This window comes from Lactuca saligna, chromosome 4 (genome assembly GCF_052625555.1).
Source record: "Lactuca saligna cultivar CGN05327 chromosome 4, ASM5262555v1, whole genome shotgun sequence".
Lineage (NCBI taxonomy): Eukaryota > Viridiplantae > Streptophyta > Magnoliopsida > Asterales > Asteraceae > Lactuca > Lactuca saligna.
The window spans coordinates 250,292,044-250,364,132 of NC_136420.1; the positions used below are offsets into that span (position 1 = coordinate 250,292,044).

Below are 72,089 nucleotides of genomic sequence, written 5' to 3' on the forward strand. Positions count from 1 at the left end.
CCCAAAAAGAGATTGGTAGCGAAGCTCGACTCATCATAGAGCGAATCATGTCTAACAAGGTTTGATTACGCCTCTCAGCTACACGATTTAGTTGTGGTGTCCTGGGAGGAGTCAATTGTGAGACAATCCCACACTCCTTAAGATAGTCAAGGAACTCGGTACTAAGATACTCACCACCTCGATCGGATCAAAGCATCTTAATGTTCCTGCCCAATTGATTTTCTATTTCCTGTTTGAATTCCTTAAACCTTTCAAAGGTTTCTGACTTATGTTTGATTAAGTAGACATACCCATATCTACTAAAATCATCAATAAAAGTCACATAATACTGATTAGCATCCCTTGTGGTGGTTTTGAATGGTCCACATACATCAGTATGTATTAGGTCCAACAAACCCTCACCCCTTTCACAAGTTCCAGTGAAGGGTGATTTTGTCATCTGTCCAAGTAGACAAGATTCACAACTATCACCCAATTTAAGGTTGAATGACTCCAAGACTCCACTCTTTTGGAATTGGCCTATGCGTTTCTTGTTTACATGTCAAAGACGACAATGCCACAATGATGCTTTATCTAGGCTAGTAGAAGAATCAATATACAACACATTATTTCCTAAGTTGTCTACAATTGACATAGTTTCATACACACCATCACAAGGTAATGCTTTAAAATAAAACACATTATTAAAGAAAGCATTAATACCACCACATTCATTATCAAACGAAAAGGTAAAACCTTGTTTGTACAAAGCATGAAAGGAAATAATATTCCACGCCATTTCAGAAGAGTACACACATTTATTCAAATCTAATTTTAACCCATTATTCAGCAACAAATTATAAACTCCAATCTTGGAAACAGGTGAAGCCTTCATATTCCCCATGATCAAGTTTATCTTTCCGTGCTCCACATCCTCACTTTTTCTTAGGCCCTGAAAATCAGAACATATGTGAATACCACATCCTGTATCAAGCACCCAAGAGTTAGAATATGTTGAGTAATTAGACAATATAGTGTAAATACCTACATAGGTGGGTTTCACTTTCCCATCCTTTAGATCCTGCAAGTACTTAGGGCAGTTTCGCTTCCAGTGTGCCTTTTCATGGCAATAAAAGCATTCAGCATCCTTGGGAATGGCAGAAGGAGTGACAGAACCGCTCTTGGTCCTTGATGAGGAGCCTTCAAGGGACTTTTGCTTGGTACCTTTCGAAGGTTGCTTCCTCTTTTTCCCTTTGCCTTGCCCGATAGCCAAAACAGGGGTAGATGTTGGAGTAGGAGTAGTAGACGTAACAACCGACTTGCCCTTAAGACCGGTTTCAGCGGTCTTCAAGAGTCCTTGAAGCTTGCTAAGGGTAACTTCCTCCTTGTTCATATGATATGTCATACGAAAATGGTCATAACAAGAAGGTAAGGAGTGCAAAATGATGTCAATTGCCAACTTCTCAGGGAAGTTCACATTCAGCTTCAACAAACGGTCCACACACCTTTGCATCTTTTGCATGTGGGCCGTGACGGAGTCACCGTCCTTCATGCAGGTTGTTATTATGGAGGAGATTATTTCATACCGCTCCTGACAAGCACTCTGATGGTACCTTTCCATCAGGTCTTGGTGCATCTCAGAAGGGTAGAAGTCCTCATAGGACTTTTGGAGCTCGGCTGTCATCGTGGCCATCATGATGCATGCCACCTTAGTAGCATCTCTCTCATGTGTCCCGAATTCAGCGATCTCCTCAGGAGTAGTAGTAGACTCATCAAGCTCATTTAACTCCTTATCGAGGACATATTCCTTGTCCTCATAACGAGTTGCCATGCTGATGTTCCTAATCCAGTCCATGAAGTTGGAACCATCAAAGATGACTCTCCCACTAAGATTCATGAGAAAGAAAGAACCAGTTGGGTTAGATCCCGAAGCATTAGTGTTGGAAGACATCTGAAAGAAGAAAGCAAGTTTAGATTAGATATATAGAGTCCTTAATATCACAATATATTATACTTAGAAGAGGGATGTCGTAATCTAAGTAATAATATATTTGAAAGGTAGATGAATGACGATTCACCAATTTCTACCACGAAAACGAAATGATTTATTTGGTTTTAACTGGATCTGAAATTCCTAGATTCTTTTGAGATTAATTAAACTTTTCAATGGCATGTTTCAATCTCGATTGTGCCCTTCAAGTTTTATGACTGGGATTTCAAGGATCACAAAACAAGGTGTGAATAACCATGCTAATTCACTTGGTACCCTTAATATTATCACCTAACCAATGTGCCGGTTAACCACACACGCTCCATTGATCTATGACAAACATTAAGTCACCCTTCGTGATCCTTACTAGTCCAAGTTAGTGTGCCAGTTAACCACACACGCTCCACCAACGACTTGGTAAGGTACAAAGTGTGAATTCCATGGACTAGCACCATGTTCACATTTTTCCTAAAGTAACTAAGATTCAGAATTAAATAAAAGATTTAGTTACTTTATAATATTCATCATACTTAATGAGAATTTATAAGTCCTTGTCTTACCCGTTCGGCTAACGACCCTCCACCAGTCAAGCAAGCGGTAGGTGATAGTATACACCCATTAAGTCGCCATTTTATAGCCAACAACCTTATACCCACCTTATAGATCGGCTTCGTGAATGAGGCCTACTAACAGTAAAACGACTTGTTCTTATACATACATACATATATATATATATATATATATATATATATATATATATATATATATATATATATATATATATATATATATATATATATATATATATAATTAACCATTAATGTTATAAATAGTATAAGTGTTGAATTTTAACTTTTAAAACTCTAGGTGTTGGAATTAAAGTTTATTAAAGTGTGTGAAACTTTTCAAAATTCCAAAACATGAGGGCAAGTTTTGTAACTCTTCAAAACATTTCATTTCATAACTTATGAATTAAAGGTTCATAAAATGAAGACTCTTCATTTTATGTAACTTATGTGTTTTTAATGTGTGTTAAAGAAAAGTGACCTTTGGATATCCATAACTTAAGGACAAATTCAACAAATAATTCCTATCATCTCTAAATTCATAAGAACATGAACATGATTATCAAAGTTTCAAGAATTATATGAACACATACAAAGCATGAAATTTTGATATATGCTATTGTAAATGGATTAGAACAACCATTACACCAACTAAAATAAGTTTTAAAACATCAAAACAGTTTAGGGTAAAGTTTCTAGTCTATTTCCAGCAGCAAAAGTCAAAAATCTGCATTCTGAACCTTCTACTCGCCGAGTCCACGAACCTACTCGGTGAGTAGGATGAATTTTTCCTTGGACTTGGTGAGTCCCCCCATGGACTCAGCGAGTCCATCATGCAGACAGCAAAAATTTCGACTTTTTTCACTATTTTGCATCAAGTATCAAACAAGCAAGCCTAGGCTCTGATACCACTGTTGAGTTTTGAACAATCTAACACTTCCTAAGTGTGCATGCAATCCTAATAAACCGTGGATCTATGTTTGTATAAATACATGCAAAATAATAATTTTCCAAGGTTCATAACCTATCTAACATGGCATGGGGTACTTTTAAACATAAAAGAATTAGATGAGATTACATACCTTTATGATGAGTTTGATTCTTAAGGAGTTTGAGGGCCAAGCACCAATAGTGTGAATGCCTCAAATGGAATCACAAATCACCACAAACTCTTGGAAAACTTTGAGTGAGTGTATACACACTTATAAAATCGGAGCACACAAACACACACACACACTAGTGGCTATTTCATGCAACAAAAGCATGCTTATATGGTGTACATGATTAGGGTGAAACCATAATAACCCATGACCTTTCCTTTTCCAAGGATCCATGGGTTAAAAACTCCATGGACTTCCATACAAGCCTAGCCCATTAACAAATGAGTGTTAGCCCACACCATATAAAACCAATAGCCCACAATCTAATTAGTGTTCCTTTTAATCTCTAAATTAATTCATAATTAATTTAAGACTAAGACTAATTAAATAACATGACATCATATTAATATATTATAACTTATAATATATTAATAATCATGTGTGTATAACTCTCATAAAATTATCCATAAATAGTTTGGATGAAATGCAACCCAAATGGACCATGCCGGGTCGAGTCAAGTATATACCAAATAAGTTATGGAATTAGACACCTTATCCAACAATAGTAGCCACGGGCTACCCCCATGGTCTTTACCTGGAATGCCATAGGGTCCCCCCATTGTTTGATATCCAAGTGCCATGGGCTCCCCCTATGATCTTTACATGGAATACCATGGGCTCCACCCCATGGTCTGATATCCAAGTGCCATGGACTACCCCCATGGTTTTTCATGCAAGAATCACAGAGACAACTAGCATTCCACATAAAAAATAATGGGATGCCATTAGTGCCTTCGATCCATGGACATAGTGAGAAGACTCACCTCGGACAACTGAAACCCACGTATACTCACTGACTGCAGATCCGCTATAAGCTCGCGCTATCAAACAAATAACACCTAATTAACAATTGGGTTCTAAACCTTAAAACCAATAATCCATATATAGGGTAAAAAGACCATTTTACCCCTCACCTATTTTGGTCCAAGACTAAGGCCCAAAACTCTCAATTAAAAGGCCCACCAACCAAATAATCACCCAAAGCCCACTTATGGCCCAATTTTCCAAATTGGGCCCACAAAACCCCTTTATGGGCCTAACATCAAAAAGAGCCTAAAAGATACCAACCAAAATCCTAAAACGATTCTAAAGGCCCAACAAGGCCCGAACTATGAAAACCCAACAGTAGCCCAAATATCAAAAGCCCAAAACACCCTTCTGGGGAAGACGCCCAGGGTAATAAAGACGTACGCCTTGCATAATCGACCACAAAGCACAACATACAACACCTGGATACATAATCTTTGCATTACATTATGCGTACTTCCTCGTTTGCCTAGTATACTAGTCAGGAGCCGAAAACCATTACTTTGCTTATAATGGGTTAAGTCAAGATGTCCTAGACCTAGATATGGTCCCTAACCAAGGTCTTAACCAGTAAAGTTTCCAACTTTACTCACAAGCACAACTTAATGGCACTCAACATCTAAAGAAGGGACTAAATAAGAGCTTAATACATGTATGGACCAAAACCATTCATAAAGTTTCCATTTTTATGAACAAGGGACCTTGGTGGAGCTTAGATATAACATCAACTACTTCTAGAGTAGATCAAAAGCTCACCTTTTCATCAAAGGAGTTAACAATGCCAAAGAACACCATGAAATAGATCCAAAAACAAAGACCATCAAGGTCAAATCTTTTTACCTTTTGATGCTTGCAAATGGAAAGATACTCCTTCATCTAAAAGCTCAAACCACAACTCCACATGATTCTCTTCTTGTTTTCCTTCTCAAGACACCCATCAAGCACATACCAAGCTCAATAATCACTCAAATGGGGCCTAGGGTCGAATTATAGGGTTTAGATGTAACGCCCCGGGTTTTCTCGGTACGTTTGGTTATTTTAATTTAATTATCCTTGTAACCTTGGGTTAATTTATTTAACCAATGCCTAATTTTTTATGTTATTGGACTCTTTTTATCATCTTGTAAACTCCTTTTATTGAAGTCCATGGACTATGGGCCTATTTGTAAAGTCCATCTAGTAAATAGTACTTAATGTGGAAATTGAATCATTTGGAACACACAAAAGGAAAACACTCTAAACCCTACCTCTCTCTCAAAAATCGTCCCTCTCTCTCTCTCTCTCTTTGGGATCATGAGCAGCCAAGGGGATGTTTGGAGCTTAATTCTTGTTCATTTCCAGCCTTGATTCGTATTGATATGAACCTCCTTATCCTTTCTTACAACTTGATTCATAACCTTGTTCTAGTTTTATGATTTCATCTTCACTTCTTCTCCTTCTTATTTGATTTGTAATTGTGTGTTATACATCATCTCAATATCCTATCTTCACCCCATATATGGTGGATGATGGATCTAGGGGATTACATGTGGCAAAAGATCATGGAAACCCTAAAAGGGAGAATGATGATTTTATGTTCTTATGTTTATTTTCATGTTGATTATTATTACATCCTTGTGGCTAAATGAAATCCTAATGATCCCTAACCCTTTTTAGTACCACCATTATCATGGGGACTGAATTGGGATGATGAACACATCTTAAAATGTGTTTTAAAAGGAGAAGGATGGATAAGCCAAAAAGGAATCACGGGTGGCTACGATTCTGTTTTCCATCAGATCTGTAGTCATTTTGTAAAAATCATATCTGGATATCTAGAACTCAAACAGACCCCAAACCAGTTCCAAACGTTCAAAAATTGAGTTGGATAACTTTCTTAAGCAGGCCAACCTCACTGATAAGGGCTTTATCTATGTGAAATAATGACATCTTTGCTGTTAGGTATGATCCGGGTCTGTTCTGATATGTCATTTTGTTTTCATCATTTCTAAGGCTTGGAAAAGGATCCAGAGTGATTCCAAGTTTCTATATGTTCCTTATATTATGAGTTTAATATCTGGATAACATGGGGTGTTATTTCGAATTATAAATTGGTTAGAATGGATCCACACTCCAGGTCAGTGGGCAGTCACCAGCTTTTGCTAGTGCTGTGATTATCCACAATGTGAATTTTATATCTGGAGTTTGAGAGATGCTTTTCATTAAATTCCAACTCTGAGACTTTCACGTGTATATCCTTTAATTCTTTTAATTTTATTTTGGACGAATTCTACTCACAAGTTGGGTAGAATTGGCCAACATCACTTGACTGTATTGTTGGAGACAGAAGTGATACACCATTTTGTAAAATTCATATTTAATTCATCTTTTGGAGTTAGAATGAGTTCTTTATATTTGTGGAATCCTAAGCAATCATAGTTTCCTATAAAAGTTAGTTAAATCTATGTTTCTGTTTTATATTTTGGAGTAAATCCGTTTTGAACAGCAGGTCTGTTTTAGAGACCTTGCTGTGATCACTCTTTTCTCAACTCATAGCTTCATTACTTCTCCCTTCTAACCTTTAGTCCTTCTTAGGTGAGGTTTTGAAGTTTGCTCAAGCTTGGTAGCATTATTTGATTCTTAGCCATCCTTAATACTCACTCAAGGTGAGTTCTCTCACACCGTTGTATTGATGATTGTGTTTGCTAGTTAGCTCGTGTGTGATTATTTGAATTTATTATAAAAGCATGCTATATAAGTATTGTTTTAATTCGTACATGTGCACTGTATGTAACTAATTATGGATATGGGGACACCACCAAAGGATATGGATTTACCAGTGCGGTGGGTAGGTAAGATCACCAACGTAATACTCTTCGTGAGGTGCAGTGATTAGGGCCAAATGATACGGGATCTTCCCGGTGCGGTTCAAACCTACAAGTCCTTCTCGTAATATAGACATTGATTCGTTCTTTGCCTGTATCATTATAATTGGAAAATGAATTAGGGCTAGTAAATATGAATGTTAGTACAATGTCTGTGTTTGAATTCACTAAGCTTCGTGCTTACGTTTTTCCCTTATAACTTTTCAGGTGTTAAGATTAAAGAGGCTAAGGCTTGACATGGAGCATCGGGACATCGCTATTAGTTATTTTGTTGGGACCTTATTATTATTATTACTTCCGCACTTATTTTATATGATTATTAAGTTGATGCATTATGTTATGACTATTTCAGTTGTTTTAATTTAATTTAAGATGCGTTTTAAAAGTTTAAAAAAATTTTTTAAAAAAAAATTTGGGTGTCACAAGTTGGTATCAGAGCCACAGTTTGAGGGAACTAGGCATTCTTGTGGATGTTCTAGACTCAAATTTGAAGCTCTATAATAGTTTATTCTCTTTTGAAAAGATTTTTCAAAGTTTCTGAAGACTAGTAGTGAAAGATGTCACGGTGTGCCAGTCGGCCAGCCAAGTAAGCCTTATTTCTTATGTTAAATATTTATGTTAAATTGTTGACTATGAATTGGATTCTACTAGTCTTAAAATGCTAGATTACACACTTATTTAATGTTAACATGTGAGAGAGATGTAAAATTAACGGCTAGAGCGAGCTGGAAATTTTGAAACTAGATGCGATTGCGAAATTGGAACTTGTGTGGAAGATAGTAGAAGGGCCCCTACTATTTGAAACATCGGTGCCGGTTTCGGGTCGGGGCAAGGTTGAGAAATTTTCGGCAAGCTGAGTGTTTCGTCTTCCTAGAAATATCTAGGCTGAATTATTTCTAAATATTTTCCTCCTTCTACGGATACAGATGGCTCCGCCTGCTCACCATAATCAGCTCCAAATGGAGCAAGTTAGGAATATTGTCGCTGAGGAATTCAATAACGCTTTCAATGAACTAATCCCGGGAGTGACCAATGACATAATCAACCAGGTCAAAGCTCTTCTGGATGAGCGCCTCACAGCTATTCCCGGGGGAGCGTTACCGGCTCCGCCCATTCGGGATTCGGCATACTACTTCGAGAAGTTCAGCAAGTGTAGCCCTCCTCTTTGGAATGGTGAATCGGACCCAGTTGCTGCTAAGCATTGGGTGTCAGATGTTGAGGGCGCCTTCATGACTGTTGGGTGTCCGGACCAGTACAAAGTTGTGATAGCCATGAATCAGCTGTGAAAAAGGGGAAAGACATGGTGGAACACCATCACCGCTCTATTAAACGAGGAAGAAGTGAGGGCCATGTCTTGGGCCCAATTTGTGGAGAGGTTCGAGGCACAATATGTGCCCAAGGTGGAGCAGCAGCGGATGCAGCAAGAGTTCATGGCCTTACAGCAAACTACCGAGTCTGTTAGCGACCTGAACGCCAAGTTCTTGGAGATGCTATCTTTTTGTCCCTCATTTGCTGGGAACGAGGCCTGGTTGGTCAGCCAATATTGTACGATTCTACATACCGAGATTCGGGAATTTGTTAGCATGCAGGAGTTCCCGACTTTATCCGCGATCATGGATGCAGCAAGGAGGAGGGAAATCGAGTTGCAGACCCAAACCAAGAGGAAGGCCAATGACACCTCTTCCAAGACATCCGGAGATGCCCAGAAAAAGCAAAAGCAGGGTGGTAAGTCAAGGTATGAGTACAGGCCGTCTTCAGGTCAGGGCGAGAAAAATCCGTTGATATGCTACAACTGTAAAAAGCCAACGCATCATTGGAAGAATTGTAGGGCTCCCCCTACGAGTGTAGTTCCTCAAATTACTTATGCTGCTCCCGTCTGCTATCACTGCAACGAGACGGGACACAAGAAGCCCGAATGCCCGAAGTTGAAGGCTGGTAAAGGAAGCGGCGGTACAAATCCTGCAATTGCATCGTCTTCTAAGGGACCCACTATGGTGACCCGAGGTCGTGCTCACCAGATGACTGCGGATGAGCCGGTGATTTCCGCGACAGTGGTAGGTAAATTTTTTTTTTCCTTTTCTCTCCTGCCATTATTTAATAAATGGTAGTTAGAATTGTTTACATGATCGTATGTGGTAAAACAGGAACTTATTTGCTAGATTCCAAGCCTGTTGTTGTTATGTTTGATAGCGGTGCTACCAATTCTTTTGTATCTCGCACGTTTATTAATCGTCTGGGGTGTAGTATCGTAAAATTGGCTCACCCAATGGTTGTCGAAGTTGCCGACAACCGCACTATTTATGTCACCGATGTCTATCGGGGTTGCACTCTCGAGTTTTCTGGAGTTGAATTCCCTATTGATCTTATCCCTATTGTGATGCGAGAGCTCTGCGTTACCATAGGCATGGATTGGCTTGATGTGTTTGATGCGGAAATCCACTGTCGTAAGAAGCAAGTTCGTGTTCGAAACCCTAGAGGTGGAGAACTTATTATTCAGGGGGACATTCCCCGCCTGGCTATGGCTTCTTGCTCTTCTGCTATAGCACTAGACGACGTTCCTATCGTTTCCGACTTCAGCGATGTCTTTTCGGAGGAACTCCCTGGCTTGCCACCTGTTCGGCAAGTGGAGTTTCGCATTGATTTGGTGCCAGGTGCGACTCCGGTAGCGAAATCTCCTTACCACTTGGCACCACCTGAAATGAAAGAGCTCCAAGATCAACTTCAAGAACTAAGTGATAAAGGGTTTATACGACCAAGTTGCTCGCCTTGGGGTGCTCCTATTCTCTTTGTGAAGAAGAAAGATGGATCCCAGCGAATGTGTATTGATTATAGGGAGCTAAACAAGCGCACGATAAGCAATAGGTACCCGTTGCCACGTATTGACGATCTTTTCGATCAGCTTCAGGGAGCGTCTTGGTTTTCCAAGATTGATTTATGTTCCGGTTACCAACAGATGCGTGTTCGTGAAGAAGACATTGAGAAAACAGCATTCAGTACTCGATATGGGCACTTTGAATTCGTGGTGATGCCTTTTGGGCTCACCAATGCACCCGCAGCATTCATGGATCTCATGAACCGGGTGTGTAGCCTGATGCTAGACCGTTCGGTCATAGTGTTCATAGATGATATCTTAGTCTATTCTAAGAGCAGAGAGGAGCATCAGCAACACCTTCGGGAGATTCTGGAAACTCTGGCAAGAGAAAGGCTTTATGCTAAATTCTCAAAATGTGAATTTTGGTTGGAAGAAGTTCAGTTCTTGGGGCATGTGGTAAACAAACACGGTATCAAGGTCGATCAAGCCAAGGTTGATGCGGTTAAACAATGGAAGATTCCGAAAACACCTTCTGAAATTTGCAGTTTCTTGGGTTTAGCTGGTTATTACCGGAGGTTCATTGAAAATTTCTCTAAAATCGCCTTACCACTCACCCGATTGACCAAGAAATCAATGAATTTCGTTTGGGACCCGGAGCAGCAGCTGGCGTTCGATGAGTTAAGGATGCGATTGTGTGATGCTCTGATTTTGGCCTTACTTGATGGGGTTGAGGATATGGTGGTTTACTGTGATGCATCGCTTCAGGGTCTTGGTGCCGTGTTAATGCAACGAGATAGGGTGATAGCCTATGCCTCCCGACAGCTGAAACCCCACGAACGAAACTACCCCACTCATGATTTGGAGCTTGGGGCTGTTGTTTTCGCTCTTAAGATTTGGAGACACTATCTCTATGGAGTGAAGTTTATTATACACACTGACCATAAGAGTCTGAAATATTTGTTCGAGCAGCGGGATTTGAACATGAGGCAGATCTGATGGTTGGATGTGGTAAAAGATTATGATTGTGAAATTCACTACCACCCCGGTAAAGCTAATGTGGTAGCTGATGCTCTCAGTCGTAAACAATCTGCCAAACCGATTCGAGCTAAGTGTCTTCGGATCACGATGGTGTCGTCTTTGTTAGATCTAATCTGGGATGCCCAAAAGACGGCAATACTGGAGGAAAACATCAGGCGTGAGAAGATTAGGAAAGAGTTGCCTAAGATGGAACGAGACAGGCGGGGTTTGATGACTCGCTACGATAGGGTTTGGGTTCCATATACCGGGGGAAATCGGAAAACCCTAGTGGATGAGTCTCATAAGTCAAAATTTTCTATCCATCCTGGTGCTACTAAAATGTATCAAGACCTCCATGAGGCTTACTGGTGGCATGGAATGAAGAATGATGTAGCTCGATTTGTGGAAGAATGTATGACCTGTCGGAAGGTCAAGGCGGAACACCAGAAACCACATGGGAACTTGCAACCATTGGAGATTCCTGAATGGAAATGGGAGCATCTAACCATGGACTTCATTACAAAACTTCCTAGAACTGCCCGAGGATCCGATACGATATGGGTGATTGGTGATCGTTTGACTAAGAGTGCTCACTTTCTGGCTATAAAGGAGAGCTCATCGGCGGAGAAATTAGCCGAGATCTTTTTTCGGGAGATTGTCTCATTACACGGGGTTCCCGTTTCTATCGTCTCCGATCGGGACACCCGATTCACTTCTCGGTTCTGGAGGAAGTTTCAAGAGGAGTTGGGCACACGATTACATTTTAGCACTGCCTTCCATCCGCAGACAGACGGGCAGAGTGAGCGGATAATTAAGACCTTGGAGGACATGCTTAGGGCATGTGCGATTGATTTTGGGGGTAGTTGGGATGACCATCTACATCTAGCTGAGTTTTCTTATAACAACAGCTATCACTCGAGCATTAAAATGCCTCCGTATGAAGCCTTGTACGGGAGGAAGTGCAGGACGCCTGTTTGTTGGGGCGAGGTTGGGCAGAGGGTACTTGGGAGTACCGATATCGTGCTACGGACTACAGAGAAAATCCAAGTGATTCGGGAACATTTGGTCACAGCAAGCAGTCGTCAGAAAAGTTATGCTGATAAAAGACGCTCCAATCTTGAGTTCCAGGTGGGAGATTATGTATTGCTTAAAGTCTCCCCCTGGAAAGGTGTGATTCGATTTCGGAAGCGGGGAAAGCTCGGACCCCGATTCGTTGGACCCTACAAGGTCATAGCCCGTGTGGGAAAGGTGGCTTACCGCTTGGAGTTGCCTGACGAGCTTAGTCTAATTCATAATACGTTCCACGTATCTCAGTTACGAAAATGTGTTGTTGATGAGACTGCTGTGATACCACTAGAGGACATACAGATTGACGAGCGTCTCAATTATGTTGAGAAACCAATCGCTATTCTAGAACGAAAGACGAAAGCTCTCCGCAACAAGACTATAAACCTGGTTAAGGTGCAGTGGCAACATTGGAAGGGTTCGAAATGGACTTGGGAACCGGAATGCGAGATGCGGGCTCATTATCCGGATCTGTTTCTAGGTGTTGACTTCGAGGACGAAGTCCGTTCTTAGTGGGGGAGAGTTGTAACGCCCCGGGTTTTCTCGGTACGTTTGGTTATTTTAATTTAATTATCCTTGCAACCTTGGGTTAATTTATTTAACCAATGCCTAATTTTTTATGTTATTGGACTCTTTTTATCATCTTGTAAACTCCTTTTATTGAAGTCCATGGACTATGGGCCTATTTGTAAAGTCCATCTAGTAAATAGTACTTAATGTGTAAATTGAATCATTTGGAACACACAAAAGGAAAACACTCTAAACCCTACCTCTCTCTCAAAAATCGTCCCTCTCTCTCTCTTTGGGATCAAGAGCAGCCAAGGGGCTGTTTGGAGCTTAATTCTTGTTCATTTCCAGCCTTGATTCGTATTGGTATGAACCTCCTTATCCTTTCTTACAACTTGATTCATAACCTTGTTCTAGTTTTATGATTTCATCTTCACTTCTTCTCCTTGTTATTTGATTTGTAATTGTGTGTTATACATCATCTCAATATCCTATCTTCACCCCATATATGGTGGATGACGGATCTAGGGGATTACATGTGGCAAAAGATCATGGAAACCCTAAAAGGGAGAATGATGATTTTATGTTCTTATGTTTATTTTCATGTTGATTATTATTACATCCTTGTGGCTAAATGAAATCCTAATGATCCCTAACCATTTTTAGTACCACCATTATCATGGGGACTGAATTGGGATGATGAACACATCTTAAAATGTGTTTCAAAAGGAGAAGGATGGATAAGCCAAAAAGGAATCACGGGTGGCTACGATTCTGTTTTCCATCAGATCTGTAGTCATTTTGTAAAAATCATATCTGGATATCTAGAACTCAAACGGACCCCAAACCAGTTCCAAACGTTCACAAATTGAGTTGGCTAACTTTCTTAAGCAGGCCAACCTCACTGATAAGGGCTTTATCTATGTGAAATAATGGCATCTTTGCTGTTAGGTCTGATTCGGGTCTGTTCTGATATGTCATTTTGTTTTCATCATTTCTAAGGCTTGGAAAAGGATCCAGAGTGATTCCAAGTTTCTATATGTTCCTTATATTATGAGTTTAATATCTGGATTGCTTGGGGTGTTATTTCAGTTATAAATTGGTTAGAATGGATCCACACTCCAGGTCAGTGGGCAGTCACCAGCTTTTGCTAGTGCTGTGATTATCCACAATGTGAATTTTATATCTGGAGTTTGAGAGATGCTTTTCATTAAATTCCAACTCTGAGACTTTCACGTGTATGTCCTTTAATTCTCTTAATTTTATTTTGGACGAATTCTACTCACAAGTTGGGTAGAATTGGCCAACATCACTTGACTGTATTGTTGGAGACAGAAGTGATACACCATTTTGTAAAATTCATATTTAATTCATCTTTTGGAGTTAGAATGAGTTCTTTATATTTTTGGAATCCTAAGCAATCATAGTTTGCTATAAAAGTTAGTTAAAGCTATGTTTCTGTTTTATATTTTGGAGTAAATCCGTTTTGAACAGCAGGTCTGTTTTAGAGACCTTGCTGTGATCACTCTTTTCTCAACTCATAGCTTCATTACTTCTCCCTTCTAACCTTTAGTCCTTCTTAGGTGAGGTTTTGAAGTTTGCTCAAGCTTGGTAGCATTATTTGATTGTTAGCTGTCACACCCCGCTAAAGCGGAAACGCAAGGTATGACAGCGATAACGGTTTCAATGCAAAAGATAAAGATACATCACCATAGCAGTATTTAAAAGTTTACAACCCAAAGCTTCAAAAGAAACAAAACACAAGTTTTTCAAAATAACATTGTTCAAAATATATCTTCATAATAGCTTCAACACGATGCAACATGCTCTATGATGATGAATCTTTACATCCACTTACTAATTACTTCCTGAAAAAGCATGTAAAACGAGCGTCAACTATGAAAATAGTTGGTGAGTATCACAAGTTTATAAATCGAGGGTACAATAATGCTTTTCGTAAGTACAAGTACATTGCTTTAATGATAAAACAAAGTTGATTGCTATTAAGGTATACAAGTTTATTGCTAGAACGGGAAACACGTTTGTATATGTATGAGCAAACAATGAGTCTCAACCAAACCTATGACTGAAGCTCTATCGAGATCTATGCTTATCGTTCCATAGATGAATATGGTATCATGCACTCCAGCGATTCGGGCGAGTGAGGAGTTGTCAATTCCTAATAGCGCTATCCATAACGACCATTGGCTCAAAGAGTTAATGGTTAGAGATAAGGGAAGGGCCATAGTACGATAAGTTCTCATGTTCCGTGTTGCATAGACATACATAAAGAAACATAGCAATACAATAGCAATCATGTTTGATACAATTCAATTTAAATACAACATGCAAACAGTAGTTTTTCTGGACATGCTTTTCCACCCCAAAACATAAAAACCGAAAATAGGGGAGTGCGTGAATACTCACGATGTTTTGTGTAGACACAAGCGGTACTTCGGGATGCACCAACGTCTTACTACCGGGATCCTACGACATCGAACACACGCACTAGTGAGTTTCCATGTCGATATCTAATGCTAATATACTAAACTCTACATATAAGGAAATACCAATTTATGTTTTAGTATTGGATTTTATATCAATTAGTTACACTTTTTCTGAAGTAATGAAATTCTATATATCGGGCGATTAATTACAACCTTGGAATATAAACTTTCCAAATTTTTAAGTCCTTATTACAACATAAATTCACGAAAATAGCATTCAAGGGATAAAAATTCTCAAACTTTTTATTTAACTGTTATTACACAATACTAAGCTGGGAAAATTATAAAAATGGATTTCCAAGCTGTTTAATTATATTTTATGATTTTTGAGCATTTATTTCAATAAAAATTGAAATAAATAGAAAACAGTTTCCAAAATTACCCAAACTTTTTATTTAATTGTTATTATACATAAATAGGCTGGGAAAAATATAAAAGATATTTTTCAGTGAGTATTTCTATTTTTCCTTGCTTTATTCCTTTAAATAGTCATTAATTAAAGAAATAATATTAAACAATTAAAATAAATCACCATAAATTTTTGTAACATCATTTACAGTATAAATATCCTGGGAAAAATATCAAAAGTGGTTTTTATAATGTATAAACTGGTTTTGGGTATTTAAGTATATTTAAGTGTATTTTAGTGCAATTAACTTTAGAAAATAAGAGAAAAATAGTTTAATGTAGAGAAAAATATTCCAAATTTTTATGTAACCTCCTACTCTATAATACTATATCCTGGTAAATTTTCATGAATTTTGGATAAACAGAACTATTTCTCCTATTTTTAGACCATTATAATTACCAAAAATTGGGAAAAATATTAAAACATGATGGAAAATCTTGAAATTATTTTCTGGAGTCACCCATCACAGGTAAGGTATGCGAAAATTGTTAGATACAATTTTCACATCCTATAAAGTGGTTTTGTAATTTATCATGTCCTAAATAAAAGAAAACTAGAAATCCTATGAAACAGTAACAAAAATTGCTGAAATTTGGTGAGGGGTCATTATTCCCCATAAGGATCATCCATGAATTTATTTAGGATTTATTGACCTCTGGAAGTATTAATATGATTTATGCCCTTGGTTTTAGCAATAATTCTAATAAATCAAAGAAATAACAAAAGCTCTTGAAATATTCCAGATTATCTCATGCATGCAAGGGATTTCAAATGGAAAAATGTAAAAAAAATGTATTCAGAAGAGAAATGAGGGTAATGATTCCAAACAATTTAAGAAAAGTTGCATGCAATAATGCATGAAGTGTAAATGTGGCTGAAGTTCATGAATTTGTGTAGCCCATTCAGTGAGGTTTTAAGCCACGAAATTTCAACCATAATTCACTAGATATGTTAAGTTTCTAAGGTATTTTTCCTCAGATTTATGGTTGGGTTTAAGGCCATTGTTTAAGCAAGATAAAAATAGTGATCACAGAAAAAGAGCTGTATGCGCAACCTTTTTGTAAAATCTGCTAAAACTCGGATATTTAATATTTTACAGTGAGACCAGTTGGGTTTGAAAGTTAACTCGTGGAACTAACCAATACAAAAAGAATATCATGATTTGGTTAAGAAATGACTGAGTTATGACTGTTCAAAGTCGAACAAAGTAATCTGGCAGATTGCATGTTTGCTTGTGTGCATTATTAGGATATTTCAACAAGAACATCATGCATGTCTTTGGTAAGGCCCGATTTCTAACACATGCATGGAATGAATGAGCATCCAAGATGTACTAGAAATGGTTTAAATGCTTTTGTTGATGCATGAACACAAAAGAAATGGAGAAGAACATGAAATATTAGGTTTTGATGTCACATGATCATATGTGCATCTTTTCCACTCCTTGCATGGGTTTGATCCCGGATTTTCACCATCTCTAACACATGCATTGTGTTATGGTGAGAATCTACAAACCACAAGGGGAGAATAAAGATTTCTAGCCATGGAAAGGCATAGAATCCGAAAAGTAGAGAAGACTAAGAAGAAAAAGAGGTTTAACCATGAAACTATGGAAGAAGATGTTGTTGTTTACCTTGGTTTTGACCTTGAGAGAAGTAAGAACACTTCAAGGGCTTCACAATCTCGAAATTTTGCAGAGAAATGAGATGATTTTCGTGAGTTTAGAGAGAGGGAAGAAGAGAGTGAAGTGTGTGAAGAGAGTGAAGTGAGAGAGTGAAGAGGGAAGAGGTGGAGTAAGGGTTTAAGCTTAATGATTGTGTTTTGGGGAAGAGAGAGGGCATGGGGAGAGGTGATGGCCGGTTTTTGCATGCATTTTGGCCTCCTCTCTCCTAAATTTTAAACTTTATAAACTTCCCTCCTATATTTTATATAAAAACATTCATTTTTACAAAATGTTTATTAAGCAATTTGATTTATTTAAAAATCTTGTTTTCAACAAATAATTTATGATTAATACTTGTAATTTATATTTCTAGTTCATTGGTATAATCCATAATTTGATTAATAAAATTTGATATTAGGAAGTTTATAGCTAAATTTTATAAAGTTTTTAAGCTTTATAATTTATAACTTTGGATTTTTGGCTCTTTAGGGTTTTTGGAATATTGTTTGATATTCAACAACATGTTGAAGTATAATTAGAATGTTTTAATTTATTTTTAGAGTTTTATACCCTATTTCAATTATAACAAAGCTTGAAGCTTTATTCTAATTATAGTATTAGCATTTCCTATTGTAGCTAAGCAACTTACTAGAATTGTAAGTATCAAGTATATTAGTCCTAGACCTTAGTTGGATCCTAGTTTATGCAAGATTTTTGACCTAATTTATACTACTAGGTCATGGCATGTTATGCATGAATGGTTATTATAAAGATTCATGAGTCCAAGAATGACCTGAATTGGCAGTTGTCACAGTATCCCCCACTTAAAAAGAATTTCGTCCCGAAATTCATTCTATGTCATCGCTTGTCATCGCAAGGGAATAGTTGCGGATACATTTCATTTATGTAGTCCTCGCGCTCCTAGGTGTACTCCGGCCCGCGTTTTGAGTTCCATGGAACTTTCACAATCGGGATCTTACTCTGCTTAAGTTGTTTTACCTCCCTGTCAAGGATTTCTATCGGTTCCTCAACGAAGCTCAGCTTATCATTGATCTTAATTTCCTCCAGGGGTACTATCAATGTTTCGTCGGCTAGACATTTCTTAAGGTTGGAGATGTGGAATGTGTCGTGAATAGCGCTTAACTCTTGGGGCAATTGGAGTTTATACGCTACTGGACCAATCCTTTCAAGGATTTCAAAGGGTCCAACATATCTCGGGCTTAGTTTTCCTTTCTTACCAAAACGCACAAGCCCTTTCCAAGGCGACACTTTTAAAAGTACCTTGTCTCCTACTTGGAATTCTAATGGTTTTCGACGACTATCCGCATAACTTTTCTGACGATCTCTAGCAGCTTTAAGCTTATCCTTGATGATAGCAATCTTGTCGGATGTTTCCTGGATAAGTTCGACTCTAGTCAACTGTCTGTCTCCGATTTCTGTCCAGCATAAGGGCGAACGACACTTGCGTCCATACAATGCTTCATATGGAGCACATTGGATACTCGTGTGGTAACTGTTATTGTAGGAAAACTCAATTAGGGGTAAATGAGTATCCCAATTTCCTTTGAACTCAATGACACACGCTCGTAGCATGTCTTCCAATGTTTGTATTGTTCTCTCTGTTTGCCCATCTGTCTGATGGTGGTAAGCTGTGCTCAAATCTATCTTGGTTCCTAGTGCCCTCTGTAACATCCACCAAAATCGAGATGTAAAATGACTATCTCTATCAGAAATGATAGATAGGGGTACACCATGCAGAGAAACAATTTTGTTGATGTAGATTTGGGCCAATTTTTCCATCTTGAAATCTTCTCGAATGGGGAGAAAGTGTGCAAATTTCGTCAATCGATCCACTATGACCCAAATTGAGTCATGACCTTTAGCAGTTCTAGGAAGTTTGGTAACAAAGTCCATAGATATTTGCTCCCATTTCCATTGGGGAATTTCAGGTTGTTAACCCTTGGAATCCAGACCCTGTCTTTAAAATAACGAACTCCATCAGGTTTGGTTTCAAATCTTTCTTCCAAACCATGTAAAGTTTCGCTTGGAAGATTTTCCTTGCATAACGCTTTCTCCTGGGCATTAATGATTTGAGATTTCAAGCTTGTCTGAATTACCATTCCCAAAGCTCTCACATGGGAAGGTTTCACTCTTTCTTTCCTACTAAGAGCGTCGGCTACTACGTTAGCCTTCCCTGGGTGATATCGTATCTCACAATCATAATCACTAAACAACTCTACCCATCTTCTCTGCCGCATGTTTAACATTTTCTGATCCAGGATATGCTGAAGGCTTTTGTGATCGGTATAAATGGTGCACTTGGTTCCGTACAAATAATGCCTCCATATCTTAAGGGCGAAAACTATTGCTCCTAGTTCTAGATCATGGGTGGTATAATTCTTCTCGTGCGGTTTGAGTTGTCTGGAAGCATATGCAATGACCTTATCTTTTTGCATTAGCACACATCCTAATCCTTGATGAGACGCATCACAATACACCACAAAGTTCTCTAATCCTTCTGGTAAAGCCAGAATTGGTGCATTGCACAGCTTGTTTTTCAGGATTTGAAACGCCTCTTCGTGTTTCTCTTCCCAGAGAAATTTTCTATCCTTTTGGGTCAAAGATGTTAATGGTTGAGCAATCCTAGAGAAGTTCTCAATGAAGCGTCTGTAGTACCCAGCTAATCCTAGGAATTGTCGTATTTCTGTCGGGGTTTTGGGGGCCTCCCATTTCTTGATTGCCTCTATCTTAGCTGGATCTACATGGATTCCTCTTTCACCGATCACATGACCAAGAAAATGTACTTCCCGAATCCAAAATTCACACTTAGTGAACTTGGCATACAATTTCTGTTCCTTCAACAGCTCCAACACTAGCTTTAGATGTTTATTGTGATCTTCTTTGGTCCGTGAGTAAACAAGTATGTCATCGATAAATACAATTACAAACCTGTCTAGGTATGGTCTACAAACCGTATTCATCAAATCCATGAATACAGCGGGTGCGTTCGTTAGTCCAAAAGGCATGACTAAGAACTCATAATGTCCATAACGGGTTCTAAATGTTGTTTTGTGAATGTCCTCTTCGTGAATTCTTAGCTGATGATACCCTGACCGAAGGTCGATTTTTGAGAAGTAGGAAGCGCCCTGCAACTGATCGAACAAGTCATCTATTCTAGGGAGGGGATATCGATTCTTGATTGTCAACTTGTTCAATTCTCTGTAATCAATGCACATTCGGAACGAACCATCTTTCTTTTTGACGAATAACACTGGGGCTCCCCAAGGTGAAGAACTTGGTCGAATAAACCCTTTGTCTAGAAGTTCTTGAAGTTGTCCAGATAGTTCTTGCATCTCGGATGGTGCAAGGCGATATGGTGCTTTTGCTACCGGTGCCACTCCGGGAACTAAGTCTATCCGAAATTCGACCTGCTTATAAGGGGGTAGACCGGGCAATTCCTCCGGAAATACTTCGGGATAGTTTTGAACCACTGGAATCTCCTTGAGTTGCTTAACTTCAGGTTCTCTCTCTAGCACGTGGGCCATGAATGCAATACAATTCTTCTTCAGGTATTTGTGAATCTTCATGCTTGATACTATGTTTAAACTTCTTCCTGGCTTCTCACCGTGTATGATAAGGGTTTCTCCATTAGGGAGAGGCACTCTAATGACTTTCTCATAACAACCAATGTCCGCTCTATTTTTGGATAACCAATCCATCCCTACTATCACATCAAAACTACCTAGCTCTATAGGAATTAGGTCAATGCTAAAGAGTTTATCAGCTAAATTCAAAGTACAACCAGGAATTATATCACTAGCCCTAATTTCATACCCATCAACAAGTTCAATAGCATAAGCATTCCTCATCTTTACCGATTTCAAGCCAATTAACGGTCTAAATGCTAAAGAAACAAAACTCCTATCTGCTCCCGCATCGAATATTACTGATGCAAAATGGTTGTTCAGGAGAAACGCACTTGTTATCACTTCATGGTTCTGACGAGCTTCTTCTGCACCAATCACAAAGGCTACACCTCTTGGGCGTCCAACTTGATTTCCTTGAAAGTTTTTCCTGGCTTGGCCTTTTCCATTGTTACCAGGTCCATTGTTCAGTTTAGGACATGCTCTACGGAGATGATCAGTACTCCCGCACTCGTAACATGTCCTTTTTCCCTCCTTATTCACCTTACAATACTTCGAGTAATGGCCTGTTTGCTTACAGTTTTGGCACACCGGGCAAGCTCCCTTGTGATGCAAGTTACACTTATTGCACTTCGGAAGCGGCCCTGAGTACTGCTTTCGCTCCTGCACTTCCCGTTCTTGAGTTTTCACTGGTTCTTGCTCCTGGGCTCTTACCATAAAGTTTCTTGAGACTTTCTGCTTCCTCCCTAACTTGCCTCCATACTTCTTCTCTCCCTGATCTGCTGGCTTCCTCTTGCTACTAGAGCTTTCCTTTGTCGATGCTCCCATCCTTATCACATCACAATCAGTAATAGCCCACCAAGCACATAATATGATGTCATCGCATGACCTGCCTCTCGTCTAGCAGCACTAGCAGTGTCAGCAGTCTCCATCGAATGCTGATACAGGATTTCCATTCCTGCCAAGACTTCATCAAAAACTTCTCGATGCCCAGCTATCACAGCGAGACTGTGACGTAGGCCCGCTGCTATCGACTGCAATCTCCGGGACTCCTCTGGGGTCATACCTGGCTGTCTGACAGGTATCCCTATGACTTGCTGAGGTGAGGGTGCTCTCGGTCCTGCATCGCTGGGTTCTGCTCTGCTAGGTCCTGCCGTGCCATGTCCTGCTGTGCTGGCGGGTATCCTTCCTGGAATGGGAACACTCTTCCTCGCTGTCCTCCGAATGCGAAGTCCATAGAGCGGTGGCTGTGGCAACACCGATGTAGGTGATGCCTCACGTCGTTGACTCGGGGCGTTGTCATTGCTGATCTCCACCGAGTTCCCAGTATCTTCCGTATCCTCTGATGGGTCTTCTTCTACCGAGGCGGGGGGATTACGTCGAGGGATAAAAGTGACGTAGCCGGATTCATCGGCTGAGGCGGTAGCGCAGGAAGATGACGATGTTGACATAGTGGACTGTGACATAGTTTCAATGAGATATGAAATAAATGACAATGCATGCCTATAATATGCAATGCTTACACACACCAAAATTAACCTTTTGAAATTTTAAAATAAAGTTTTCTCAAATATTTTTGTTGAACATATTCCCATTATAATTAGCTCAAGCTTTGTATAAATCTTTTCTTAATTAAACATAGGTGATCAGGCTATGTTTAATCAAGGTCCAATAATACAACTCTCGACCTAATTATACTAGTAATATGTTTGATGTAAAAAGAATTTCTTTGTAAGTTTTAGTTATAGGTTGTGTTTTCTTAAAGAAAAACCGATGTTCTCTATAACTTTAGCTCTGATACCACTTCTGTCACACCCCGCTAAAGCGGAAACGCAAGGTATGACATCGATAACGGTTTCAATGCAAAAGATAAAGATACATCACCATAGCAGTATTTAAAATTTTACAACCCATAGCTTCAAAAGAAACAAAATACAAGTTTTTCAAAATAACATTGTTCAAAATATAGCTTCATAATAGCTTCAACACGATGCAGCATGCTCTATGATGATGAATCTTTACATCCACTTACTAATTACTTCCTGAAAAAGCATGTAAAACGAGCGTCAACTATGAAAATAGTTGGTAAGTATCACAAGTTTATAAATCGAGGGTACAATAATGCTTTTCGTAAGTACAAGTACATTGCTTTAATGATAAAACAAAGTTGATTGCTATTAAGGTATACAAGTTTATTGCTAGAACAGGAAACACGTTTGTATGTGTATGAGCAAACAATGAGTCTCAACCAAACCTATGACTGAAGCCCTATCGAGATCTATGCTTATGGTTCCATAGATGAATATGGTATCATGCACTCCAGCGATTCGGGCGAGTGAGGAGTTGTCAATTCCTAATAGCGCTATCCATAACGACCATTGGCTCAAAGAGTTAATGGTTAGAGATAAGGGAAGGGCCTTAGTACGATAAGTTCTCATGTTCCATGTTGCATAGACATACATAAAGAAACATAGCAATACAATAGCAATCATGTTTGATACAATTCAATTTAAATACAACATGCAAACAGTAGTTTTTCTGGACATGCTTTTCCACCCCAAAACATAAAAACCGAAAATAGGGGAGTGCGTGAATACTCACGATGTTTTGTGTAGACACAAGCGGTACTTCGGGATGCACCAACGTCTTACTACCGGGATCCTACGACATCAAACACACGCACTAGTGAGTTTCCATGTCGATATCTAATGCTAATATACTAAACTCTACATATAGGGAAATGCCAATTTATGTTTTAGTATTGGATTTTATATCAATTAGTTACACTTTTTCTGAAGTAATGAAATTCTATATATCGGGCGATTAATTACAACCTTGGAATATAAACTTTCCAAATTTTTAAATCCTTATTACAACATAAATTCACGAAAATAGCATTCGAGGGATAAAAATTCTCAAACTTTTTATTTAACTATTATTACACAATACTAAGCTGGGAAAATTATAAAAATGGATTTCCAAGCTGTTTAATTATATTTTATGATTTTTGAGCATTTATTTCAATAAAAACTGAAATTAATAGAAAACAGTTTCCAAAATTACCCAAACGTTTTATTTAATTGTTATTATACATAAATAGGCTGGGAAAAATATAAAAGATATTTTTCAGTGAGTATTTCTATTTTTCCTTGCTTTATTCCTTTAAATAGTCATTAATTAAAGAAATAATATTAAACAATTAAAATAAATCACCATAAATTTTTGTAACATCATTTACAGTATAAATATCCTGGGAAAAATATCAAAAGTGGTTTTCATAATGTATAAACTGGTTTTGGGTATTTATGTATATTTAAGTGTATTTTAGTGCAATTAACTTTAGAAAATAAGAGAAAAATAGTTTAGTGTAGAGAAAAATATTCAAAATTTTTATGTAACCTCCTACTCTATAATATTATATCCTGGTAAATTTTCATGAATTTTGGATAATCAGAACTATTTCCCCATTTTTAGACCATTATAATTACCAAAAATTGAGAAAAATAGTAAAACATGATGGAAAATCTTGAAATTATTTTCTGGAGTCACCCATCACAGGTAAGGTATGCGAAAATTGTTAGATACAATTTTCACATCCTATAAAGTGGTTTTGTAATTTATCATGTCCTAAATAAAAGAAAATTAGAAATCATATGAAACATTAACAAAAATTGCTGAAATTTGGTGAGGGTTCATTATTCCCCATAAGGATCATCCATGAATTTATTTAGGATTTATTGACCTCTGGAAGTATTTTATATGATTTATGCCATTGGTTTTAGCAATAATTCTAATAAATCAAAGAAATAACAAAAGCTCTTGAAATTTTCCAGATTATCTCATGCATGCAAGGGCTTTCAAAAGGAAAAATGTAAAAAAATGTATTCAGAAGAGAAATGAGGGTAATGATTCCAAACAATTTAAGAAAAGTTGCATGCAATAATGCATGAAGTGTAAATGTGGCTGAAGTTCATGAATTTGTGTAGCCCATTCAGTGAGGTTTTAAGCCACGAAATTTCAACCATAATTCACTAGATATGTTAAGTTTCTAAGGTATTTTTCCTCAGATTTATGGTTGGGTTTAAGGCCATTGTTTAAGCAAGATAAAAATAGTGATCACAGAAAAAGAGCTGTATGCGCAACCTTTTTGTAAAATCTGCTAAAAATCGGATATTTAATATTTTATAGTGAGACCAGCTGGGTTTGAAAGTTAGCTCGTGGAACTACCCAATACAAAAGGAATATCATGATTTGGTTAAGAAATGACTGAGTTATGACTGTTCAAAGTCGAACAAAGTAATCTGGCAGATTGCATGTTTGCTTGTGTGCATTATTAGGATATTTCAACAAGAACATCATGCATGTCTTTGGTAAGGCCCGATTTCTAACACATGCATGGAATGAATGAGAATCTAAGATGTACTAGAAATGGTTTAAATGCTTTTGTTGATGCATGAACACAAAAGAAATGGAGAAGAACATGAAATATTAGGTTTTGATGTCACATGATCATATGTGCATCTTTTCCACTCCTTGCATGGGTTTGATCCCGGATTTTCACCATCTCTAACACATGCATTGTGTTATGGTGAGAATCTACAAACCACAAGGGGAAAATAAAGATTTCTAGCCATGGAAAGGCATAGAATCCAAAAAGTAGAGAAGACTAAGAAGAAAAAGAGGTTTAACCATGAAACTATGGAAGAAGATGTTGTTGTTTACCTTGGTTTTGACCTTGAGAGAAGTAAGAACACTTCAAGGGCTTCACAATCTCGAAATTTTGCAGAGAAATGAGAGGATTTTCGTGAGTTTAGAGAGAGGGAAGAAGAGAGTGAAGTGTGTGAAGAGAGTGAAGTGAGAGAGTGAAGAGGGAAGAGGTGTTGTAAGGGTTTAAGCTTAATGATTGTGTTTTGGGGAAGAGAGAGGGCATGGGGAGAGGTGATGGCCGGTTTTTGCATGCATTTTGGCCTCCTCTCTCCTAAATTTTAAACTTTATAAACTTCCCTCCTATATTTTATATAAAAACATTCATTTTTATAAAATGTTTATTAAGCAATTTGATTTATTTAAAAATCTTGTTTTCAACAAATAATTTATGATTAATACTTGTAATTTATATTCCTAGTTCATTGGTATAATCCATAATTTGATTAATAAAATTTGATATTAGGAAGTTTATAGCCAAATTTTATAAAGTTTTTAAGCTTTATAATTTATAACTTTGGATTTTTGGCTCTTTAGGGTTTTTGGAATATTGTTTGATACTCAACAACATGTTGAAGTATAATTAGAATGTTTTAATTTATTTTTAGAGTTTTATACCCTATTTCAATTATAACAAAGCTTGAAGCTTTATTCTAATTATAGTATTGGCATTTCCTATTGTAGCTAAGCAACTTACTAGAATTGTAAGTATCAAGTATATTAGTCCTAGACCTTAGTTGGATCCTAGTTTATGCAAGATTTTTGACCTAATTTATACTACTTGGTCATGGCATGTTGTGCATGAATGGTTATTATAAAGATGCATGAGTCCAAGAATGACCTGAATTGGCAGTTGTCACATTAGCCATCCTTAATACTCACTCAAGGTGAGTTCTCTCACACCGTTGTATTGATGATTGTGTTTGCTAGTTAGCTCGTGTGTGATTATTTGAATTTATTATAAAAGCATGCTTTATAAGTATTGTTTTAATTCGTACATGTGCACTGTATGTAACTAATTATGGATATGGGGACACCACCAAAGGATACGGATTTACAGGTGCGGTGGGTAGGTAAGATCATCAACGTAATACTCTTCGTGAGGTGCGGTGATTAGGGCCAAATGATACGGGATCTTCCCGGTGCGGTTCAAACCTACAAGTCCTTCTCGTAATATAGACATTGATTCGTTCTTTGCCTGTATCATTATAATTGGAAAATGGATTAGGGCTAGTAAGTATGAATGTTAGTACAATGTCTGTGTTTGAATTCACTAAGCTTCGTGCTTACGTTTTTCCCTTATAACTTTTCAGGTGTTAAGATTAAAGAGGCTAAGGCTTGACATGGAGCATCGGGACATCGCTACTAGTTATTTTGTTGGGACCTTATTATTATTATTACTTCCGCACTTATTTTATATGATTATTAAGTTGATGCATTATGTTATGACTATTTCAGTTGTTTTAATTTAATTTAAGATGCGTTTTAAAAGTTTAAAATTTAAAAAAAAAAAAAATTTGGGTGTCACATTAGAGGTATGGAAGCTGAAGATATTAGGGTTAGGTTATGAGAAAATGAGCTGAAATAAGGTCCAAAACCTTAAAATAGGGTTCGCATTATTTTGGAGTACGCCTCGCGTACTCCCATTACACTTAGTGTACTCCTTTTAATGACTGCGATCCATCAACTTTGTATGCCCATAGTACACCGAGGGACACCCCACGTACATACCTTTGACTTAGTACGCCCCGCATACTTCCCATGTATGCCCCACGTACAAGGGTTTTGCGTTAAAACTTTCAACATTCCGAATGCAATAACTCCTTCGTTATAAGCACGATTACGATGATCCTTATATCCATGAAGAGGTTATGAGATACTCTACACTTCTATCAACTCATACTTGCTTTAAGATTTACCGAAAAAAAATCCAATTTCTATAGAAGCTCGAGCTAAAAAATTACCAAAATACCCTTTAACTCCAAAACACAAACTGAATACCCAGATCATCCAAATTACATCATCCACCTCCAAGTGAGTCCAAAAACTCAATTTTTCAAGGATCCTAAGCCTGCTAACACACAATCCTTTATTACCACTCCGAAATGGAAACGATCTGAAAACAGGGTGTTACGGACCCCATTGCCAGCAGCAGATGGTTAGAGGATATGGCTGTAACACCGTAAATTTCAAACAATTTTTTTCAAATTTTCATAAAACATAATTCATTTAATATTCAGAAAACAACCATATTTAATTATCCAATTCAAGTAAATACAAAATCCCAAGATCTCAAAATCATAACTCCCGTGCGTGTGTACTGATCAAGCCGGCACCTTCCCGCAATCGTCACTAGTACCTGAAACAAATAACATCAAACACTGTATGCACAAAGCTTAGTGAGTTCCCTAAAATACCACATATAACACATATTAGCCACTCGAGGCTGTAACTTTGTGGGTCTGTGCTCCCAAACTCTATGAACCCTCATGTTCTAACTCTGTAAACATGCACAACATAAATCACATAGAAATAATGCAGTACAACATATAACATACATAGCATACAAATCCTCTATCACATAACTCTGGTTACCTACTCAAGGTAAAGTATAGTGAGAAGACTCACCTTGCGTGTCTCGGTAACTCGTAAATCCTGAAATCACTAGTGCTCGATCTCCCGAGCTATAGTCCTCCTCTAGCACAATACATCTCTAATTAACACTTTGCCAACTAAGGTTGACTACACTTTCATAAGTCAACTTAGGTCAACGTTGGTCAACGGTCAACAGTCAACTTTGACCGGACTCGGCGAGTGCACTATAGCGACTCGGCGAGTCTGAGCATATACACTGATTTCCCTGGAATCCTCCCTTGACACGTCGAGTATTCTCCTAACTCGACGAGTTCCACGTGGCATGAGTTGTGGGGCCACCACGACTTAACTCGCAGAGTCTCAAGAAAAACTCGGCGAGTCCAGCTTGACTCAGTCCACCTGACCACTCTGACTCCCCCCTAAATCGCTGAGTCAACCCTCCCCAACTCGGCAAGACCACTCGCTGTGTGGTCGGGCAATATTCATACTACTCGCCGAGTCTGTTCTTCGGACTAGGTGAGTCCGTGCCATGCAATGACTCAAACTTTCTCATAAGGTCAGATCCATTGCATTAACCCATAGATCCAGTCCTTCCAAGCTTATTTAGCACGTAAAGTCACTATCTTGATGCACACACAATCTCTATATGACCATATATGATGCTTTTGACCATATACTACAACTCAAGGTCGTAAACTCCATTGCTATACATAAAGCTTGATGAGTGAGGCTCTCTGGACCTCTATGGATCCAGATCCAGAGCCTCAACACAAGAAGGGAACTATTTGGCATCAAATCAACCCAATAATGTCCATAAGAAACCCTAAATCCCATTATACTTCACAAAATAGAAGATAAGCCGAAAGTATACCTCTATATCAATGATATAAGCTTCAAATCCACAGTATAGAAACCTCCTTTGCTTCCTCTTACCTAGAATCTCCTCCTTCTTTGCTAAATGACACACACAAGGTCAAGAAATGCTTCCTTTCTCTCTCAAAACGTTCAAGCACTCAAGGGTTTCTCTCTAAGGGTTGGGTGAGCACAAATGACGGCCATAAGGCCCTTTAAATAGGTCTCAAACCCCGGAAATTAGGGTTTCACCACACAGCGTGGACTCGCCGTGTCCACTCTTGGACTCGTCGAGTCCGGACGCGAACCCGTGCCCAAATCCGCGATCCTACTCAGCGAGTTTGAGCTCCAACTCGCCGAGTCCACTCACAATTCCCAAAAATAAGCCAAAAATAAATACCTGGAAATTCCAGGCTGTTACAATGGCTAATGTGTTCAGGACGAGTTTTTGCCCCCAGGGGTCGATAGTCATATTTGCCTCCTCTCTTCTGAAGGATAGGGGCCGAGATTGGTGGGAGGAGTTAAACATCTCTTTGGGAGGTGAATCCCTAGAGATGATGAATTAGTTTGATTGGTGACCCAGTTCAGGGTCGTGTTTACACCAGCTATGGAGGTACAGTAGTTGGTGAGGGAGTTTCGGGACCTTTTTCAGACAACTGAGACTGTGGCAGTGATCACTACCATGTTTCGGGAGAGAGCTTTGTCGGTTGTACAGTATGTAATGGTTGAGGAGATGAAGAAGTCAAGGTATCATGACATGCTAAGGAATGTCATCAGGGAGTTTGTGAGTTTTTCTAGGTGTGAAACATTAAATGATATGATTGCTAGAGCTCGAGAGAGTGATATTGATTTGGAGCACCTTAGGAAGAGGAAACCCGAGCAGACTCAGATTTCAGTGGGACATGTGAAGAGGCCCATGGCTCAGGATTGGCGTTTGGGAGGCCATCAGCGTCAGGGTCATTATGCCATGTGTGGTAGTAACCATGAGGGAGGATGTCATGAGACATGCCAAGCATGTTTTAGTTGTGGTTAGCTGGGTCATTTGAGTCGAGATTTCCACCGTGGGTCGGATTCGATGTGTTTCACTACAACTAGGTGGGCCACAAGAAGGCCAACAGTCCAATGCTGAGTGGAGGATTTGTGAGTACTCCTGTTCCAGTTACATTGAGAGTCACTGACGGTCAAGAGGGTAAGGCAGGAGCCCCAACAATAAAGAGTTGGGCATTTATGTGGTAGTTAGGAGAGACTAGAGTTTCAGCAGATGCTGTTGTGGGCATGTTATCTTTTGCTTTCTTCTTGATTATTATCAGTATTTATATTGCTTTGGAATCTGGTATTGGTTTGGCTAAGCATTATCTTTGGGTTAGTTCTCTGTTAATTCTTGGGTTATATCATCAAGAATTGTTATAAGCCATTTTTCATGCCAAGAGTCATTAGTCGGTTGTATCTTGCTGAGGAGGTTTCAGTTTGTTTGGTAGTTGTTCCAGTTCTTTGACAGTAGTCAATTTAGAGGTAGTGTTAGGATCGTCTATGGTCGGAATAGCTGGTTAGTTCTCCAAAAATTCATAGTTCAGTCGTGTTAGCCTTTGTTCATGTAGGATTAGTAGTCGTCTATGGAAGATCCGTTGAGTCTGATGACTACCATTGCTAGGAAAGAGCGGTAGCAAGGAGATGGTGGTGGCATTGGCATGGGTTGTTTGGACATTGGATGTACCAAGGGAATTTCATAATCGCGAAGGTTGAAGATGGTCAGAATTCAGAGGTCTTTCCAGGAATGGGAAGTTGGAGTGAAGATTTGCCAGTTCTTGTCAAAGGTTATAATCTTTGTCACATGCATAAAGGACTTATGGTTTTGGTGCGGTATCATGGGAAATTATTAGGATTATCGGGCTTGTTTAAATTTCGGGGAGTATTCGTCTAGATTTTAACAGTTATCATCGATATTGGTGAAAAGTATAGTATGCTCAAGAGTCATATTAAAGTGATATTGGTAATTAACATATGATACTAATAGGTCACACTAACAACAACTTGATATAATTGATTATTTATTTTAAATTGATTTTAATAAATATTCAATAAAACTCTTATAATTAAATTGGAAATTATTAATTTCATGAAATACTAATTTTCATTAGCAAATAATATAACATATTATTTCATAATGTATGAATAAATAAGTAATGTAAAACATTTTGGACTAGGCAAGTCTTTTTTTCTTTTAGCAAAAGACAAATTTTATATCTTATAAACTTTGAGTTTATAAAATATAAACTTCCTTTTCTTTTTTCTTCACGATGGCCGAAAATAAGGGAGACATAAATAGGGATGGCTTTTCACTTAGTTAATTAAAAAGAAATGAAGCATGGTGCATACATAGGGGACAAGTTGCTTTAGGGACATACTTGTCTAAAGTGGAAGGACCTAATGGTTGAAGACTTCACTTTAAGACAATATAAATTTGAGGCTTGCATACTTGAGTTGGTTGATCTATTCTAACTCCTAAAAATTGTAACCTCCGAAGAGGAGGTTACTCTCTCCCTTTTGTTCTTGTTTTCTTCAATATTACTTCCATATTCATGCCCTCTTTAAGTTTATAGTGGTTATGAACTTAAAGCTTATGGGTTTAACAGTTACAGACTAACATCTACATTAAGTTGAGTCATTGTCGGTGTCTCAAAGGTTCCATCTTCTTCATCAACTTCCAAACGTCCCAAGAGGATCCAAAGAACAACAACGGTTCTTATTTTTTTCATCCTTTCTATGGTTGCTAATTTATCTTTCTATATCTTGCAAGGAGATCCTCGGTGGGTATAAGCTCTTACGTTATGTTCAAAATTTGAAGTCTTCCGTTGCTATATTTTTCTAGTTTATGAAACTATTTTTGAACTAAAACCCAACATTTGGTATCAAGAGCCACCTTTCAAGTTTGGTTACATTTTTTGATTTTTGGAAATCTTAGTTTTTGGAGAATATCGATAACTTGTTTTTGTATAAAAATAAGTTCATACATACTTTCTATGAGAACTTTAAATTTGTTATTTTATGTGAAAAAAGTTTTATGCATTTTTTGTCATTTAAAGTAGTTGTCTTAGAAAAACAAATATTTTTTTATGTGTGTTTGTTGTAGTATATTATCTGTATAAACTAGCCAAGAACCATTATAATTGTTGTGTTGCTGTGTTTGTTGTTTTTATTATAAACATGGTTGTAATAATTTATTTATTCATATGGTATGTAATAATTAAATAGATTAGTTTTTCTTCTTTATTTTTGTAAAGTAATAGATTAGTTTTTAGAAATAATTTATTTGTACAAAGATGTAACAAGAAATGAAGTTGGAGCCATTTTTTTGAAGACAATAGGCAATTTTCGAGTTCTACATGTGCTGGGCGGAAAGATGACACTTTCTGAAAAATGTCATGAATGCTACACATGTACTCAGCATGTTTGGAACAGAAAAGATGACACTTTCTGAAAAGTGTCATGAATGCAGCAGATTTTCCTTATAGAAGTTCTTCATATCTTTTGCAAACAATGGGTCTTTATTCAAGTTGTAGCTTCTACAATAACATTGCAAGAAGATTTTTTCTCCCCTTAAATGTCCCTTTAGGAATGAACTTGACATTTTTTGTGTTCGCTCACCAAAAATGTCATTAGTTGGTTATGTTTATGTAAATATCTTTTTATGCATGTTTATGTTGTTTATTTTATGCAATTATTATGTGTGATTGATAATTTAGTTTTTCACATGCTAAAATAATTTTCGACAAAATAAACATCACATGGAGTTTGGGTTTCAAACTTAGACATTAGATGTGTAACAAGTTATTATTTTAAAAATAAAACCCGGCTTTATCAAATCATTAATAACGACAATTTGTAAAATACTCCATTATAAGTTTGAAAATGGTAATTTTTGTAACTTATACAAACTCCAAATATATAATTAATAAAATGAAGTTTTATTAAATATAAAAAAAGGTTCAAATGCACTCATAACTGATACCGGTTATTAAAATTGACTTGCATTAAATTATATAAAAAACTAGGTTTTATATAGAACCATTAAAAGTGATTTTCTTTTGAAAATTGATACCATGGTTTTATTATATGCATGTAGTAACCATGATATCATATGTTTTTAAAAAATAATTATAAAACATATAAAGACCTTTTTTACAAACCTCAAATCTATGCAATCCTTTTGAAAAACACTTGCACATCTCTTGTATGCACTAGTAAGATAAAGGATACCTAATCGCTTAGTGTTATCTTTTGATGGTCGGGGAATCTTTGTGATTTCTATAACCAAGTTATAGGCCGACTGCACAAGTTTTTCAAATTGGATGATCTGATCGAAAATCTTTTGTGATAAACGATACCTAAGCAAGAGAAATTTGAGGCATAGATGGGATCAAACATGTCTAATTAAAATTGTTGCTAGAGATCCCATCAGTATAGAAATTATACAGAAATATATAAGATATAATTGATATCTACCAGGGTGAATTCAAAAAGATGGGATAAATGATACCTAACCATTTATTTGTTTTTCAACGTGGATCCTATACTTTGATAATTAATGTTTCTGAAAACTAAAAGGGTATTGATTATTAAAGAATTTAAATATTGAAATTTGAAAATACTAAATAAATTTTGTTAAAATTTTGTAGTTAAATAATCTATTCTCATTATTATGAATTGTCATTTTCTTTAATGACTTAATGGAACAATAACATTCAATAGATAAAACTTCAGTGAATGGGTTCATGTCTTAAGAGACAATCTCGTGAGAGATATGAAATTGTATACACTTAAAGGCATCAATATGATGCTAAGGATGTTTCTAACATCAAACTAGGAATAATACAAGGCCAAAGAGAGTCACATTGTGTTATCTAATAGGCCCAGGTTTTATTAAGACAAAGAAATCCAACCAGGCCCACATAGATGGATCTTCTTTCTATTGTGGAGAAACTGAATACTAGATGAGGAACTGCTCCTCTTATTTGGAAAGAAAGTATGGAAGAGACTAGTACATCTAGTATCAACTAGAAAGTATGTTAATCTAATATTCGTAAATGGCTTTGGAGATATTTATTGAAGAGTAATGCACTGAGCACAAACAAGTTAGAAGTACACTCTCAGAGTTTAGTTTACTATTTATGCTTAGAACATAAAGTACTTGTAATGTAAAACAACATTTGTTTTGGAACAATGTATGTTTTAATTTACCATGTCTAAATTTATGTATCGGTTATTTTATTCAAATGTTTGATAATTTACATTATCGTTTTTCATAACGATAATATTCATATTTTGAAATGATTAACTTGCATTTATGAGACTATATCTCTTAGTAGAATTGTAAAGTAAATGTAACATCCCGTAATTCAGGTAAAGCTATATAACCGTTCCCTTTAGTCAAGTTGTCAAGATTAGTCCCTTGAGTGAGATCTTGTAGCAAATGAGTAAATTGGGCGTACTGGGGAGTACGCTTCGCGTACTCATGCGCTTAAGTTGGACGCCGACTCGCCTACGTACATTGGACGTACCCAGGGTTACGCTGGGCGTAGCAGGCCCAGATGCAAACCCTAATATTTGGCTTGTGCACTATATAAGGGATGTTAAGGTTCATTTCTAAGCCTCCATATCAGAGAGTGAAACCTAAGAGAACCTTCCATCGTCCTTAGCTTGAGTGTGAGTGTTTTGGAGCTAAAAGTACCTTGGTGTGTTAGTAAAGCAGTAGGAGAGGAGCTTGTGGAGGCTAGGGCTTGAAGTGCAAGTTTGGATCTGAGATCTTCAGAGGAAGGAGCTTCATCTAGAGTTATAAAGCTCAAAACTTTCCTCTTTATTTGGTTTGATGTTGCATGGACCATTTCTAGGTTTAAAAGTCCCAAAGGTGGAGACTTTATGAGTGTAATGGACTCCATGGACCTAGATTTGTCCCATTCCGGTGATATTTATGTTATAGATGCATAAAAATACCAACTTGGTCGTTGTTATTGGGTCATGCTTGAGTTATGAGCTTTCTAGGGTTGGTAATGGAATGTTATGGGTGTTAGTGACTTGTCCATCCATGCAAAGGCTTAAAGTCACCAACTTTTGGATTAAGAGGCTTAGAAATGGCCAGATCTAGAAGGTTGATGCGTGTTTTAACTCTTTAAGACCTCAAGAGCTTAAGAGTCTGAAACTGGGAGTTACGTGGGGCGTAATCCCAGTACGTGCGATGTAAGGGGTCGCGTACCCTGTTTCTGTGAGGACGCCGGGTACACCCATTGTACATGTTTGGTACGCGCAGCGTAACCCAGAGAGTTGACGTTTGTTAACTTTTAGGGTTTAGTAAACTTTAGGGTCTTTGAGCCATGATAGGGGTAAAATGGTCTTTTACCTTTCTGAGAATACTAAGAGAGGGAATAGTCTAGCCATGAGACATGTATTGATTAACAATGTTTATTTCATATGATTAGGCGGAGGCTAGACCAGATTTTTACAGAGTTAGAGATTACCAAGTTACCCGATGTGAGTCTTCTCACTATACTTTACAGAGTGGTAATTAGAGTTATGTGACAGAGTAATTATATGTTTTTGCATAATGAGAATTTTGTGTGATTTATGCTATGTATTTATAGATTTAGGACCGAAAGGTCCACAGAGTTAGGAGTAGAGGGTCCACAGAGTTAGGATCGTAGGGTCCACAGAGTTATAGCCTCGAGTGGCTATTATGTGTTATATGTGGTATTTTGGGGAACTAAGTAAACATTTATGCTTACATTGTTGTGTTACGTGTTTCAGGTACCAGTGAGGATCGCGGAAAGGCGTCAGCTTGATCAGTACACATATTCGGAGTTTTTACATATTATAATCTCGGGATGTGATGTTATGGATTGTTATGTGATACAATGATATTTTTATAAAAATTACGAATGAAAGTGTGTTTTTAAAATGTGAAGAATTGTTTTAAAAATTACGTTGTTACAAGTTGGTATTAGAGCCTTGGTTTGAGGGATTCGGGTGCACCTTCGGGCGTATCCAAACTGAAACTGAGGATTTGAGAGATTTTCAAAATGAAATTCACAAAATTTTCTCAAAGAGTAAAATGTTTTTGAAAGAGCAGATCAGAGCAGTATGTACGATCAACCAGCGCCCGAATGGTGATTTCCCAAAATACCCTTATGTTATGTGTTATAAGATAATATGTTATGCATGCTAGAATAGGCTAGGTATTCTTATTAGGACTAGAGTGGCCTAATTTGTGATGCATTAGCCTAGGGGTTTTGCTAGGAGATGCTTGAGAGCGAGTAGATAGTAGCGAGGAGCTATGAGAGATCTGCTAGATTGTAGACTATGCATAATGAGAGTAGATTACTTGGGATTTTGGATCCTAGGATGAGGACTTGGGATGAATACTGATGCGGTGTGGACAGTAGTATTGGGCCCGTACTAATAAAGACACCAGAGCAGTGCGCAGCCCAAGTAAGAATCCTTGGGGTACCAGGAAACGAGTAGGGTCGAGTTATCGAGTGCGAGTATGTTCGAGCGAGTCTCTGATATGTTTTATGTTATATTTCAGAGACATCATGGTTAGGACACGCCACAGACTAGGGACCAGCAGGGTGAGTGATGAGGAGCTCCGCCAGATTATCCATGAGGAGGTGGTTGTGGCTATCCGTGCAGAGATTCCAGAGATGTTTGGGTCTATTAAGACCACTCTGATTGAGACTTTCGATGAGAGATACGCAGTGGTTACTGAGGTTGCAACCACTGTTGCTGCTGCTAGACCTCAGGGTGGCGATTCGTTGCTGTTCCGGGATTTCATCAAAATGAAGCCACTAGAGTTTGATGGGACGTAGGATCCGATTGCTGCGATATGAGGGGTTTCTGATATTGAGCGATGCTCTATACGTGTTCATGTCTAGAGCGTCTGAGGGTCCGGTTCGTGCTGAACCAGCTTTGCTTGGGAGCGAAGGACTGGTTGAAGTTTGTGACGATGCAGTTCTCGTCTGTTGAGCTTGCCGCAGTGACCTAGGAGAGGATCACCGTTATGCTTCATTATGAGTACGTTCCCCTGGTGGAGAGGGAACGTTTGGCCCAGGAGTTTCTGACCCTCAAGCAGGGTACTGAGTCTGTTACTATGATCACCAGGATGTTCCATGAGAGGGCGACGTTCTGCCCTGAGCACGTGTCTACCAAGCAGGCACGTATGAGTCGGTATTTGAGTATTCTAAGGAGGGACATACGAGAGTTTGTGGAGAACTCTTCATACCGAACATTTTCCGAGCTTCAGGAAAATTCTCGGAAGAAGGAGATAGAGATGGAGACTCAGGTTAGGGAGTAGGTGGAGTCTCAGGGGAGGGATCGGTGACCGACTCTATCCCAGCAGGCAGCCAAGTAGGCCAAACCCGCATATTCGAGATCAGGGAACCAGAACGGTCGTACTTATGGCAAGTGTAGCAAGGGTCATGAGGGAGTGTGTAGAGCAGGGTCTTGCTACAAGTGTGGCAAGGATGGGAATATGGCTAAGGATTTCCCCAAGGGATTTGCAGTGTGTTTTCACTGCAACCAGACCAGACACCGGAAGGCCGAGTGTCCACAACTGTGGGGATCAGCACAGGGAGCATCACAAGGATCTGACCCTGCTATTGTTTGAGCTACCAAGAGCCGGTCGGTGAAGGCCGAGGCACCGAAGGCACGAGGGAGAGCTTTCCCATTGACCGCGGAGGAGGTCCACGCGGCGCCCGATGTTATGGCTGGTATGTTTTCATTCATCTGTTTATTTTGATTTTGTGGTGTTATGCTTATATTATGATATTCGAAGGTACATTTTTTGAGTTCTGTACCTGCTTTGGTGTTATTTGACTCGGGTTCAAGTCGGTCTCTTGTGTCGTTCGCCTTTAGTCAGCACATCAGTATTCGTCGAGAGGCGTTGAATCGACCTTTGCGAGTTTCCATAGCTGACGAGAGATTAGTGTATCCCATTGATGTGATTCGAGGATGTGTACTCGAGATCTTCGGTGTTGAGTTTCCGATTGATTTTGTCCTTATTGCTATGGAAGATGTATGTGTCATTTTGGGAACGGACTTGTTGAGTAGATTTGAAGCGGTTATCAACTACGAGCGACAGCTGGTGACCATACGAGACCCTAGTGGGGGATTTCTTATGGTTTATGGCGAGGGTACTCGTACTGGGTTAGCATTTTGTTCAGCCGCAAGAGCGAGGCAGAGTCCACAGTAAGGCTATATTGGGTTTGTGGCTTATGTGGTGGACACGAGAGTAGGTGTAAAGAGACCGAGGTCGGTCGATGAGGTCCCGATAATGCGTGAGTTCCCAGATGTGTTCCCCGAGGAGTTGTCGGGTGTGCCTCCCAAGAGGCAGGTGGAGTTTCGTATAGATTTGGTTCTGGGGGCAGCGCCTATCACCAAGGCACCCTATCGCCTTGCACCTCCAGAGATCCAGGACTTATCCTCACAGCTTCAGGAGCTGCTGGGAAAGGGGTTTATACGGCCGAGTAGCTCGTCGTGGGGAGCGCCTATCCTTTTCATCAAGAAAAAGGATGGTTCACACTAGATGTGCATTGATTACCGGGAGTTGAACATGCGGATGGTCAACAACCGTTACCCCTTACCAAGGATTGACTATTTGTTCGATCAGTTACAGGGAGCATCTTTGTTCTCCAAGATTGATTTGAGGTCTGGATATCATCAGATGAGGGTGCGTGATAAGGATATCCAGAAGACAGCCTTCCGGACTCATTATGGGCATTACGAGTTTGTGGTGATGCCTTTCGGGCTCACCAATGCACCGGCGGCGTTCATGGATCTCATGCACAGGGTGTGCTGGCCAATGTTGGATCATTCAGTGATCATGTTCATCGATGATATATTGGTATATTTGAGATCTAGAGAGCAGCATGAAGAGAATTTGAGGGAGATCCTCGGAGTTCTGAGATCGGAGAGGCTTTACGCCAAATTCTCCAAGTGCGATTTCTGGTTACGAGAGTTCCAGTTCCTGGGGCATCTCGTTAACCAGAACGGGATATTGGTCGATCCGGCCGAGATTGAGGCGGTGATGAGTTCGGAAGTGCCGAGATCCCGCTCAGAGATGAGGAGTTTTCTGGGGTTGGCCGGTTATTATCGAAGATTTATCAAAGATTTCTCCAAGATTGCGATTCCTCTCACCAGGTTGACCAGGAAGGGCATAGTATTCAGTTGTGGCCCAGAGCAGCACGCCTCATTCGAGACACTTCACCAGAGATTATGCGAAGCCCCAGTATTGGCACTTCCGGAGGGGATGGAGGATTTTGTGGTATATTGTGATGTGTCGATATCAGGATTGGGTACAGTATTGATGCAGAGAGGTCATGTGATAGCACACACATCGAGGTAGTTGAAGCCTCATGAGACGAGATATCCCACTCATGATCTGGAGTTATGGGCTATGGTATTCACCCTCAAGATCTGGCATCACTATTTGAATGGGGCCTAGTGTACCATATACACGGATCATAAGAGCTTGAAGTATCTGATGGATCAGCCCAACCTGAACATGCGTCAGAGGAGATGGTTGGACGTGGTAAAGGATTATGAGTGTGAGATCTTGTACAACCCGCGCAAGGATAACGTGTTAGCTGATGCCTTGAGTCGTAGGTCAAAAAATGCCTCATTACGAGATGTTTGTTTGAGGTTGAAAGTGATGACTCCGGTGTTGGACACCATTCAGGAGGCCCAGGTAGAGGCCATGAGACCAGAGAACCACAAGCGAGAGCGGGTGGTCTGACAGATATCTGAGTTCATTGGCAATATCCAGGGGATTATGACATTCCAGGGCCGGATTTGGGTGCCATTTGAAAGTGGGGCACGTGCCATTTTGATGGAGGAGGCGCACAGGTCGAGGTTTTCGATCCATCCCGAGGCCACTAAGATGTATTTGGTCTTGAAAAGAGAGTATTGGTGGCCCTGTATGAAGAGGGATGTGGCGTGGTTTGTAAAGAGGTGCTTGACCTATCACATGGTTAAGGCCGAGCACCAGTGTCCACATGGAAAGTTGCAGCCACTTGAGATTCCCCAGTGGAAGTGGGAACAGATTTCCATCGATTTTATCACAAAAATTTCGAGGACTGCGAGAGGCGTCAATGCAATTCGGGTGATCGTCAACAGGCTGACAAAGAGCACTCATTTTCTTGCTATCGGTGACAGCTCTTCCGCAGAGAGGCTGGCAGAGGTGTATGTGATGGAGGTGGTATTGTAAGGTCCAAAATCGGATCTTACCAGTGATCAAAAGCACACAACAATCAAACAACACGAAATAATAAGCAAAGATGAAACAAACCAAGCTTGCATACGTTTTATAACCTTAAATGTCTGATACAACTTAGTAGGAACCACAAATACTAAAGGCATCAACCACCAATACGTCTGACACAACCCTATATATATAGACACCCAAGACCGTGAGGAGTTTATGGCTATAAACTCCTTTACAACCGTAAACAGACAAAAAGAAACTAATTACAAACGTACCCCTACCACTAACTGCAACATCTAGACCAAACCATTATTCTAATCCCTTCAATCTCCCCCTTGGTTTGCACTAGCCCAAGGTCATCCTTTGTTGATGATCATAACATCTATTTTCCCCATAGCTCCATTCCACATGCGTTTGCTCAAAATTTCTGCAACCATTATCGTATACACTTTCGCACGGTCTTCATAGATATCTTCAACAACCTTGATTTGAAAGTTGTTGAGATAATGAATATCCCACTTCCGGACCTGCAACAAGTATCTTCGATCATAAAGTCTGATGCATTCATTTTTGAGCTTGAGGACTGCACCAGATGTGATCTCATCAAAGACCCAACACTCTAACGAACCAAGAAACCCATCCTGGTAAACTTGAAGAACCGGAAACTGTTTAACTTGTCTTGTCGCGGGCCACATGACCACTTGCAATGGTTTGTCGTTAGAGTTATCAATAACATCTGGATGTTCAAAAATCATAGATTCTTTAGTCTGCATGGAAGGAAACCCCTTTTTGACTTGACCATCAAGGAAGTGCTTGAATTGAGTTACTTGTGGATTGTTCATTAGATTGATGAAGGGAGCTCGAGACAGCTCTGTCAAATCAATCCTCGTGAATGAGCTAAAATCATGGCTATTTTTGTACAGCTCAGAATTACGACTTTTTCGTATCACAATCCACAGCTTAAGCGGATCATGGAACCCCAATGAAGCCACTGCCGATCGATCTCCAAAAGAATCTTGGAACCGAACCACTTCAAGATCAGTAATTGTGATTAATGGTTCATCCCAAGAAGAATTTAGGTTAGAGTTCCTCTATATTGCCCTTTCGTTGCTTCTTCATCTTGATCACGACGTATGGTTTCTACTATATGTGGAGCCAAAGGAGGTGCATCCTCACCACGACTAGCAGTACTAGATGATTAACCCACGGGCAAATCAACTGGGAATGCTTGTACATGAAGATTGATCCTTTTTTCTTCAACATATGTTTGATACTTGTCTCCAAATTCTTCCTCGAGTTTCTTTTTCAGTTCAAAATAACTTGAAGTTAGTAGATTGAAGTGATCTTGCAAGTCAGAGATCTACTTAGTCTTCAACCTTTTATCCTTTTTAAGCTCAGCCACTTGTACCCCAAGACTAGACTTATCAGATTGCAACTTGGAGACTTGAATATTAAGCTTAGCATTCTCAACGTGAAGTTCCATCACATGAATATCTAGCTCTATATTATTTTGACTTAGAACTGAAATTTCCTTTTTTAAACCAAAAAGGGTTAGATCATCAACCCTAGAACCACGTTCTTCAATAGACACACCCTTTCCTCGAGGATTTGGCGACAGAAGTTGTTCTTCAGCCAAGTGCAAAGCTAACCTTTCGGATGCATCAGCACGATTATATCTTGGAATTGAGAAACCAGGTGGTGCCGAGGAATCACCGACATTAAACACTGAGCTTGGACCTGTTAGAAACATATTTGTTGTTATGAGTCTGGTGGTAGCAGTAGTAACTGGTGGTACTGGGAGGCTGCTGACAAGTCTTGCAATTACTTTGCCCTGCCTCAAATCTCTTCTTTGCCTTTTCGACGAGGGCTGGTCAGACTGTGGAGTAGAAACACTCGCAAACGCTTCAGTAGTAGGAGAAGCGGATATAGAAGGGGAACATCCTATAACTGCCTCCATAGGAATTGAAGCAGACACCATTTGTCCGAATGTTGGAGTTTCAGTTTCAAACGTCTCACTTGACTTCCTTGTCTCAGTTGTTGGGGGAACAACATCATCGACATTGTTGAAACTCGCATCAAGGTTCTCTTGTGACACCACATTTGCACTGCTAGCTAATGAAGCACATCATTATCGAACCCCGTGAGGTCAAGATCATCGAAAGAATCATTTCTATCTTCCCCAGTATTCCCTCCCATCTCAACATTCGTTTCCGTATCATCTTGAATATAACCTAACTCCTTTTCATGTTCTTAAACTATTTGAGCGTCAGGAGTTGGCGTGTCTTCTTCCTCAGTACTCTCATTCTCAGAAACATCAATAACCAGAATGATAGGAGTCGACCTTTCAGCAGAAGCTAGTTCAGAAGAGGTTCGCTCAGAAGAATCATAGGACTATGTGGGTTCATTTAGCTCTGTGAACTTTCCGAATTTTTCTAGTGGATATAACCCCTGATTCACAACTTTGCCTCTGCGATTTTGTTTAATGAGTCCCACGGTGTGAGGACCTAAAGACTTCATATCGAGAGTTTCTCCTTCCTTTCTCACATCTAGAAGCTGAATGTTGATAAACATCTGAATAAAACGAGGATACAAGAGGAAGGTGCCCCGGGTGGAGGCTCTAATGTTAGTGACAAACTCATCCAAGATGAACTTGGAAAAATTGAACCTCACTCCAACAGCGAGAGAGACGAAAGAACCAGTTGTGCGTTGAGAAATCTCATCTACTCCCGACCTTCTACCCGAGACGCAGCTAACAAACATGTGCGCCAGGAACCTCCAATACGGATGCAATAACTTTTTCAGTGTTGGTGGAGATGTTCCTTCATAGCTCATTCTTCGAAGAATTCGTTCAGCATCTTCAATTCCGATTTCGGTCGGGAAATTTGGTTGATCATCAATAAGCAGAGCCTCTCGAATAAAACCTTCATTGATCACGATCTCACATCCTTGGACCCTAGCTTTCGCCGTGAAGTTACCATCGTCATCCATCTTTGTTCTAGCGGTCGTCCAAAATTCTCTTATCAGGTTCTGATACACAACCGGGTTGATAGTGATAGCAGCCACTAAACAGCATTCCCGCAATCGGTGAATCATTGAGCGCATGTCTGAGTGAATCGCCGGAGGATCTGTAAGTACGATGGCAAGATTGTGCATGTCTGCAAACTTAAAATTTCCCATTGTCTGCACTCAACCACAAACTGTAAGAGAAATTATTATTTTTTTTAATAAAATTTTATTTTGACCAAAAAAACTTTAGTTAAAAAAAATATGATCAAAACAAATTTTTCTTAAAAAAATAATTTTAAAAAATGAGTTTACTGCCAAAAAAAAAACATGTACCAAATTAAAAAAAAAAAATTAACAGCATTTGTTCTTGGGCCTAAGAATCACGACAAACATATTTCACGAAAATAACACATGTATTTAAAAACGATTTTCGAGGGCAGTAAACTCTCAGTTCTCGGGCCATAAACTCCCAGTTCACGGCCAAAGGGGGTTTACGGCCTATGAACTATTTTTCGAAAATCATAAAAAAAACACACCATTACACCTAATGGACAAACAACGTAGTTTACGACCCAAGCTTACGGCCATAAGCTCCGTCTGACTCGTTTTTGCATTTTCTGATCAAACTACACGGTGAAAATCGTAATAAAATACATATCTGTGATCTAAAAGTTATTACCTCCGTGATGGTTGAAGCAGTTTTCCAAAAATCAAGCAAAAATTTTTCGAAGGTTGAGAGGATTTGGGTTGGGTTTGTGGCCGGAATCTCATAAATGAGGAGACTTCGGCAGTGAACTCCTTATTTACCTTTTTACCATCAATTACCCTCTTACCTGATAACTACCCAGGATTTTTCAACTTCCAACACAATTAAAAAAACTTTGAGGATTATTTAGAAATAATTTCGAAAAATAAAATTAAAAATAAAAATAAAGCAAAACTAATAAAAACCAAAAATTTAATATGCTGAAAAATCAAAATGAAGTAAAAACTAAAACAGTAAAAATAATAAAAATAAAAGTAAAAAATAAAATTAAAAATAAAAATAAATAAAAAATAAAAATAAAAAATAAAAAATAAAAAATTAAATTAAATTAAAATTTTAAATGTAAAAATAAAATTCAAATTAAAATAATTTGACAAAACAAAACTTCAACCATTATAACTCCTTTTCTGATACTGAGATCAAAGTTGTTCACAGCCTTATTCCACTTGTCGGTACCCTTATTTTCACATCTTCGTCTAATCGATTGTCAGTATTGTGGTCCACTTAAACACGAAAAAATTTGTGATAGTTTTGGACACTTTACCAATGACATGATTCAGGCAAATAACTAATTGTAAATTTCTGTCATTATGATAACTCCTAAACCTTAAATAAATTTACCTTATGACCATTTAACTAACTACAACTAGGGATATTGTTGTCCACCTAAATCGAGCAGCGAGATCTACAAACAATCTGTATGAGTTCAATTTTAAGTGTACTGGAACGTGTTTCCCACTTCCTAATATGCCCCAGCCATCAAAAACTTCCAGAGTACTCCTTACATCGGGTGAGCAGACAACCATTTAGAGAGAAGATAGATTTAGAATTCTATTACTTATTACTTCAGAGGGGTTGAGAAGAAGAAGGTTACATATACTGTATACCAGGTCGTATTAGATGTCACGCAAAGGAGACAGCATATGGCTAACAGATAAGAGGAGTTTCATATATATATATATATATATATATATATATATATATATATATATATATATATATATATATATATATACACATATATCTATATATAGCTTGCAGAGAAATAGAGTTGCATATGTTGTGTACCAGGTCGGATTTGAGGTCACGCAAAGGAGACAACATATGAGTAACAGATAGAAAAAAAGAAAATGATATTCTACAGACCTAATTTATCAGAATTTACCAGTCGCCCCATCCAACCGGAATTAAGGACAAAATCCGCACATCGAGGAAAAGTTAAGCCACGGTTCCAAGTACGGGTTCAATTAATGTGACGGGTAGATTCCCATGTATATCTCCCTGCTCAACCTATCCGAGCGTCGTGACATCAGGTTAAACGCATCTAACTAGGTCAAGGTTTGTCATGTCCTAAAAATTCATTAGCTTCAACTTTTCCTATTCAAGTCCATTTAAAATCTTTCGTGCCTACAAACACATCGAGTACAGAGCGTAGACAATTCAACTTAGGTACGTTACGCCGATTCAGTGTGGGCCTGTTCTAACCTGATTAATGAACGTTCAAAACAGTCTCTGATAAAGTGAATTTAAATGTCGATGTGCTTGGTTTTAGAATGTTGGACTGGGTTTTTAGCAATTTGAATTGCCGCTTCATTATCACAATAGATAGGGGTTTCAAAATAATTCAAACCATAGTCCAACAGCTGATGTTGGATCCAGATAACTTGAGAGCAACAAGCTGATGCAGCAACATACTCCGCCTCTATTGTGGAAGTTGAGACAGTGTGTTGCTTCTTGCATTGCCATGAAACTAGCCTATCACCTAGATACTGACATCCTCCTGAGGTAGATTTCCTGTCAAGCTCACAGCCTCCATAATTACTGTCTGTAAAAGCATAAAGATCAAATTCAGAGTTCTTCGGATACCAAAGACCCAATTTAGGGCTTCCTTTGATATACCGAAAAATTCTTTTGACAACAATAAGATGAGAGATTTTAGGGTTAGCCTGATAGCGTGTGCATTGACAAACCGCAAACATAATGTCAGGTCGACTTGTAGTAAGATACATTAGCGATCCGATCATTGATCGATTATGATTTTGATTTACGGATTCGCCTTCAGGAGGTGGAGTCAAAAGAGGTCGTTCAGCCATCGGTGTTGATGCAGGTTTAGCATCATGAAACTCGAACTTCTCAAGAATATCTTCCACATACTTGGCTTGATGTAGCAGGATTCCGGTTATATTTTGTTTAACATGAAGCCCCAAAAACATGGTCATTTCTCCCAACGAACTCATTTCGAATCGTTTCTTCATTACACCCTCGAACTCCTTGCAAAGTTGCTGACTGGTTGATCCAAAGATAATAACATCGACATATATTTGTACGAGTATCTGGTCCTTGTCGACGTGCTTTATGAACAAGGTTTGATCAATAGTGTCGCGAGAGTAACCATGTTCGAGCAAACGCTTTGTTAGTGTCCATTACCACGCTCTAGGAGCTTGATGTAACCCATACAATGCTTTGTCCAATTTGTAGACATGATTAGGATACCTCGAGTCATCAAACCCAAGGGGGTGATCAACGTAGATTTCTTCCTTCAACTTGCCATACAAAAAGGCGGTCTTGACGTCCATTTGATAAACGATAAAGTTCATGTAAGAGGCATACGCTAGGAACATACGGATAACCTCCAGGTGAGCTACTGGAGCATAAACTTCAGTATAATCAAGACCCACGACTTGTCGAAACACACGAACTACCAATCGAGCTTTGTTTCGCATAATGACCCCTGAATCATCCTGCTTGTTGCGATAGACCCATTGGATGTCAAGAAACTTCTTGCCCTTCGGTAAATCAACTAACTTCCAAACACCGAGTTTTTCAAATTGGTGCGATTCCTCATGCATTTCATCCACCAGCTAGGTTCATTTAGAGCCATTTCTACATTCTTGGGCTCGATTTGAGAAATAAAGCAAGAGTACAAACATGTATTCGCATCTCCACTATGACTTCTGGTTTTAACACCATCACCTAACTGAACAATGACATTTTTTATTGGATGATCACGTTGAACCCTTGAGGATATTTCTTGGATGATGTCATTTAGAGAGACAGGAAGAGTGTGAATGTTGATATCTCCTTAATTTGCTGGTTGAGCAGTGCCAGATGGTTCAGCAACAAACTCATCTACGATAAGATCAGGAAAGAGTAATTCCATAAAAGTTGTAGAGACAACAGAAGCATCATTAGGAATGAACTCTTTCTCCATTGACATATGAGGTGTAGTATCAGCATCAGGAGAATCAGATTCAACTGAAGATTGAGGGCTATCATAATGTAAAGTTGTGACATCCCCAAAATCACGGCCAGAAAAGACCGATTTTGATTATGCTTTATAAAAATCAGAGAACTTCATTTTATAAAATGGTTGCGGAATTTGTTCCCAGAAAAACACAATAAATACGTTATTAAAACATTTTCGAAGAAACGTATTTTTATTCATCTTAAAACGTTTGGGATGTCATCGTTAATACAGAAACATAAGCATAAACAGAACTTACATTTATTTACACTAGTGATCTACATCTCTTTAAATCTCTCAGTGTAAAGTGACTTCATATCAACACCTGTGATATACATAAACTGAGTGGGTCAGGTTGGGAAACCTGGTGAGTACATAGGGTTTTCAACCCACAATAATATAATTATTATGTTTAATCATCAAAAAATTAACCCCATTACCCAACCCCATCATCTTCTTTACTCTTAAAGATTTAACCTAAGAGTCGTCTATCCTGCATTTTTTTATTCCGAAGTCCCTTACTTCCAGGGTTATAGGACTGGTACTAAATCCATAGCTGCCGATGTTAGTTCGTAAAGCACTAATTCCATAGCTGCTATATCCTACTCATCGGGTACTAAATCCATAGCTACCAGCGTTCAACAGGTACTAAGTCCATAGCTACCAATTCCTACAGGTACTAAATCCATAGCTACCAGTGTCTAACTAATAGGTACTAAGTCCATAGCTACCAATTTCTAAGAGGTACTAAATCCATAGCTACCAACGTCTGACATGTACTAAGTCCATAGCTACCGGTGTTTGTCCCATAGGCACTAAGTCTATAGCTGTCAATGTATACTCACGTCATCTTCTATCTCTCATCATCTATCTACCCATCATCATACCCCACATATTCGTATATATATAAAATACGTATACAGTTTAAATCCTTTAAAACATGTATAAAACGTTCATCCAACATAAACAACAAGTATTCCGATAATATGCACACATAGCACGTAGTTTATATTAAGTACTTCATATCTATGTGTAAGATGAAAGGGACTATGCACTCACCTGAGAAGGTGGTGACTCGGTACTCGGATAGCGCTTCGTTTACTTTAAAACAATTTCCTTTGACGAAACCTAGTATTATCACCACTAGATTTTAGGTTAATATTACCGTGACTAATTATTAGTCTTATTATTATTATTATTATTATTATTATTATTATTATTATTATTATTATTATTATTATTATTATTATTATTATTATTATATAAGCGTTTAAACAATACTTTCCAACTACTATGTAAACACAGGGGCTAGACATAAAACACCGGAGGGCAGGACCATTTTGGCGTATAGCACTTCTCAAATCCAACAACCCTATGCGGCCCTTTAAACCAGATTCCCCGTACCGCGAGTAGTTAAAAGATATTATAACGACACTTTTATAAGTCATAATAATAGCTCAAATATTTATTATAAATTTATAATAACAATACTAATTTTAAATATAAACTATATTTAAAATAGGGTAAGCATAACTTACTTTCAAGGGGATTTTAGCTAGGAGTCGGGCTCTGCAGGGGCAGAACTTCGTCGCTGAATCTTTCTAAGAAAGATTCGTGCATCGCTTCAGCGCTCACCTTACTATACTAAAACTACAGAAAGAGAAGTCGACTCACGAGGGACCGAAATGCTCGGGGGATAAGGAGAGAAAGACTCTTGAATCAAGAGAATGGTGCAAGAAATATGAGAACCCAAGGCTCTTATTTATACTAATTGAATTTTCAAAAACTACCCTCCATAATTACTTAATGACCTTTTAGTTATATAAACAACTAAATACCCCTCTATAATACTATTTTAAATGGATTTAATGATATTTGTACTAAACTAATGTTGAAAGAACTCAACATTAGTCTTATAATGACCGCATCGTCGATACCTTTCTAATGATATATACATATGTATATATATGTGTACGTATACATGATTTATACTTTATTTTAATACGTAAATATGCTATTATAATTTGTAACTCGTTCATACGAACTCCGTTTTTTATGTTCTTTATATCCACGCGTAGGTGGAGACGTACTCTACAACTTTCGTTTAGACTCCGTCGGCTAATTTTGACTTTATTTTTAAAGTTATATTTTTAACAGGCCGGGACAGGATTGGTCCGTTAAAATCTCATAACTTCTTTATCCGATGTCCATTTTCGTCTGTATTTTTATCGTTACGCTACTAATAACGAGATCCTCGATTCTTGTTTAGGTTGTGTCGGCTAAAAATCAATCGATCTAAAATTCGAATTTCGGGTTGTACACCGCTAATCCGAAACTTCGAAAAATCATAACTTCTTCATACGAAGTCAGATTTGGGCGTTCTTTTTATCGATGTTCTTAGTTTAACATATTCTATGACTTTAGTTTAGAGTGCTAAGGCTAAATCTCTCTCTATCATAAATTTACTATTTACGCTTCCTGGCGCCGTGCCGGTTCCGACGCGAAACTTCGACGGGTCATAACTTCTTCGTTATAACTCGGATTTCGGCGTTCTTTATATGTACGGAAACCTTGCGACATATTCTAAAACTTGGTTAAGATTATTTATTCTAAATAATCTGTTTGTAGAAAAGTCGTTTTCGACCACTATTGCCTCTAAATTGACTAGCCCGGATCTGCGGGCGTTACAATTATCTCCCCCTTAGGATGATTACGTCCCGGAATCATAAATGAAACAGGGCTCGTATAATGACTCCATACGTCATCTCTTCATCCTAGGTAATAATTATAACTTCTATATTCCTTCAAGTCTGTCTCTTAGACTCATTGACTGTAAGCAGTACTCGATCGTGCACCTGCTCTCTACCTCAGGCTAGACTTCAAATTATGACCTATCATCATGTGATGCACGTTTAGACTTAGGTCTATTAGAGTTAAATTCTAAAATAGACTATGCCTTCCTTCATGTTCTAATGTGATATAATCACACTTTAACATGTAGCGTTTCTGGCTACCAACTTCTTTCACAACGAACGCGATACTTCTATTGATCACTTTGATTTCAATTGTTTGGTTTAAGTCGGACGCTACATCGAACTTGGTTCCCTGAACCACGCAACATACTCATCGTAGTCGGACTCAATTCGGTACGACCACTAGGGTCGGAAATTAACAATCTTTTTAGTCATTATCGAAACGATGGTAATGACATACTTGAAAAAAAACAGAATCAGTTACTAGCTTCTTGGTAACCTTGTGACTTTCCCCGATCCAAGTGTGAGTCCTATGCTTCCGGTAGTATAGGCCTCTACTACCATTCACACCTACTTATACCCGTCCCAAGTATCGTCTCGCAGTTTCCCAAGTCACCATGCAGCAAATCACACAACAATTTCACACACCAGATAACAAAATGAAGATTTCATTATTTCTCGAAACTATTACATAGGTGTTCAAGTTCACCCTAGACTATGCCTCTACTAGGCTACATCGTACGAAACTATGGCTACTGCATAATCCGATCTTCGGGTAAGAAGTCCTCATTCTTGATTCCATGCATGGTTCTCTGCCTTGTCAAGGAACATGTGAAATGCCCTCGGCCTTGGTGGCGTTTCTGGTCTTGCTGCTTTATTTTTCCTTGGGCAGTCTCTGGACATGTGACCCTTGCCTCCACATCCGTAACATACTTTGTCATTATGCGTGCAGTGTTTGGAATAGTGACCAGTCCTCCCACACTTGTAACAAGTCACTTCTTCGTTGCACTTTCCACCATGCTTCTTCTTGCATCTATCACACCATCTTGCTTCACCTCCATCTGCTCCTCCAAGCTTTGAGAATTTTCTTTCCTTGTTCGGCCTCGAAGATCCTTCAAACTTCCGCTTCTCTCCTACCTTATCTTTTTCTAGACCTTTTTCTCTTATCTGGGCCTCTACGTTCTTAGCTGCCCTAACAGCTGCTTTCAAAGTAGTTGCCATTTTGACCATTGGGCCAAAGTGAATGGGCAGTCCGTTAGCAAACCTATCAATCTTGGAGAGTTCAGTAGGCACCAAGTAGGGGAATAGCTTCATCCTTTCGGTGAATGCGGTGGCATACTCGTCAATACTCATCTTCCCTTTCTTCAGGTTCTGAAACTCGTTGTTTAGGTCTATCAGATCTACCTCCGGGCAGTACTGCATTTTCAACTGCTCCAAAAACTCTTCCCACGACATCCTTAAGGCTTCTCCTCGTGGCATCGTATATGCCAATAGCTTCCACCAGCTCAAGAGTCCATCTTTCAGTTGTCTTACTGCGAAGATAGTCTTCTGTTTCTCATTACAGCTGCAGCTCTCAAACACCATCTCCATCTCAGAGATCCAATCCATAATCTCAACCAGATTCGGGCTTCCTGAGAGACTTGGGGGTTTCGCACCCAAGAAATTCTTGTATATCCGCCCATCCTTGTTGTTTCTCCCTTCAGCGCCATCCCTTTGCTCACCTTGAGTCCCTACTTGACTCACTTGGCGGCTGTAGTTCCCTTCCTCTGATTGCTAGGGAACTGGCTCTGTCGGTTCAACATGTACGGTAGGTTCGTCCCTATTCAACATTTGTCTCATTTCATCCCTTTGTTCAGCCAACATAGCCCGAATCATGGCTTGAACTCCAGCCATGGTGACTGGATCAGGCGCAACTTCTTCTTCAACAGGTATTTGCTGAACCACTGGGGGTTGGTTCCTGTTCCCATTTACGTTTACGTTTCCGCTACGGGTTCTTTCCATCTTGATCTATACACCGAATAAGGTGAATCTAGATCTTAATTTAGGATTGACGTCTTAAATCATCCTTATCACCCCGAAACGTTTATATGCTAGTTCTAATATCGTAGTTAAACGCTTAGAATCCTAAACATATAAGGCTTCCAGATCCGGTCGGCAATAGACCATAGATCCGAACAAATAACAACATATCATGCACAAAGCATTTAGCACATAAAAGCAATTTAGGCATCATTCCTAAAATAAGCTAGTGCTCACACCTGACAATCATCGCTTAGCATTCTAAGTTTAAGTCTAGAAATAAATCCAAATTCCTAGTTCGCTTAAACTAATGCTCTGATACCAACTGTGACATCCCCAAAATCACGGCCATAAAAGACAGATTTTGTTTATGCTTTATAAAAATCAGAGAACTTCATTTTATAAAATGGTTGCGGAATTTGTTCCCAGAAAAACACGATAAATACGTTATTAAAACATTTTCGAAGAAACGTATTTTTATTCATCTTAAAACGTTTGGGATGTCATCGTTAATACAGAAACATAAGCATAAACAGAACTTACATTTATTTACACTAGTGATCTACATCTCTTTAAATCTCTCAGTGTAAAGTGACTTCATATCAACACCTGTGATATACATAAACTGAGTGGGTCAGGTTGGGAAACCTGGTGAGTACATAGGGTTTTCAACCCACAATAATATAATTGTTATGTTTAATCATCAAACAATTAACCCCATTACCCATCCCCATCATCTTCTTTACTCTTAAGGATTTAACCTAAGAGTCGTCTATCCTGCATTTGTTTATTCCGAAGTCTCTTACTTCCAGGGTTATAGGACTGGCACTAAATCCATAACTGCCGATGTTAGTTCGTAAGGCACTAATTCCATAGCTGGTATATCCTACTCATCGGGTACTAAATCCATAGCTACCAGCGTTCAACAGGTACTAAGTCCATAGCTACCAATTCCTACAGGTACTAAATCCATAGCTACCAGTGTCTAACTAATAGGTACTAAGTCCATAGCTACCAATTTCTAAGAGGTACTAAATCCATAGCTACCAACGTCTGACATGTACTAAGTCCATAGCTACCGGTGTTTGTCCCATAGCCACTAAGTCTATAGCTGCCAATGTATACTCACGTCATCTTCTATCTCTCATCATCTATCTACCCATCATCATACCCTACATATTCGTATATATAAAATACGTATACAGTTTAAATCCTTTAAAACATGTATAAAACGTTCATCCAACATAGACAACAAGTATTCAGATAATATGCACACATAGCACGTAGTTTATATTAAGTACTTCATATCTATGTGTAAGATGAAAGGGACTATGCACTCACCTGAGAAGGTGGTGACTCGGTACTCGGATAGCGCTACGTTTACTTTAAAATAATTTCCTTTGACGAAACCTAGTATTATCACCACTAGATTTTAGGTTAATATTACCGTGACTAATTATTAGTCTTATTATTATTATTATTGTTATTATTATTATTATTATTATTATTATTATTATTATTATTATTATTATTATTATTATTATATAAGCGTTTAAACAATACTTTCCAACTACTATGTAAAGACAGGGGCTAGACATAAAACACCGGAGGGCAGGACCATTTTGGCGTATAGCACTTCTCAAATCTAACAACCCTATGCGGCCTTTTAAACCAGATTCTCCGTACCGTGAGTAGTTAAAAGATATTATAACGACACTTTTATAAGTCATAATAATAGCTCAAATATTTATTATAAATTTATAATAACAATACTAATTTTAAATATAAACTATATTTAAAATAGGGTAAGCATAACTTACTTTCAAGGGGATTTTAGCTAGGAGTCGGGCTCTGCAGGGGCAGAACTTCGTCGCTGAATCTTTCTAAGAAAGATTCGTGCAGCGCTTCAGCGCTCACCTTACTATACTATAACTATAGAAAGAGAATTCGAATCACGAGGGACCGAAATGCTCGGGGGATAAGGAGAGAAAGACTCTTGAATCAAGAGAATGGTGCAAGAAATATGAGAACCCAAGGCTCTTATTTATACTAATTGAATTTTCAAAAACTACCCTCCATAATTACTTAATGACCTTTTAGTTATATAAACAACTAAACACCCCTCTATAATACTATTTTAAATGGATTTAATGATATTTGTACTAAACTAATGTCGAAAGAACTCAACATTAATCTTATAATGACCGCATCGTCGATACCTTTCTAATGATATATACATATGTATATATATGTGTACGTATACATGATTTATACTTTATTTTAATACGTAAATATGCTATTATAATTTGTAACTCGTTCATATGAACTCCGTTTTTTACGTTCTTTATATCCACGCGTAGGTGGAGACGTACTCTACAACTTTCGTTTAGACTCTGTCGGCTAATTTTGACTTTATTTTTAAAGTTATATTTTCAACAGGCCGGGACAGGATTGGTCCGTTAAAATCTCATAACTTCTTTATCCGATGTCCATTTTCATCTGTATTTTTATCGTTACGATACTAATAACGAGATCTTCAATTCTTGTTTAGGTTGTGTCGGCTAAAAATCAATCGATCTAAAATTCGAATTTCGGGTTGTACACCGCTAATCCGAAACTTCGAAAAATCATAACTTCTTCATACGAAGTCAGATTTGGGCGTTCTTTTTATCGATGTTCTTATTTTAACATATTCTACGACTTTCGTTTAGAGTGCTAAGGCTAAATCTCTCTCTATCATAACTTTACTATTTACGCTTCCCGGCGCCGTGCCGGTTCCGACGCGAAACTTTGACGGGTCATAACTTCTTCGTTATAACTCGGATTTCGGCGTTCTTTATATGTACGGAAACCTTGTGAAATATTCTAAAACTTGGTTAAGATTATTTATTCTAAATAATCTGTTTGTAGAAAAGTCGTTTTCGACCCCTATTGCCTCTAAATTGACTAGCCCAAATCTGCGAGCGTTACAAAAGTCGACCCCCTTTGAGGTGTGGCAAAGGACTCTCCCGAAGATGTTGCAGAAGACTCCCCGTCTGGTGCAGCGGAGGACTCCCCCTCAGACATAGCATGGGATCCTCACATCTGTGAGCCAGATGACTCCCCCTCAAGTGAAATTTTAGACTTTCCTTTCTATGAAATAAAGGATGTGGATAGAGTCTTGTACACAACTTCTCCATCTTCCTCTTTAGAAATAATCTTCCAATACAAATTAGGTCTAGATAGATCACTTCAAGACACATTTAATGAATTGAAAAGCGACGTGTAATCAAACAACCAATCTGGACCCACTCTGGTGCATGTCTCATTTTCTTCCAACCAACGCACGTCATAGGATTCCACAATTTGTTTGGTTTTCTTATTGTAGACTCTATAGGCAGTGCGAGCAGCATACCCTAAAAAATAGCAGTCATCGGCCTTGGCATTAAACTTCTGGTTGGCATCTAAGTGAAGGAGGGTAGGACAGCCAAATACATGGAAATCACTGACTGATGGCTTGTGTCCATAGTAGATTTCATACGGAGTTTTCATCTGAGCTTTGTTGATTAGAACTCGATTCTGAACATAACAGACAGTGTTTATTGCCTCAGCCTAGAAGAAAATTGGCAGCTTTGAATCACACAGCATTGTTCTTGCAGCGTCTTTTAGCGTTCTGTTCCGTCTATCAGCAACACCATTTTGTTGAGGTGTATGAGTTGAACTAAATTGACGTAAAATACCCTTTTCCGCACAGAAATGATCGAGAACAGAATTCTTAAACTCTGTTCCGTTATTGGTACGAAGCGCCTTCACCCGATTGTTGGTCTAGTTCTAAACTAATACTATGAACTTCTTGATCAATTCAGAAACGCCAGTTTTGTTGGTTAGAAAGAAGACCCACGTAAATCGAGAGAAATCATCAATCACAACTAGAGAGTAAGAGCTTCTGTTTATGCTGAGAACATTTACTGGACCAAACAAATCCATATGAAGAATTGAAGAACCTGGATAATTGAATTGACTTGTTTTGGCAAGTGCAGCTTTCGATGATGCTTTCCTTGAGCACACGACACACATTTCTCAAACGTAATGAAGTCCTTAACGGGCAGCCCATGGACCATCTCATTCTTCTCAAGACGATTTAGATTTTTGGCGTTAGCATGACTTAATCTTCGGTGCCACAACATCGAAGTTTATTCGGAGATCTTGGAGAAAAGACACGTAACTTGTTCTGGAAGATTGCTATTCATATCAATGATATAGGCGTTCCCATCCTTTTTTGATTTTATGAGAATCCATTCTTCTAGGATGACAAATCCTGGCTTTAGAATCATGCATTCCTTGTCAGTGAAATGCGTAGAATAGCCCTTGTCACAGATCTAAGAAACGCTTAACAGGCTATGTTTCAACTCGGGAGCAAAATTGACATTTTCGAAACTCAAAAATCCATTTGAGAAGGTTCCTCTTTGAGTGATCTTACCACCATCTCCACCCGGCAAAAGAGACATATTCCCCATTAAATGACTGAATGTTGTGCAGTTGGGAGATATATCCCGTCATATGCCGGGAACAGTCGCTGTCGACGTACCAGGGTCTGACGACATTTCCCTGCAACTGTGCCTGCAAAATGTGCGGGTTTAATTAGATTTGGGCACCCAGGTCATGACCTTCCTGGGTGATCCCGATGCCTTTTTAGATTTGTCACATTTAGAATTTTCTAAGGACACAAATGATGTATTGAGAGCAGGTTTAGGCAACCATTTATAATTAGGTTTTCTAAATGTACCAGCTGATTTAGTCATGGAGTATTTGTCAGTCTACTTAAAGCATGTGCGACTTCTACCAGAGTTGGTTGAAGATCCATTGTTGCTTCGTGAGGAGCTTGACCTTGGCTTGGCTATGCTCGTTTTTGGCAGACTGCCTGGGACATAGTGATTAAAAACCCTTTTATGTCTTTGAAAAACAACCCGTTTTCTATTCCGTTCATCTTCCCAATCATCATTTCGAGAACGACTTCTAGAGGAGTTTCTATTTAAAGACCATCCTCTGAACTCGTTCTCTATTCTTGGAAGATTATAACTCACAAACATACGATTTTGACAATTTCTAGCAATATGACCACTAGTGCCACAATTAAAACAAATCTGCTTATTATTGTTATAGCTTGTACTACATTGATTAGATTTGTTTTCCCTACATGCACCCTTGCTTTTCTCACAAGAACAAGCAACATTACTAGGTTGTGAGGCAAGTAAGGGTGCTTTGGATGGGGAGAGTTGTGAAACTGGTGGTGTTTCACCATCTTTATCACAAACATTAAAATTGTCAACCACATTATTCAAAACTGTATGAGTCATTTGACAACTATTCAAAGCAGTATCAGAACTAACAAAAACAGTATCAGAAGAATCAAAAACACTACGAAAACTATTGTCACTTAAAACATTTGAAAAGGAATTGTCTTTATTTAAAACGAAAACTTCAGATTTCGGCTCAGTTTTATTTTCAGACACACATCCTGTAGTCTCCTAAAGTCCTTAATTTTCGATTCTAATTGAGCTTTGAATGGTTTTTGTCCTTTTCGAAGTTCGTACCGTTCATATCTAAGGTCTTCTACGTCTCTTATCAATTTTTCATTAAGTTCACGAAGAATCCTAAGATTTTCTACTTCATTGCCTAATGTCTAAATTTTGTCATGTAAAGTTTTGACATAATCAATACAAGCCTGAGAGCATGATGGGAGATTTACCTTGGATGAATTAGGTGCATGAAAAGAGGATACCATCAAAGCAAACTGTAGCTCCATCACACTGTCTTCAGCTGCTACAATCCCTGCTGGAGCATCATCCCTTACCTGTGCCAGATGAGCATTTTCTGGTCCAAATAAGTTAAGAGATTGTATTTGATCATCCCAATCGAAAGATTGCGCCACCATAGCCTTATCATTGTTTGCTTGACCACTGCTTCGGTTGTTCCCAACTGCAACCATTGTCCTGTCATTATTAACTCTTCTATCAGGATGCGGGCAATCACGAGCAAAATGAACTGGCTCGTGGAAATTGAAACACCGAAGCTTTCCCTTGTTAAATCCAACTTTCTTATCAGCACTCATTCCCCAGTTGTTCTTCCCTCTCTTTTTGGAAAATTGTTTTGCTCTAAAGATTGCCATGGCAATTTGCCACGTGATATCCATCTCCTCAATATCCTTAGGATGATTTTGATCAAGATCTGCAAATGACAATTGAGGTGGAAGCTCCCCAGCTACGAGTGTATTGTAGCAATTAATTAGCCCAGCTGCAAAAACAAGGTTTTCATCACCCTCCTTTCCTTTTGAAGAAGAAGCCACATTTGAAGATGGAGCAGTTTGAGTAGACACGAATGATTGATTTTGTAAGTAGGGCATGACTGATGCAGAGGAAGCCGATGGATGGGTAAGTGTCTGAGCTTGAGGAGAAGCATTGAAAGATAAACCTGCAGAAGAATAAGAGAAGGAGGAGAGAGCATTCTTAGTTGAAAAGCCAAGATTGGCAGCTGAGTAGGAGTTCACATGATTGATCTCTCGCTGGTTGTCATCAATATCACATGCTTTAATGACAGCCATTACTTCTGCTAGAGAAAGGCGATTGAGATCCTTAGTCTTCTTAATGACCGCTACATTCATGTCCCAAGATTTTTGGAGGACATTTATCAGCTTCTTATTTATTTCTGACTTTGTATAGAAGATCCCTGCTACAGTCATTTCCATATTAAGAGTTGTGAACCACTGCAGTTGAGCCTCAAGAGTCTCTCCAGGCACATAGTTAAACATGTTGAATCGTTGCCTCAGCATATCTTGGCGACTCTCTCGCATGTCTTCATTTCCCTCATATACCTCAATAAGGGCTTCCCACAGTGCTTTAGCAGAAGTATATTCTCTGAACCCTTGAGCAATGTCTGGAGATAGGGCCATAGTCAAAATGGCCAATGCCTTTTTCTATTCTTCTACACTCTCAAAATCTTCATCAATGTAGTTCTCAATTTTCTTGTCAACCACCTGCCCCCCAATTGTAGTGGTGATTATGACTGGATCCTTTATGACATATTTCCAAATCTTGAAGTCTTTCATCTTTATGTATTTTTCAATTCTATATTTCCACTTAGGAAACCCATCAGCAGACATAAGCCTTGGAATTCGCGTGGTGGTGCCCATGACAACATCGAGTTCTTGAAAATGGTTTTGATTTTGTGATTCCATTTGTTAAGTTAAAATTAATTAATATTTAGAGGTGAATTAAAATTAACTGCTAAAAGAAATTTAATTTTCTCCTGAAAAAGAGTTCACTGCCGGAAATCGTTTACTGCTGAAAAAGAACTATTAATTCACTGCCTTCGAAAAAATTAAAAATAAGTTTACTGCTGAGAAATAGTTTGCGGCTGTAAACTATCAGTTTGCGGCCGTAAACCTAAATATTTTTGTTTTTCGTTTCAGAAACTTTAACAAAAATTCGAGGAATTAATTTATTTTAATTTCGATTAATTTAATGTGGTTAAATTACGGTCTTCAAGGTTAACCGACTTGCACCAAAATAAGGTTTACGGCCCAATAATCTAGTCTTCACGGTTGATGAAATTTACTGGTTTGCGGCCATGAACTCAGTGTTTACGGCCGTAAGCTTGGACCGAGAACACAGAATCTTCAATTTTTGAATGATAGAATAAATCTCCTTTTCTGAAACACGCGAACTAGCATCAAATAACGACTGTAGAATTCCTTTGACGCCGGTCTCGCTCTGATACCAATTGTAAGGTCCAAAATCGGATCTTACCAGTGATCAAAAGCACACAACAATCAAACAACACGAAATAATAAGCAAAGATGTAACAAACCAAGCTTGCATACGTTTTATAACCTTAAACGTCTGATACAACTTGGTAGGAACTGCAAATACTAAAGGCATCAACCACCAATACGTCTGACACAACCCTATATATATATATATATATATATATATATATATATATATATATATATATATATATATATATATATATATATATATATATATATATATATATATATATATATATATATATAGACACCCAAGACCGTGAGGAGTTTACGGTCGTAAACTCCTTTACAACCGTAAACAGACAAAAAGAAACTAATTACAAATGTACCCCTACCACTAACTGCAACACCTAGACCAAACCATTATTCTAAGCCCTTCAGGTATCACGACATGGTGTACCGATATCAATTATTTCAGATCGAGCTGTGCGTTTCACTTCCAGGTTCTGGAAGAAGTTCCATGAGAAGTTGGGTACTAGGCTTCATTTGAGTACCGCTTACCACCCACAAACCGACGGACAGAGTGAGCGGATGATTGAAACGCTCGAGGACATGCTTCGGGAATGTGTGTTGGACTTCGGAGGGAGTTGGGACACGTATCTACCTTTGGTTGAGTTTTCTTATAACAACAGCCACCACTTAAGCATTTGTATGCCTCCCTTCGAGTTGTTGTATGGGAGGAGGTGTCGGACTCCCATCTATTGGGGATAGGTAGGGCAACGAGTGATGGGTAGCACTGAGATAGTGCTTTATACAACCAAACAGATTCAGCAGGTTAGACAGAGGTTGCTGACAGCCTAGAGTCGCAAGAAGAGTTACGCTGATAGGCGACGATCGGAGATCGAGTTTCAGGTTGGAGATTTTGTACTCCAGAAAGTGTCTCCAAGGAAAGGAGTGATCCGATTCAGGAAAAGGGGAAAGTTTGGGCCCCGGTACGTTGGAGCATTTAGGGTGATCGCGAGGGTGGGTAGGGTAGCATATCGTTTGGAGGTACCTGTAGAGCTGAGCAAGATCCATGATACCTTCCACGTGTCTCAGCTGAGGAAGTGTATAGCCGACGAGTCGGAAGTGGTGCCGTTGGAGGATATCCAGGTGGATGCAAGTCTGAATTATGTTGAGAGACCGATCGCGATATTGGACCGAAAGGTCAAGGTTCTAAGAAACAAGGAGGTGTCGCTGGTTCAGGTCCAGTGGCAACATCAGAGGGGGTCCGAGCTGACTTGGGAGCCGGAGTCAGAGATACGGGAGCAGCATCCGGAGTTATTTATGGCATGAGAGTTTGAGGTTGAAGTCTGGTTCTAGTGGAGGAGAATTGTAACATCCCAAAATTCAGGTAAAGCTATTTAACCCTTCCCTTTTTTCAAGTAGTCAAGATTAGTCCTTTGAGTGAGATCTTGTAGCTAATGAGTACGGTGGGCGTACTGGGGAGTACGCTGCGCATACTCATGCGCTTAAGTTGGACGTGGACTCGCCTGGGTACGTTGGGCGTACCCAGGGTTACGCTAAGCGTAGGTGGCCCAGATGCAAACCCTAATATTTGGCTTGTGCACTATATAAGGGATGCTAAGGCTCATTTCTAAGCCTCCATACCAGAGAGTGAAACCCTAAGACAGCCTTCCATCGTCCTTAGCTTGAGTGTGAGTGTTGTGGAGCTAAAAGTGCCTTGGTGTGTTAGTGAAGAAGTAGGAGAGGATCTTGTGGAGGCTAGGGCTTGAAGTGCAAGTTTGGATCTGAGATCTTCAGAGGAAAGAGCTTCATCTAGAGTTATAAAGTTCAAAACTTTCCTCTTTATTTGGTTTGATGTTGCATGGACCATTTCCAGGGTTAAAAGTCCCAAAGGTGGAAACTTTATGAGTGTAATGGACTCCATGGACCTAGATCTATCCCATTTTAGTGAAATTTGTGTTATAGATGCATAAAAATCCCAACTTGGTCGTTTTTATGGGGTCATGCTTGAGTTATGAGCTTTCTAGGGTCGGTAATGGAATGTTATGGGTGTTAGTGACTTGTCCAGCCATGCAAAGGCTTAAAGTCACCAACTTTATGGATTAAGAGGCTTAGAAATGGTCAGATCTTATACGTGTTTTTTTAACTTTTTAAGACCTCAAGAGCTTAAGAGTCTAAAACTGGGAGTTACGTGGGGCGTAATCCTAGTACGTGCGGCGTAAGGGGTCACGTACCTCGTTTCTGTGAGGATGCCTAGTACGCCCAACGTACATGTTTGGTACGCACAACGTAACCCGTAGAGTTGACTTTTGTTGACTTTTAGGGTTTGGTCAACTTTAGGGTCTTCGAGCCACGATAGAGGTAAAATGGTCTTTTACCCTTCTGAGAATACTAAGAGAGGGACTAGTCTAGCCTTGAGAGATGTATTGATTAAGATTTTTGATTTCATATGATTAAGCGGAGGCTAGACCAGATTTTTACAGAGTTCGAGATTACCGAGTCACCCGAGGTGAGTCTTCTCACTATACTTTACAATAGTGGTAATTAGAGTTATGTGACAAAGTAATTGTATGTTTTTTGCATGATGAGATTTCTCTGTGATTTATGCTATGTATTTATAGAGTTAGGACCGGAAGGTCCACAGAGTTAGGACCAGAGGGTCAATAGAGTTAGGACTGGAGGGTCCACAGAGTTATAGCCTCGAGTGGCTTTTATGTGTTATATCTGGTATTTTGGGGAACTCACTAAGCATTTATGCTTATGGTGTTGTGTTATGTGTTTCAAGTACCAGTGACGATCGCGGGAAGGCGCCGGCTTGATCAGTACACAGACGAGGAGTTTTTACATATTATGATCTTGGGATGTGATGTTATGGATTGTTATGTGATACAATGACATTTTTATAACAATTATGCATGAAAGTGTGTTTTTAAAATGTGAAAAAAAAAATTTAAAATTATGTTGTTACAGTAAATATAAACATTCTAATAAATAAAATTAAGTTCTGTATGCAAGCATTTTTGACTTCAACCTGTTTTAAATCAAACTAATTTTTGACATTATTATCTTTATTATGTAAATGGCATTAACATATTTCAACTTCAAAAAAAGGATCTCTGAAGGCAAATAATGTAGTTTATTTGATATATGTGAACCTTATTTATATGTAAAGGATTCCTAATGATATTTTCACTAAGGTGTAGAGAAAATAATTAAGAAACTATACACTTTGTGTATGACTTCCTTTCTAATGAATGTCCGAGATTAAGTACAACATACCAAATCAACTTTAATAACAACTATAGTAGTTATAATTATATTTTATGTGGTAAAGCATACTTATTAAATCTTCGTTGAAGTTTTCAAGAGTTGAGATACAAACTGGTAAGAACCATCTAAGGTCTTAATGATAATAAAGGATGAATTTAAATCTTACTTGGTATGATTTACTTTTTAATCGGTAGAAATATTCTCCTTTAATCTTTTTGGGATAATACTTCAATCACTATTAACTGTATCTTGAATACAAATAGCAAATAATAAGTAGATAAAACACTTTATAAGATTTAGTATGAAAAGGCTTTATCAACATCTTACTTAATGTTTTGTGTATATGAAGCCAATGTTGGACTAAAGCTTCTAAACCAAAAATCTACTAAATGCATATTTGTGTAATACTCTAAATGTGGCTTAGATTATCATATGAAAACCCACCAAGAATAAGTTCTCTTATTCCTGTGAAAGCTAAGTTACTAGAAAGCAAGCTTCTAGTGACAAAGCAAGTGGGAGGTACATGGAACTTGAAGCAGCTCAAGAACCATAACCTTATGTAGTATTACCTGGCACTAGTTTTAACAAGGATTGCTAAAATTGAATAATAGTTATTCACAAACACAAATTGTTCGCATTACTGGTAGAAATCATCTATGACTTGCGAAATGTGGAATCTCTCATTGATGAGCTTTTATTGAGGGTTTCTGGAAAATCCATCAAATACAAAGATGCTATGTTAGATCTTGAATATGATAAATGACTTTTAACATTCAATTTATCCGTCCCTTATAGATTTAACTAAGAAAGTTTTTCTAAAATGAAAGACCTAGGAAAGAGAAGATACATTCTTAAAATGTAAAATCTATAAGGGATGGATAAATTGAATGTTAAAAGTTTCATGTCCTTATACATATATTGACAATATCTTCAAAGGGATCAAGACACAATATTTTTTTGGAAAATTATTGGCATTGTCATATGGCGCCATTTTGAGCTAGCCTCAAAAGTACATAGCTCATAGGCTTAAACTAGATGAAATGATTTATATTTCATTTGCTTGGAAAATGAATTCATCATTTACACCATATTATGCATAGGACATGGTATTTGATCATGATGTAAGCATGTCATAGGATACTAATTGAATACATGGTTAAGTCACTGGATCACTAAGAGATTATTCTAAGAGTATTTTATTAGAACTAAGAGAATGTATATGAGATAATGTAATGCTCATGTTTCTAGGCTAGGCATTAATATTGACATAATGGTCTAGGTTAACCTTTGTAACTCATTTAGAAGAAATAAAAAGAGATTATGTGAATTTTATGTGAATTATGTGTTGTATGCTTAGTTCTTAGGGTTTATTTAATTAAGAATAAAAAAATAAGCATCGAAATTTAAGTTTGAGATAAGCCCGAGATCTTTACATAAAGTTGTAGTGCTCGAAACAAGGATTCCGGGGATATAAAGAATGCCGAAATCCGAGTTATAATTAAGAAGTTATGACCTGTCGAAGTTTCGCGATAAACCGACACGGTGCCAAGTGTCGTAAAAAGTGAGTTTTTGACAAACTTCTTTTTATCCTTAGTGATCTAAACAAAATTCATAGTATTCGTTAAACCGAGAAGTTCGATAAAAATAACGCCCAAATCTGACTTCGTATGAGGAAGTTATGATTTTTCGAAGTTTTAGCTTATTAGTAGACAGCTAAAAACTTGAATTTTAGATCGAGCGATTTTTAGCCAACACAACCTAAACGAGAATTGAAGGTCTCGTCATTAGGAGCATAACGGTAAAAATTCTGACGAAAATGGACGTCGGATGAAGAAGTTATGAATTTTTAACGGATTCCCTATCTCGGTCTGTTAAAAATACAAATATAGAATTTAAGGTGAAAATTAGCCGATGAAGTCTAAACGGAAGTTGTAGAGTGTAATTTTACCTACGCGTGCATATAAAGAACGTCAAAAATGGAGCTCGTATGCGAAAGTTATGGATTTTAGAAGTTTTTGCACAAAAATCGAGAAATTTCGCATAGTCATGTTATTGCCACGTGTCCTCGCCTCGCATGTGCCACGTGTCCGAAATTCTGGTGAGTCATGCGAGCCACGTGTCCAAGCTGCCGAGTCACCTCGCATGCGAGAGCCCCGTGTCACCCCGTGTCCTCTTTTGATTCTACCAAAGGGAGGCCCAATCCGAAGCTCGCAGCTGGACTGAGCCTCGCACCACCCTAGCTCCGAACCTCGCATGTGCACCAGTAGACCGCGGTCCAATCAGAAGCTGCCAGTGAGCCCTTCGCACGTGCAGCCCTCGTGCGAGCCTTCCCTGTGAACCCTTGAATCTGCGATGCGTGGCCTCTTCTTAGCCCTTGGATTAGAAGCCTCGCCCGTATAAACAGAAGGGTGTGAGACCTCCTGGGTAACTTTGAAAATTTGTCAATTTTAACCCTAAATCCAAATTTTCTTCATCTTAACATCTCACAAAGCCCCGATATCGATTGCAAAGCCCGGAATACTCCACGCAGTGCCCGAGAAGCCTGGAAAATTTATCTTTTCGGTTTCGAAGCCCGACTTTTGCAGAGCCTGGTTTTCAATAGAACTCCCGTTTTTATTAGAAACGATCGTTTTAGGAAACGAATTGCTGCCCGATTATCATCAAATCAAGTGAGTGTGTAGTTACTTTCACCTTACACACACATACACACACACACACACACACATATATATATATATATATGTATATATATATATATATATATATATGAAGTATTTTACATAAAATACGTGTTGTGTGAATATATATTGTTTGTTTATTTGAGATGGGTGCTGAAGGATTGATTTATACATGTTTTTCAATAATTTAAACTATATATGTATTTTTATCTACGAAAAATGTTAGGTAAGACATGGGTAGATGAAATAGTGGGCATGATGAAAGGTGAGTTGGATAAAGGAAATGATCAATAATATTAATAATGAGTTGAGGGTGAGTGGTGAAATTTGAGAGAATCACTTACCCAAATTGTTGGCGCCCATCATTCAACAGAGTATGGATGACAACCATGGACTATTCTAGAAAGTCTAGGGAACACTAGCAGGCCCGCAACCTGTAGGTGTAATGAACTATATGTTCATTAGCTGTACTCTAAAAACCCATTGACATGTATTGCAGGAGAGAATAACTGAAAATAATATTGTCGATAAATGAGACCTATGGACTTAGCACATGTTGAATAAACTTTGGCAGCTATGGAATTAGTACCAGTTGTATAAACCCCGGTCACGAGATGACTTTGTGTCTATTCCTTAGGATGAATCCTTAGGAAGGAGTGATAGTTGATTCTTAAGTTAAACCCTTGAGAAATAAATAAAATAATGGGGTTTGGGGTAATTCGGTTGAATGATTGATGTTTAAACATAATAAATTTATGTATTGTGGGTTGAAAACCCTATATGCTCACCAGGCTTCCATGCCTGACCCACTCAGCTGTTTATATTACAGGTAGAGGACGCCGAGCATAGTCGGATGATGATGATGAGTGAATTTTGGATTATAAGCTAGTAGTTAAAAATAATTGTCGTAAGGCTTATAATGTCTTGTTTATACTTTTGATCTGTATCGGAACATGACATCCCGAGGTTTTGATATAAAAAGGAAATGATATATTTCTTAAAGAAAGGTTTTGAAAAACTTTGATCATATTTTGTTTTGGGGACCAATTCCGCAACATCTTTTATAAATATTTCTCTTATTTGATTTTAAAAAGCATAAATTAAATCGGTCTTTTCTGGCCGAGAAATTAGGGGATGTCATAGTTGGTATCACAGCATTAGTTTAAGCGAACTAAGAAATATACGATTTCTAGACTTAAACATAGAATCCTAAGTGATGACTTTGAGATGAGTGTCTACCATAATTTAGACACGAGCACTAGTTTATTTCAGGAAGGATGCCTAAAATGCTTCTATGTGCTAAATGTTTTGTGTTATAGCTATAATGATGTTATTATTTGTTCAGATCTATGGTCTATTGCCGAACGGATCTGGAAACCTTATGTGTGTAGGATTCTAAACGTATGACTACGATATTGGAACTAACATATAAATGTTCCGAAGACTTAACATCTAACGAAAATGAAGATCTAAATGCACCTACGATTGGTGTATAGATCGAAATGGCGAGTACTCAAACTGGGTTCGGAAGTGATAATCCACAGCCTGAGCCAATCATGATGACTGGAGTGCAGGCAATGATACGTATGATGTTAGGTGAACAGATGGAAGAGACAAAACGTTTACTTCAACAAAGTAAGGATGAACTTATTGTGCTAGTACGTCAGGCATATGTTCTTAAGGCAACTATTAGGGTTGCTAAGTCTATTAAGGAAATGATCAATGACACAACCGCCAACAAAGTTGAAGTTGGCAAAAAGAGGAAATTTGAGGGGTCTTCAAGGCCCAACAAGAGCAACATATCCTTAAAGTTTGGCAAAAGAAGAGATAAAGGAAAATGGTGCGGGAAGTGTAAAAATAAACACTCTGGGAATTGTGATGGGAAGGTGAAGTGCTTTAAGTGTGGAGAAATAGGGCATTACGCCAATAAGTGTACGATTCCCAAGAAGGTGTGTTACGGATGTAAAGAAGAAGGCCATATTTCTAAGAATTATCCGAAGAACAATGAAGTAACAAGGCCAAGTGCACCATCAATGCCAAAGGAATTTCAGGATATCCTTGAAGAAGCGATTAATAACACTAGGAAGTAGAAGTCAAGACTTGATACCCGAAGATAAAGTTACGAAGTAGTAATGTGAATAGTAACAAGTAGTTTAGCCTATGAGAGGCATAGTATTATAGGGTAAACTTGAACCTTTATTTAATCATTTCAAGGAAATAAAATAAACCGGTTTTGTCGTCTGATGAATAGTACGACTGGTGTAATTTTTGAAGTTGTCCCAATCATCTGGAATTTCCATCATCAATCAAGTTGAAGTAGAGTTGATCATTGAAGATACGCATGAAAGAAGTCCTAGTAGAGTCTAGGAAAATTTTATGATTAATTGGACACATTCGTATGTGTTAAATTGTTTTGTGATTTTAGGACTTGGGGACTGCGAGACAGTACTTGGGACGAGTATGAGTAGGTGTGAATAGTAGTAGAGATCTATACTACTGGAAGCACAGGACTCGCACTTGGATCAGGGAAAGTCACAAGGTTACCAAGAAGCTATTATTTGAATCCGTCTTGTTCTAGTCTGTCGTTACCATCGTTTCGGTAATGACTAAGAAGATGATTCTTATTCCCACCTTAGAGGTCATATCAAATTGAGTCCAACCACGATGAGTTTATTATGTGGTTCGGAGAACCAAGTTCGGTAACATTTGACTTAAGCCAGAAGATTGAAATGAAAGATGATCAAAGCAATCAATAGAAGTATCGCACTCATTGTTAAAGAAGTTGGTAGTTAGAAATGATACATGTTGAACTGTGATTGTATCACATTAGAACATGAAGGAAGGTATAATTTGTTCTGAAATTTATCCTTAGGAGATGTAAGTCTAAGTGGTGTAGTATACAATGAGAGATCATTAGAACATGACCCATCGGTCTGTTAAAATAAATGAAGGAAAATACTTATTCCAAGAAGAAGAAGGAGTCCTCAATAAGGACTTATTTTGTAACTTGAAGGTTACAATTGAAAGTCCTATGGAGATCTGAAGCTTTTTAGGATTAGCTGGATATTATCGCTAATTTATCCAAGGCTTTTCTTTAATCGCGACTCCATTAACAGCTTTGACCCACCAAGGAGCTGTCTATACTTGGAATGAGAAGCATAGGAAGCTTTGAGAGTTATAGAAGACGTCATGTGAAGCACCGACTCTTTCATCACCTAACGGAGTTGATGACTTCACAATTTAAAGTGATGCATGTGGAGTTGGGTTAGGTTGTGTTCTGACCCAAAGGGATAAAGTGATAGTATGTGCATTGAGGCAATTGAAAGAGCATGAAAAGAACTACCCCACTCATGATATGGAGTTGGCATCGGTAGTATTCGCCCTAAAGATAAAGAAGCACTATCTTTATGGTACTAAATGCAAACTTTTCACTGATTATAAGAGTCTTAAATATCTCTTTAATCAGAAGGAATTGAACATGAGGCAACGATGCTGGCTAGAGTTACTCAAGGACTACGACTGTGAGATACTTTGCCACCCTGGTAAAGCAAATGTTATTGTTGATGCTCCCAGTCAGAAGGTATGTCTGGAAAAGAAAAGGGCCAAGAGCGTTAAGAATTAAATTTGTCTTGACAATTGTGAAAAGTATAAAGAAAGCTCAAGAGGAAGCTTTAAAAAAAATGACCAAAAGAAGGAACATTTGGGATAAAACGTTGGTGTTTAATACAAACGGTCAAGGGCTGAAGGTATTCAAAGATAGGATTTGGGTACCTAGGATGGGAGGAATAAGAGGTCTTCTGATGGAAGAAGCTCACAAGACCATGTACTCGATTCATCCCGGCAATACGAAAATGTATAGAGATCTAAAACCCTATTACTGGTAGCCGATGATGAAGCTTGAAATTGCTAAAGTATGTGGCTGAGTGTGTAACTTGTGCTAGGGTTAAGGCACAACATCAGAAAACGTATGGGAGTTTAGAACCTTTACCTATACCCATAAGTAAATGGGAAGACATAACCATGCATTTTGTGACTAAACTACCCAGAACAAGGAACGGTCACGACATGATTTGGGTGGTCGTTGATCGCTTCACTAAGAGTGCGCATTTCATAGTAGCCAAAGAGAAATGGTCTATGGATAAACTTGCGAATTCTTATTTGAAGGAAAGTGTGAGGCTTCACGGTGTTTTGTTAACCATTGTATCTGATCGTGACAGTCGTTTTACCTCAAGGTTTTGGAGGAGTCTATAATAGGAATTGGGTACCAAGTTGTGTTTGAATACAACTTACCATCCACAAACCGATGGTGAGAACAAATGAACGATTCAAACGTTGGAGGATATGATGAGAGCATGTACCCTGGAATTTCAAGGTAACTAGGATGAACACTTACCTCTAGTAGAATTCACCTATAATAATAGTTTCCACTTAAGCGTTAAGATGGCACCTTATCACGCTTTGTATGGGGAAAAGTGTCGGATGCCATCATATTGGCTGGAAGCTGAGGAAAAGTAGTTTATGGGACTTGAAATAGTCCATTAGATTGTTGAAAAGTTGTTAGTGATTAGGGAAAAAGATGTTAGCTGCTCAAAAGAGCTATGCTGACAAGAAAAGACAACCGATATCATTCGAAGTTGGAGATTCAGTTTTACTTAAAGTCTCGTCATGGAAGGGACTTATAATATTTGGTAAAAAGGGAAAGTTGAGTCCAAGGTTTATAGGAGCATTTAAAGTTCTTCAGAGAATCTGGAATCAAGCTTACAAGCTAGAATTACTGGAAGAACTAGAGAGTCTTCATAACACCTTTCATATGTGTTATTTGAAAAAAGTTCACGGGAGGTTTGCCCAACATAATTCCCATTTCTGAATTAAGGTTGGACGAGAACAAGAGGTTAATTGGAGAACCTGAGGCAATCGTTAACCATAAGACTAAGAAGTTGTAACGTAAGATAGTCGATTTAGTGCCTGTATGTTGGAAACATATAAATGGGCCAAATCCCACCTGGGAAACGGACAGTGACATAGTTAGTCGCTACCTGTAGTTGTTTGTCGTTATGTGATTCCGGGGATGGAATCATCCTAAGGGGGAGAGAGTTGTAACGCTCGTGTTTCTAGGCTAGGCATTAATATTGACATAATGGTCTAGGTTAACCTTTGTAACTCATTTAGAAGAAATAAAAGGGATTATGTGAATTTTATATGAATAATGTGTTTTATGCTTAATTCTTAGGGTTCATTTAATTAAGAATAAAAAATAAGCATCAAAATTAAAGTTTAAGATAAGCTTGATATCTTTACATAAATTTTTAGTGCTCGAAACAAGGTTTTCGGGGATATAAAGAATGCCGAAATCCGAGTTATAACGAAGAAGTTATGACCTGTCGAAGTTTCGCGATAAACCGACACGGTGCCGAGTGTCGTAAAAAGTGATTTTTGGTAAAATACTTTTTAGCCTTAGTGATATAAACGAAAGTCGTAGTATTCGTTAAACCGAGAAGTTCCATAAAAAGAACGCCCAAATCTGACTTCGTATGAGGAAGTTATGATTTTTCGAAGTTTCAGCTTAGCAATAGACAGCTAAAAACTTGAATTTTAGATCGAGCAATTTTTAGCCGACACAACCTAAACGGGAATTGAAGGTCTTGTCATTACGAGCACAACAGTAAAAAGTCTAACGAAAACGGATGTCGGATGAAGAAGTTATGAATTTTTAACGGATTTCGTATCTCGGTCTATTAAAAATAATAATATAAAATTTAAATTCAAATTTAGCCGATGAAATCTAAATGGAAGTTGTAGAGCGTAATTTTAGCTACTTGTGCATATAAAGAACGTCAAAAATGGAGCTCATATGCGAAAGTTATAGATTTTAGAAGTTTTTGCACAAAAATCGAGAAATTTCGCATAGTCATGTTATTGCCACGTGTCCTCGCCTCGCATGTGCCACGTGTCCAAAATTCTGGTGAGTCATGCGAGCCACGTGTCCGAGCTGCTGAGTCACCTTGCATGCGAGAGCCCCGTGTCGCCCTGTGTCGTCTTCTGATTCGACCAAAGGTAGGCCCAATCTGAAGCTCGCAGCTGGACCAAGCCTCACACCACCCTAGCTCCGAACCTCGCAAGTGCACCAGTAGACCGCGGTCCAATCAGAAGCTTCCAGCGAGCCGTTCGCACGTGCAGCCCTCGTGCGACCCTTCCCTGCGAACCCTTGGAT

General features: G+C 38.5%; 1 protein-coding gene across 1 annotated transcript; it reads left to right on the forward strand.

Moving 5' to 3' along the window:
• The first annotated feature begins 8,715 nt into the window (after window positions 1–8,715).
• On the forward strand, window positions 8,716–41,574 carry LOC145040578 (uncharacterized). Its single transcript, XM_078988490.1, has 3 exons — window positions 8,716–9,424; window positions 9,511–10,108; window positions 41,235–41,574. Exons 1-3 carry the CDS (start codon window positions 8,716–8,718, stop codon window positions 41,572–41,574), a joined length of 1,647 nt encoding a protein of 548 aa, XP_078844616.1.
• Window positions 41,575–72,089: the final 30,515 nt, after the last annotated feature.

Bases quoted from the DNA above. Each gene is read 5' to 3' on its own strand.
- LOC145040578 (XM_078988490.1), top strand. From the start codon at position 8,716: ATGTCTTGGGCCCAATTTGTGGAGAGGTTCGAGGCACAATATGTGCCC. The intron at 9,425-9,510 runs GTAAATTTTTTT...GTGGTAAAACAG, and splicing joins GATTTCCGCGACAGTGGTAG to GAACTTATTTGCTAGATTCC. The intron at 10,109-41,234 runs GTTTATACGACC...ATTGTTCATTAG, and splicing joins CAAGAACTAAGTGATAAAGG to ATTGATGAAGGGAGCTCGAG.